Raw genomic sequence first — 72,089 nt, forward strand, 5'->3', positions numbered from 1 at the left:
ACAGCATTATTGATCGAAGAACCAGACGGTATCGATAAGGTTCACTCTTCATGGAAAAATTACACGATGCAGGGAAACTCGTTACAAAGATTATGCATGATCAGACTGAATGAAGAAATTTTTTATTGGAAGAATCGAGGGAGCTAAATTAATGGGCATAGTAGCCAACTCCACTAAAAAGCAATTATAAAACTCAATCAAGTTCAGTTTCGATATCCAGACAATCTTTGAACTGTTAATCAAACGACCGCCCTTCCGGACGAAGCAGTCATCCGATAACAGGACACGATATCAAGTATACATCAAAGTAACAGGCCAAATTAGGTTCAAATGAATGTAGACTTCGCCGCTGTTAGGTTGAAATATTTTCTTAAATAATTGGAAGCAAATTACGTGAGGTCTTTCATAAAGAAGTTAAACAGACTTTATCTGTATCAGTGAAATTGGGTTCAGTGGAGAAGACTAAGCCAAGATACTGATATATTACGTCTTTTTGCGTGAGGAGGGGAACATGCTGTGTTACGCATGCCCAGTGTGACCCGCGCCGCTGGGTTATGTGGGGGACTCGGGCGGATGTGTTGCCATACCCCCACTAAAAACCTCTCCCTCCTACTTCCACTGCTTCAAGGGCGGACAAACCCCGGTAATACCTGTCGGCATTCATCAGGGTCGTCCTTCCTTTCATGCCCCATTGTATCTTCTTCTTCGGGCAGTTGCTACTCGTGTCATACTCTTAGCTAGTTCAAATACTGGGCTGATGTAAAAAAAAAAAAACCAAACACCACACACGGAGTTCCCAAGCGGTCACCCATCTTAGTACTATCCATCCGTGCTGCCCAGCGCGTTGCTTAAAACTTTTGTGATCGGACAGGAACGAGAGTGTTTTTTTTTTTTTTTTTTTTTTTTTTTTTTTTATAACGTTTATTGTCCAAGAAGATGAGTATTACATGTGTATGTTATTCACAATAAACAATGAATTTCGGTTGTAGGGTGGATTAGGCAAAAGTACCGATACGCGTCGGTACGACGTAGCCATGGTCTAATATGTGTCGTGGGTTTTCGGTTTTTGCCACTGATAAATTGCATCCGAAAGCAAGAAGGAACTGCAAACTAAACAAAAGACGATTCCTATGAAATTACTCCCTGGTCTCAAAGCCAGATATATTGTCAATTTGCCATTTAACAATAGCTGCTATTGCTCACCAATTTTACTAATACAGTCATGATGATCCTATCTCGTTACAGCGTACATGAAATTTCAAAATGTTTCATATGACACACGTACCTAATACATACATTAAAGGTGTCTATGAACATTCAAATACTTTCACTATACACACCTGATGAAGACAAACGAGAAAAGTGTCATGAATTTGTATTGAGGGAAGTTAATGATCGTTCCTCCACCCTGATACGGACTTCCATTGCGCGAATTCTGTCGGCTGATCTTTTTAAATTTCAATCAAGATGTTCGCCGGCCGACTGTACGAGCCATTCACTCGTCACTGCCGGTGACAACATTCGTTTCTTGCGTGACGTGTTATCGATCGCGAATTTTAGGTAGTTCTTGCGCTGGAAGTCTGCGGTTAACACGTATAGTTTCTTTCGCAAGCAATTATTAAGACATTAAGCCTCGTTGCAGCATGCAAGGATGCACTTTAAGAAAATTTTCGTAAGGAACTTTATGATAATTGAAGAAATAATACGTACATATATCAGCAGTTCTAAATTTCTGATATATGAAAGACAGTGGGGTGAATAATTTGTGCGATACACTATACAAGTCATTTATGAATAAAAATTGTATTATCGAAAAATTTATTTTGAATGTTAACGTATGTGATAAGTTTAATTTTGAGCGATTATGCTAGGAGCAATGTGGTAAGGTTGAAGATTGAATGTATCGATCGTAGTAAATTGCTACCTATTGTATACATTATATTTTATACTTCTTTTTGATGGTACGTATTTATAAAAAGGCTGAACTCCTCTTAAATGGCATAAAAATGAATATAGACAGTTATTTTTATGATTTCTTTCTATTAAAATTACGCAACTGATATACGTAACGTTATGCAATATCACGTAACTGATGATAGAAATTGTTTACTTCCTTTTCACAAACCTTTGACAGTATTCCAATTTAAATATGATGTTCCATCAAAGAGAAACTACGATTTTAACGCAATTAATTAAATAATAAACCAGATGTAGATGCTTTTTTGAATAAAAATAGTATAACGATAAAAAAAAAAAGATCTTAATATATAATAATAAAATTTCTTTGAATTTTTCGAAATATTCGATAACTCATTGAAATAATACACTTGTGTAGCTTGTATGATCTCGTAAAATTTTGTGCAGCCCTAATCAATAAACATTTCGTAGGATCATTCACAGAATTGCTTTTATGAAATTGTGCTTGAATTATGCCATGTGTAAAACCGGATGTTTAATTAAATCCTAACTTCAAACAGTACGTAATTCTGGGCCGTAATTTATATGCATATATTCTGATATATTTGATGATGTATTAAGTGAAGTACCATTTTAATTTTCAATATCAAACTCATTTTTAAAATCAATTTAATTTCACGATACAAAAATTGGAATAACAAAAATTGTGTAATCACTTCGATGTATTTCAACTGAAATGCAATACTTGCCTTTCGTGTATGTATAAGATCTAATATTATCTTTTAAAAGGGTGAACAATTGTTTCCTTGAAACGTTGAGTTTAGTATTTCGTAATTTCACAAAAATTCATAATAAGACAATTATTTTTCTATCACGAAAACGCAACCAACTCTTGTTAACAGGCTAATATTTAAAAAGGTAATAAAACAATATTTGATGCAACAGAATACTCGTTGTGAGTTTATGAGATCATTCTGATCTTCTAGTATATACAAATGTCCCAAGGGTTTATTTAAATTCCGATCCGTTAAATTTGCATTGTACTATTAAGTAAAGCAAGTGGCACATTAGCGATATTTAGATAAATGATCTCGTACTTCCTGTTATTTCAGGGCTAAAAGAAATTGGCTTCCGTAATTTCATTTACAAACACGAGAGACGAAAGGAATTTGTCCCGCTGTCGGTGTATCTATGCTATTAATCACACGGTTAAATCCCCGGATTTAATCCAAATGTGCTTAAAAGTGAAACTCCTCTATTAATATCTCCGTGGAATTTTATTTTTAGCTCTTTTCTTTTGCTGTAAATCTAACGGATAAATCGATTACTTTGATCTTAAAATTCTGCGAATAAATTGTTTAAAGTCAAAATATATGGACATTACGTCCGATCAAAAATGTTATGAAAATTATAATTATGGGTTGTTCAGAAAATTTACAGCGAAAGTTAAAAAAGTAAAAAAAGAAGTTAAACGAATAATATATGCACCGATTGAGTAATATATTATAGATGACTTTTAATATTTATAATTTCATGAGTCTTCCTTGAAAAATTGTTCGCCTTTTTCGGGAATAAATAATAATTTTTATAGACTTCTAAAGTATCTCGTTTCTCACCGTCGTTTTTTGACTAAGCTTGCTACGTAAATGCTACGATAAATAATAATGAGATTATACTATATTCAACGAATGAAACAGCTAAACAGCAACGATGGACAGCTAAGAAGTAAGAATTTCTTTAACATCGTCTGTCACTAAAAGAAAGAAACCAGTTTTATTAGCGAATTTTGGATATTTCTCCTCGATTCTCTTTCGTATTCAGTTCGAAATAACATTTGTTCGAGCATTTCGTTATTTAATGGAAGTTCACAACAAAGACGCTACGATGGTTTCGAACAATACGAAATAGAATTCGAAATGTAAATGAATATATTTACGTAAGTAGATAAGCATGTAGGTGTGTGTAAGCAACTTTGTAGTATAATATATTCAAATAATGTCAAAGCTATTCTCTGTTATTTAACTATAACAAAATGAAGTATAATAGAAAGTGCAAATTGTACCTTGCAATACAGATTTTTAAAATAAAACGAAGAGCATAATTGAAGGTGATCTAATTTGTTCTATCGTACTCTCGACCTTTATTCTTACAATTTAAATTACACGATTCATTAAATCATATAACGACGTACATTTTCCTCGCTTTCTCAAACAGTTCATGTCCTTGGTATTTTACAAAGTAGCGTAAAATAGACTCTTTTTTTACCAGATAATTATGAAAATATAATACAATAACTGTTTTATTATAATTTATACAGGCATATACTTTTAAATAATAGAAATGTAATTTTTCTTAGCAACATTAGCGAATCCTTGCTATAATAACTTCAGCGTGAAGATCCGTTTGATACCTTTCATTTAACACCCTTTAATACGTTTTATTCAAATTTCATTGACTGTTCGTTAAATATACCTGTAACGACTAATGATAATACATATTATGCGAGTTAATTAATGCACGATCGCTTGTATCTCGAGTACGAAAACAATTATTCAAATGAAATGAAAACAAAAGATAAAGTATAATATAATAAATAATGCAATAACACTGTATAATGAAGACGAATAAAATCATAATTTATTGACTACAAACTTTCAATATAATCATCGTTAACATTGATACGTTTTTGACGCGTAACAAATTTTTTTTATTCCGTCAGCGGAATTCTGCTGGCCTATTTTTGATGAAAGATTTCACAGCTGTCTTCTCCCCATCGTCGGGCTTCAAATGAATACCCTTCGATATCTTATTTAACTTCAGGCAAGGAATGGAAATTCGATGAATTTTTGTACGTATAACAGACAGTTGAGATCGGGTTGTCAGTTCACATCAGATATGGTTTTTCGATCGGTTCAGAATCTTTGCCGAATTAATAATAACCGAAAATAGCTTTCGCACAGTGCCGTATCTTCTGAAAATTCAACTGTCACGCGTATGATTACTTCCTTTATTTGTTCGTTCGTTCCGATATTTGTAGTTAGGAAAAATGAATTTAAATATTATTATCGGCGTCGTAGAAAGACAATCAACAGAGGAAATTGGTTATTTCTTATCGTAAAAGATCAAATGAGTTTGTATCGAATTCTCATGTCTCAACCAAGAAGAGATGAAATAAGAGTTTTTAATTATTTCCGGATGTCAATATTTTGATAATCTGTTAAAAAGAGTGGAAAAAGATTTAACAGAAGAGAACACAACTATGAGAACAAGCATCGGTTCCGAAGAGAGATTGATGATATGTTTGAGGTAAGTAAGTTTTATTAAATTTTATACTTAGTTTTATAATTAACTATAATGGCGATGTATTGATGATTTAATCAATGCAGACTGTTATCTTTATAAGGTTTTTATTCATAAAATTCATTTGGTGGTCTGGAAGCCAACCAGCCAATTTCGACTTGTTGGCAACGTCGTTCTAATCGAATCTTCCGAACGAAATTGATTGAACATAAAATATAGTCAAAATTGAACTGACTAAACTTTACTACGTGGCGAAGTTTACTCAACTGAGCAAACTCGGTGATGCGCTTTAATTTCTAATCTCACTAGTGATTTCCATGAAAGGCTCTTACAAACAATCAAAAAACACTTCCTGCAACAAATCCACCGCTCACTCAAATCATACCTAAGCAACTTTACAGTAAAAATAAAAGATGTATATTCTGAATTAAAAAAACATCAAGGCATCAAACACATTGTTACGACCTTTCCCGGCGAGAGCCGGTCGTGGGGGAACGCGTCAGCGAGAGGGGTAACTACGATTCTACTAATCGATGCTGCGAAATGGTCGCTCCCCGTGCGGTTCCGGTAGAACCGGGGTGGCTCAATGAATGCAGCTGTGTTCTACATTCACATGCTTCTACACATATTCTACTCTCAACTGTAGAATACAGTAGCATTCATATATATATATATAACTTATAAGTATATATAAGTATATATGTATATATATAAGTGTTAATCTCATATAAATATAAATATAAATATATAAATATATATATATATATATATATATATATTTTTATATCAGATTAATACTTACAGCTTATACAGAAAGTATTGGTTTTAATCGTATCGGAAGTTACCGATAGAATGTTCGAGTGAGACCTTGTAAAATGTTACTTTTCGGAATGACAGTTCGCTTTAGACTGACTATCTTAGACCGATTCTTTGTTTTTCGGGAAGACAATACCCACCACCCTAGGATTACGACACCGCACGCGCCAATGATCACGTAGGCCGATTTCTTTATAAAAACGAACAAATCGCAATCGATCTTTCTGGAAGTCGCGGCCAAGTGGCAACCAGACGCTCGTCGATACATTGTATGTTCATTGTATACCCGCCGGGAATGTAATACAGGAGACCCCGGGCGATGGTTAAAAATATGATTCGTAATGAATTCGCGGCGCAAAAACATCCTACGTGGCGAAACGACCGTTTCTGCAGTAACCATAAATGTGGGTCGTAGAGATTATTGAAGGTGCAGACACGTGGATGCCCGCTTGGCCCGGGCGCATGGCGCGCGGCGAGGCAAAATCCCACTCGACGTTACCCCCACCACAGAAAATAAATTAAAAGTCTACAATACAATGGTAAAATCAATTTGGACGTACTGAATACCACTATGGGGGACAGCAGCAATAAGCCACATGGATAAACCAGAATTTCTACAATCCCAGATACTGAGAACAATAGTCAACGCCCCATGGTATGTCAGAAACGAGGATATACGCAGAATTAAAAATACCAACGGTGAAGGAGAACATTTTGGCAGGTATGCAGTAAAATACAAAAGACGAACGACAACACCTCGAAACCAGCGGGCTGCTGAAGCGAGCAAAATTCTCACAGAAAGAAGACTAAAAAGAACTGACCTCGCTGAAGAAATAAAATAATCAAACTCGTATTCCGCAGGAGGTAGCCACCCACATGTTATTTAGCAGTTAAATTAAGAAAATTTACCAAATGTCTAGCTCGACAAATTGTAAAATACAAATTAAATAATAAAAAGAAGAAACTAATGATTGACTTCCGACCTTAACTCGAAAAAGCTAAAACTGTTGTTCTGCTCTCACCCGAGATCACGTCAACGAAATAATACACACGATGGAAAATAAACAATACTGTACAGCCGTATTCCTGGACATAGAGAAAGCATTCGACAAAATAAACCACGAAAGCCAACTACACTCAAAGAATAATTCCTGGAACAAGTATACCAAATAATAAAATCATACATAAGCTTACAGAACCTTTACAATAGAAGTAAAGAACGCACATTCCGATGTCAGACATCAAAGCAGGGGTTCCGCAATGAAGCGTCCTAGGGATCGTACACGCTACATACATACACGGCCAACATACCAACAACTACCAATAGCAAAATATTGAGATTCGCGGACGACACAGCCGTACTAATCAGGCATATTAACCCTGTAACAGCAGCCAAATTGCTACAAAAACAGAAAATTAGATACAAGACAAACGAATTAAAGCTAACCCTAACGAACGCAATCACGTCACATTCATATCACGCTGAGAAAATAGATAACAGCTTCCCGAACGGCACGCAAATAACGCCAACAAGACAAGTCAGCATATCAAATCAATAGTAGACGAAATGCAGGCAGCAAGAAGACAAATGGGCAAATGTTAACAAGCCGAAAATCCAAATTGAGCACAGAAAACAAACTAAAAATATACAAAATAATCATAAAACCAATCTGGACAAAATCTAAACAAAATCGAAACAATTCAAGCCAAAATCCTTAGAACAATAGTAAACGCCCCGTGGTACGTTAGAAACGAGGACATACGGAAAGACCTTGGAAATACCAACGGTCAAGGAGGAGATTTCAGGTGGCAGCTGAAACGTGCAACACAACGAACATCGCAAGAAGAGTAAAAAGGAAACACCCAATAGACCTCATACAAGATATAACTTATTTATTTTTATTTTATTTTTTTATTACCAATGAGATATAACACTTTACCAAATGTCCTTCCGGACAAATTGTAAAAAGCAAAATAAACTATTAAAAAAAAAAGAAAAAAAAAGACCGTGAGGAAGACCGGGAGTGCTCGATATCACTAATTGGCTTGCTCCCCTAAAAAACGAGGATGAATCAGGAATCCCTCCTTTCTGGAACGCGAGCGAAGTGATTCGAGGAGTGGTCGAACGTGGCGGCCTCTCCGGTTACTGTGAAATGATTCCTCCGAGTCTCGATAATTGCCCCTGGTACTTGACACCAGTCGAGATCCCTTGGAATTCTTAATTTATGGCGCGAATACGTATGGCAAGAAAGAAATCGACCTTTCTATGCGTGAAGTGTCAGCTTATATAATCGCCGAGAGACTTTAACACCGGATTAAACAGCACAGCGAACAGATCGCTAACAAAATTAATTTAGTAATGCAACATGTAATTCATCTTTTAAATATTTTTTGATTACCTGTACGAAACACGTACTTGCATTAAATATTTTGTAGCTTTTACGTAAATTATTGGTTTTCTCTTATATTCATTATTGCATGATAATCCCCATAAAATTCAAAGCATTACGTATTCTATACTTGATATATTGTTAACATCAAGATCTGTATTGATTGTATGTGAAGTTTGACCTACATACCTTGATGGCTGAATATCGTGCATTCTACTTATTAAATAAATAATTATTGAAAGAGTACGTACGTACTCGTATAATCTGTACAGAATGCATCACAGCTTGTTTAAAATTATATTCTCGAATAATTAACAAAACAGTGGATGTTAATTGAAGTAAAGAAAGAAAGTACGGAAGGGATTATCTACTTTCTAGGTAAGCATAATAGATTAACAATTAACAAACAATTCAGGATGCAGGAAATCCTATTATAATAAAATACATGGCTATTCAGTGAAAACATTATAAATATTTATTATTATATGTTTAAGATGACTATTCATGCTGTATATTAATTATTTTTTAAATATACAGAGTGTCTAGAAATTTCTATCATTTGAAATAACTACCAAACGCGAGAGTAAATAACACGAAGAGGTGTTTTTTAAGCTTTTTTTTACGTGGATTATAATAAATATAAAAATTCCAGTTAAAAATTTTCACGTCGCGTTTTTTAAATGGAACACCGTATTTTTGTTCTCGTACGATGAAAGGACCGAGGACGAATTCGATGCCCTGTTTTCAAGTGGTCTTGAATTAACGCAACGTCGCAACAGAGGAAATGTCGAAACACACAAGGGCTGAGTTTTTTGTTTCTCTATTTTTTCACTTTACATCGCACGTTCGAAATTCGCATATCGGTTAAAACGCTGCAGCACTCTGTTTGAAAATGGAGAACAACCATTTGTTTCGATACACCTACGCGTGTGACACCATACGCGAAAAGCATTGTCTACGAAACAGGACCAACAGCTCTTGAAAATAGGAAGAATCGAATTACTGATACACATGCAAGTGTAGTAGAACAAATGGTTGAAAAATTTGTCCGTTTCAACGATACTTTTTCTATAGCGACGTTGCATCAATTCAAAATTATTTGTCAGTAGCGTTTTGAATTTTTCTTTTTTTTTTTTTACTCTGTTATGACATGCGAATTAAAATGTGATATCCCATCTAAAAGATGCAAAACGACCTTCGACTGGCTTTGAAAATTTTTAACTTTAACATTTTACATTTTTACACTTCTTATTACTATTTTATTTTATTTAATTTTATTTTTAATATTTTTTTTCCACTTATTACATTTCTCCGTATCATCTACCGTTTGGCAGTTATTACCAATTGCAGATATTTGTACAGACGTTACATATTTGGTGTAAACATTTGGCAATCTCTGTGTACATTTTCACATTCGTCTCGATCAATATAATCACGATAATTGCGTCTCATTGGTGTATTAATGACATTTCAGTGTTTTATATAGGATACAGAATGTATGCGAAAATGGATTGATAAATAACGCTCACGCGTCACGTAGCTCGAGGACAAAAATAGATGCAATGGTACCGGTAAACCGGGAGCTTGTAGCTTCATTCCTCCCCTATACCATACCAAAAATCAATAACTGTACATGACGCAATTACAGATACCGTTTATGGGGAAGTTGAATATTGACACGATGTCAACGAGACTCAAGCAACGTGCAATAATCGATTTAATAACGAGAAACGTTATAACCGTTATATTATAATATTATTACCGAATCGATAATGAATAGCCGAGAGCAGCAGTTCTGTATTTACGCCTTACCTTCAGCTGCCGAACATATGAATTAATGGATTCAATATAGTTTGTAATAGCAATTACCATAAAAGCTTATTCACACTATGGTGGATCATTCATTCACCGCACAAATTATTTGTTTTGCGTAGTACCGCATGACACACACATTTCATATGCGGGCGCACAGTAAAGTTAAATTATTAAATGAATTTACACAAGCCAAGTTCAATTACAATTGTATGTAACACCTTTTCCGAGGAATCAATTGCCAGTATCCTTCCTTAACAGAGTTGCCAACATGTTCAAAGCAAATTGGAAATCTCAAATTGCGCTCTGCCATGGTATTAGTTTAGAATATTGCCGTTATTATTTGAACTTAGTTAGTTAATTGGGAAGCGAGAAACTACAGGCAACTATAATCGAATTTCACTTAAGTGAATTCGTTTAATTATCGCGTTGTATTTGGCGCCCCTTTCTCAAGATCGATTGGCGAATGTTTAAGGCATCTAATACCAACGGACAGAATGTAAATTTAATTCTAACAAAAGGGGAAGAATTAAGATTTATAATTATGCTTAAACATATTATAATATAAGGCATTCAATAATATTCAAATTGCGACTTCTAAACGGATTACAGATTTTTCCTGACAAAGTTCCACCGTTCCCTCGAAAGCCCGTCATAATTCCTTCGGGAACATCTCTTAAGCGTTTCAATGAAATTGTCGAGCACAGCACTCTTCTGGTCCCCAGCAAACTCAATTTCAATAGAACTACATTTAGCATTAATTATATGCGTAAGATGGGATTTATTCAAATCATGTCGTATAATAAATATTCACAAGATATATGTATACATTAAATATATTGTAATATCTGTTTTCAGCAGTTTCGCTACTTTTATATAAAACAATATAAAAATGTAAATGTATGTAAGGTGGTTGAAACGACATAGCGAGATCATAATATCGGTCAATAACTATTTAAATATTTTTGTGCTAAATATATTATTAAAAAAAATATATATGTTTATATGTACTTGTATTAAATATTTGTAAATTCTATATACATTATTAGATTGATTGCAAACTTTACCGATGACCGTAATAGTCGTCTACGTCGGTTAAAACTAAATCATAGATATTTATGCAAATTTTTGTAAATTTCAATATTAAATTTTTGTAACTTACAGAATGGAATTTAAAAAATGTTGCATCTACTAAATATTATAAAATCTACTATGTTCTCAATGGAGTTTACAATAAAACTTTACCGTTGAACAACGATCGTCTAAATAAACATAAGTCTGGCGATGTAATTAAACCTGTGTTTTATTTTGAACTACTGATAACGATGAAACTTTTCATGTTGACGATGGTATAAAGAGATACGTGCATCCGCAAAACGAGCAAATGTAGGAAGCGAGTAAATAAATTTCAGAATTGTTAAATATGAAAATTACCGTTACACTGTGGATTTTATCCAACATCATGTATTCTGAACACGACTAAAGGATTAAAACCCCGACAGATATTTGTTTCGTCCGAAACAAATATATATATATATGTATATATATAGAGAGAGAGAGAGACAGAGTAACATAGATATGTATAGTAACATAATCTCTAAGCGACCTTCATCTCGTGAAGTTTATGCCTATCGAGATCGCAGGTTTTAGCAAACGTGGACGTTGAAACCAAAGAATATAAGGAAATATCTTCTATTGCAGTAATATCATTTATCCCTTACTTTCTCTTAGATTATCGTCTTTCACTTGCTTCGGCTAATTCATTACGAACGGTACTCGACTCGCTGACAAATTGAAAGCGATTACGTCTTCGGATCCTCTCGCGTGTCGTTTCAGATTTCAGGTTTAATTTTCCAAACTAAATTCCACTTCAGGATCTTCTTACGTTATATACATAACCCTATTTTATCATTAATTATTCGAGGCGATAGAAAGCAGAAATGTATGTAGTTGTTCGTGTGCTAAAATGGCCTTGTAAATTCTAAAAAAAAAAAAAAAGAAAAAAGCCTTGGAAAAATGAAAAAACCTTTCTCAATACTGGCCGAATTTCATGTAAAATACTTTTCACGTTGTCACAGTTGAAAGAGATATTTTAGTAGACTTACTCGGATGGATCACCTAGCAGATTACTACACACATACGTTCATCCATATACACACACACATACGCTTCTACTATCGTGAAACATATTTTGCGTTAGTTAAAAACTACGCGTAGGAGAAGAAAACATTTTTCCACACAGTTGTTTGTAATACAATTTGGACGAGATATTTTGCAACGCAATATCCTTTACATGACGCTTTGTACGAGATAGCTCGCAGAGAAATATCGCTCATGTGGCGCTTTGAACGTGATATGTATGTTACACGTTTTTCACTAGAAAGAAAGATCTCGCAAATTCGAGGAACGAATCTCGCAGAATGATTCGCAGAAAAATTAATTTGTAAAATACTGCGTATTTATGAATATAAAAGAGCATCGGTTTCCACGAACAAGTAATCCTATTCCTTTGTCGTATGAAATAATTCAAAGCACGGTATTATGCATAATGGTACGTTACAATCGTTACAAAAGTACCTCGTTTTTTCTACGTAATTCATTCTCCTCACAACGTACGCAGTATTTTGTAGGATGGCATTTCTTTATCGTAGGAGCTATTTTCTTAGGGAAACATCGAGATTTAATGCAAAAGAGGAACTTTTTCTGAGATCTTTTTGTTTTGCGATAAAAATTTTCAACTGGTGTAAAATACTTCTTTAATGATCCAGAAATAATGTCTTCTTTTATCTCGCGAAAAGTTTTTCCATCTTCGTGACAAGAGAATATTACAAGACAATTAAATATCGTTATATTAAGCAAATGTAGAAAATACTTCTCGTGCCATTTCATAAATTTACTTATGGTCAGATTCTCCCGTAAAATTTGATGGATTTCATTTGCTCCACTCATGTATGTGTTATAATCTAGAACGACATTGAGTTTCTGCCGGTATTGTCCCGTACCGTGATCGATATTAGTTGACATCACCAAGCGAGGAGAATGTACAGTAGCAAGGGTTGATACTAGCTTCTTGTCTTCCCACGCACAAAAAGCCACCGTTTCGCTATATCTGACTAGCATTTGTCCTTTTTTCAATTTTTTTATATCTCTTGCAATCGTCCCGTAACGTGGCATTTCCTTTCGTTTTAGACGTACAATACCGCAAACGTTAGTTCCATTTTTATGTAATATTTCGTACAAGGCAGGAGACGAATGGTAATTATTGAGGAACAGAGTTCTTCCTTGTTGAAGCAAATGTTTCGTTAAATGTAATACAATTGAACCGTAGGCATCAAGTGGTTTGGAATTCAAGTCACGTAGCAATTGTCCACTTCGAATTGTATACAGGGTGCGCCGTTAGAATTCGGACAGAATTCAATTTGTAGTTCCCACCATATTAGAATTCAGATGTTTGTGCTGATTGACTCTGAAGTTAGTTAAATATGTCAATAAGTCTTCTATAACCTCAAAATGACAGAACTCGTTAAGCAAAACCCGGAATACGATAGAAGAGCGGCGATTATAGAAAGTCTTCGCGCCGGGAGAACGCCGGTCGAAATTATAAAATTCTTTAGCTACCCAAGATCGACGGTATACGACATTGCTAAGAGATACGCAGCCTCAGAGTGGTTCGAGAAGGGTTCTCCTTCTCCGGCGAGAAAAGTTCAGCGTTGTCTCAAGTGAGGGCGACGTCATGCCTCCGCACTTCTTCCAAAAAGGCGAAAGAATCACAAAGGAGGTTTATTTGGAGGTCCTGAAGACAGTAATAAAGCCGTGGATGGAAATTACGGCTTCTGGAAGGCCGTATTTATTTCAACAAGATGGCGCACCTGCTCACACAAGTCATCTTGTTCAAAATTGGCTCTCTGACAATGTGGACATGTTTTGGTCGAAAGATTTCTGGCCTCCTAACAGTCCCGACCTAAACCCATTGGACTATTACGTGTGGGGCGTTATCGAGAGACAAACTAATAAATGCAGGCACCCCAACGTCAACTCCCTACGAGCTGCTATCGAGTCAGAATTCGCGACAATTAAACGCGACCAGTTGAAGTCAGCGTGCTCGCGCTTTAGAGCAAGAATAGAGCAGGTCATAGAGGCAGAGGGTGGTTACATAGAATAAAAGTTCTCAGCAAGGACCCTTTAAATGAGATATAACAACATTTTCATGTGTTTTTGTGTATTGACTTAAATAAACAACTTTCTGCACAAAACTTCTTTTGTCCGGATTCTAACGGCGCACCCTGTACATAGCCAGTTTCACATTCAGCCAAAACAAAGGTTTTTAGTCCAAAAGTTGCTCGTTTGTTAGGAATATACTGGTTATATGGCAGTCTATCTTCCCATAGCATCACGCTTTCATTAACGACGATATTTCTTTCTGGCCGATACGCGCTTTGAAAGCGTAACGGTAATCTGTCGATAACAGGTTGTACTTTGTACGTTACATCGATGTCTTTTCCATTTATTTTTCTCATTATCCTCGTCGTTAAAATTTAAGAATCGCAGGATTCGCAAGAATTTGTCTCGTGACATAACGTTTCTTATAAATTGAAAGCTGTACATGGGATCGGTATTCCAATACATAGAGATCGTAGGTAAATGGACTATACACGTGTAAATAATAATAGGGATGGCGGAATACATATCAGTAACGGTAATATTATAAGGAACCCTGGAGAAACCGTATTTCTCGAACGAAGCGAAGGAAATATCCCGCGTATTCGTTTATTAGTCAACGATATTGCGTCGACATATGTGTCTCTTTCGTGTTCCAAGCGATTAACAACATTTGAACCTGAGATATTTTGTTCAAAGCATCGCATGAATAATATACCGTGAGGTATTTCGTATAAAGCGTTATACGAAACGACATTGCGTTGTAAAATATTTCCTTCTCAAATACGAGAGGATTAAAAGGATAAACATAACAAATGGAATATTGAAACGACGAACAGAATAACAGAGACTGTTTACTTGGAGGTATAAAGTCTGATGAATTTGTTTTGTCCTTGTTTATCTTATCGATTTGAATTAAACGTAATTACCTTTACGTAATTATTATGAATACCTTGTACAGAAACCACTGTACGTTTCAAAAGTCTAAGAAATGAATTTTCGTTTGCAAATTTCACCTATAAATTAGTATACACAAGCAACTTGTACATGCAGATAGAGAAATTCCACTTATTTCCTTGCATTTTGTTTTAAGGATGAAAGGAAGAAAATGGCTGAACGTAATAATCCTTCTTTCATACCAATTTAATGTAAGAATCGTATCGTTGAATAAACACAAATACCTACAAATCGAAAAATTCTGTTTAAATGAATATGTATGTATACATGCATTTATAATCAAGTTCCATGAATTCGTATCCATGAATTGAAATTATTTTCATATATTCGAGAACAAAAGGACACGTATTTATACGTAACTATCGATACTATCGATTTATACGTAACTATATATAAGGAAAAAGTATGCTTGTTTCTTTCGTGAAATGCAGATATACACAATTACGTATAATTTCATGGTAAATAAATGTTTAAATAAATATTGCAGAGAGTAATTAGTCGATATACCAATAAGTATTTAAGTATTTATAAATATCGTGTACCAATAAGTATTTATATTTTATTTATTTCATATTTTTAATTTTCTCTTTACGTCAAAAGTTTTCTTCTCCTATCTCAATTATCCCAGAACTTTTCAGGTTTTTCGGCGAAAAACTTTATTGTATAATTTCTTGTGTCGACCAAAGAGTTACGGTCTTTATCATTAAGGGAATTTTGTAATGACCTGAATAGGGGAAAATTTGAGGGTCCAACGTCTGTTGAACACGGTGGGCGTGCTTCAACATCTTTTGTCGAGTAATCAAAGACGCGCAAAGCCACGCATTGTTCTGACGAAACTGAAACTTCTGGACGTTTTTGTTCAATTGCTGTCTCTAATTCGTCTCATTGCGAGCAATATCCTTCCGAATTTATCGTCTGGTCGTTTGTCGTCATAAACAGCGGATATATTGTTTCCTACTTGTGTAGCATTTTTGCCTTTTCGGTAAAAGAAAAGCATCAAATGCCTATAATGCACTTTGTTTCCTTCCATATTTAGATTTGAAACTAACAAAAATTAATGTATTCTAAGCAAGCCTTTTTCTAAAGATGCATCAAATATCACCTTTTACGATATGTACACAATTCATTTGTTTTCAATCATTCTGATATATTCAGACCTGTTTTAATGCCACCTACTGAACATCGGCACGAAATTTCCCAACAACCCAATGTATCACGTAATATATAATTTAAATATCTTTATAAAACAATCTCGTAACTCCTGTATATATTGCGTATGATGGAGGCAGACATAGTTTTGCTTCTTTCTCCTTTTTATAATTTATCACGTGTCTGATAAAATCTCATACGAATAGTTCATAGAAATAACTCAAATCTAATTTCTATATCACAATATCGAATCTTGATTCTGTAAGTATGATAATATAACCATAGTGTTCAAAGAATAGGAAATCAAAATATATGACTATTTCAGCTTGTTGAAACAGTTTAATAATATGTAAAAATACAATTTTATAGTTTACATGTACATCTATGTTTATATGTATGTAAGTACATATATACCATTGATCGTTTTAGATAATAAATGCTGTAAACATACTGTAAAATAAAAATAGGGATAAATAGAAGCTTTTTAAGTTTATGTAATATGTAAATAGCAAATCTGAAAGATCCTAAAAAGTGTATCAGAAAAAGTATAGAATCCAAAAATGACCAAATATTATTTCATTTTATAAGAGTTTTATTTGAAGAAGCTATTACATCTTTATATACTGTAACATTAAATTTGAATACAAGTTTATCTTAGGATAAGTTAAGTTAGTAATTTTGTTATATACGTACATAAAATAATACAAAATATATAAAACTAAATTCTATTTGTTTGTTGCTCATATTCTGGAAATATATAAGTGGAGTATAAACATATAAACATATTGTGGAGTTCTCTGATTTTAATACCACCCAATATCGATAAATGTTATATATATATATATATATATATATATATATATATATATATATATATATATATGCAGTATCGAGGGAAAACCCTAAGAAATTGAGATCTACTTGACCATGGATTGTTCACGTCTCTGAAACTTGTGCGTGCCGGGCATACCGGAGTCATGCTATAAGGGGAGGCCGTTAATTAATTGAGAAGCGAGTATTGTCAGGTTGCCAAGGAGTGTGGTCAGCGTGAAAAAGAGCGTTGGAACCGTTGTAACGAGAGTAGCGAATGACAAATGGTGACTACGTGTATATAGATTGGCCGTACATCATACTTGATTTTGTGTTGACGTGAACGATATTAAAACCTACTAGCACTATACTCTCCCCCATTACATTACACGATATACACACGTGTACACACACACACACACACACACACACACACACACACACACACACACACACACACACACACACACACACACACACACACCATATCATATCATATATCGTGTAATGTAAAACTTATATACTCCTCTCCGTACCTCTCTGTACCCCTCGGATCAATCTTTGTTTTTAAAGAGAGCTAATCATTTACTTCATACCTCTATTAAGTACACGCCCTTGCCCTGACCGTGACCGCGTCCCATTAATCTAGGGCATCCATAAATCTAGGGCACCCATAAATCTAGGGCACCCATATTCGGATTAAATCACAAATAATTATTTCTCAGCTTTATTATTTAAATACAGCTATAATAATAATAAAAAAAAAACTGGACTAAAGTATCGGGGACCTTTCCAAACATTTCAAAAGAAAAAGTCCAATGTCCTTTCATCTCCGACATATATGTATATATATATTAAAATGTCACACCTACTTTTATCATCGAGTGACATTAAAATCAGAAAATCGAGCAAAATGTCATAATCCACAATTATGCTTGTTTCATCTTTAGTTAAAAAACACAATGTATTGCGTTATCACATTCTCTGCAATTTCCGTATTATTAGCGAGAAGGGAGGTAGTATATTCAGGTAGATTACGAAAGGAACTAATATAATTGTGCTCGACAGAGATGTAACAGGTGCAACTACGCTGCGTGTTATTCATAACGAACAGTGCTTCGGCATCTCGAACATCTACACATCTTGATTTGCAAATAGCTATGCACAGTTGCAACAGATTTAATAAGGTCTCAGAACACTTAACTCGTCCTTCTACGTTTTACAACTTGCAAGATCTCTACGTTGAAAGATACATTATCAATTTGCCAATAAGTTACTTTCAAACACAAACTTATTATTTGTATATTAATTGTTGTTAATATTTTCTCTCATTATAGATATACTTATTATTTTTTTTTTTGCATCGTAATAATTATTATTACGCGTTTTCTTATTATCTGAATGATATAATTTTATTACAATTATTAAGTTGTAAATACTGAATTTATTCAAAAATAATGAAGCAAAGATAATTGTTCAGAATCAATTAAATGTATGAAGCAAATTCAATACATTGTACATTATGCATCGCAACATTTCTTTCGTTACAAAAAAAAAAGTTATTAATTCATGAATTTAATTAGTACTGATTAGTATTTTCCTTCTCAACTATAAACGAGTTATATAAGACCTATGCTTAATGAAAGGATATATCTGTTACCCACATAAACTCGTTATTCTCGATAAATTGCAGACATTCGATATTTTATTAAGTTTCCTCATCCACTAGCAGCAAATCATCAATAATGAAAGTTCGTTATTGATCCAAGAATTGATATATCATAAAGAGTATGTGCGTATAGCAGCATCGAGAAAATGTTCAAAATCGTTTCTTTTTTCTTTTTTCTTTTTTCTTCGAAAACGAAGCGTCTTCGACTTGTTTTCTCACGATTGTATGAAATAGATACAATGGCTCATAAAAGTATTTTGCAACTACTATTTTTATGATAGAAAAGCCAAAAACCAATCTGAAAATATACATAAAAGGTATTTACAAACATATATTTAATAAAGATTAGCACACAGCATTAATAGCCTCCTTGGTATGCCTAGAAAAAATCTCAAAAGTGGTTCCAGTAAATATTTAGGCTTATTTCATACATATGGAAAATGTTTGATGAAATGTTAAATGACTGTTTAAATACTTTATTGATTTCTACAAAATATCTGCATACTTGTGTTAGGTGTTTTGTAATATCTATGTATATTTTCAGATTTGCTAAAAACTTTACCAATATAGCTATGACAATCGGATTTTGTTACAATACTAATGACATTTCAAAATGTTTCTTTCAAGACATATAGTATATTCATAAAAGGTGTCTTCTGCAAGAATATGAATACCTTCATGAGCAACTGTATAAAAAGAATGCCGTTACTTGACTCCTATTTTAATCTTCTAAAAGCTTTCCTGATCTTTCGTGGATTGAGTAATCGAGTGGGACTGATCATTGGGCGGTAATTGATGGTGGCAGTATTTTGTTGTACTAGAGTAGACGCAGTATTTTGTTGTACTAGAGTAGACGCAGTATTTTGTTGTACTAGAGTAGACGCAGTATTTCGTTGTACTCGAGTAGACGCAGTATCTCGTTGTACTTGAGTAGGTGCACTAAAACAACACATGGCAACACATTTTTTTATGGAAAAAAGATCCTGCTATTAATGTGTAAAATAATTTTATATTTTGTAGATACTTAAATTCATAAACACTAAAACGGAACGATGGTCTAGTATTGGGATTAAAATTAAATCCTTCGGACTGGATTGAACCAGGTTCCTAAAAAGGAAATCATATATTAATCATAATAATGTTAATCATTTGTAAAACACAATCACTAACATAGTTGGTATCGCGAACCTCTAATATACTACAATACAATTTTGTAAATTTCTTTCTATACCGCTGTAAAAGTGCTTTCAAAAATAGGAATACGGTAACTCTTATCAGGTCATCGCATTATTCGAAATACTGTTTATCGATAAGTCATGATAGTCATATCTTATGATAGTAGCAATGGAATTTGAAAATGTTACGTATAACGTATATAATATTAGGTTGTCCGAAAAGTTTCTTTCGTTTTATAAGGAAATAATTGATGCACAACATTTTCTGTTTTATATTATTTTACTGAATTTTGAATGAAACGAAAGAAACTTTTGCGACAGCCTAATCTATTGCTAAAAGATTTTTACGAGTGTTCGGTGTGTACAGAAGAGTGTACAAAGGGTGTACAGAATACAACAGAATAAATCGATTATCGAATATGCTAGGAATTTTTTCAGTGACTTAATACTTTTAGTTTACTTACAGCTGTATGATCTCCTGGTGACGAATCAAAATTAAACGCGCATTCTAGAGGAATAGATGATGAAGTAGACAATTGTTGACTTTGGGTAACAGGTTGCGATGTAGAAAATGAACTTGTAGTTGGACATTGCGGAAATGCTGCTAGTTCCGGATTAGGTCCGTTAAATGTATAATCGGTGAAATCAATCGATATTTGAATCTGAGTCGATACAGGAGGTATCATATTCGTAGGAAAATTGAATCGATTCCCAGGCATTACAGCCGGTTCAGTAGGAATGGCGTTAAATATAAATTTTTGATGTACACGTATAAGAGGCGTTGACTCGCCGGTAGACGTTCTAACAGTACTATCACCAGATACTACTGATGTCACTGACAATGTGCCACGTACAGTTGGCATCCCGAGTGTTGTATTATATGTTGTTTCTTTTTGGTTTGTTGGTGTTGAATCGCAAGCTGCAGGTTTATTTTCTAGCACCGGAGAAGTGCAAGATTTACGTGAAATTGCGCCACCAAATTCACATTGTTTATTAGATAAACTAAAAGTAGTTGGTACCAAAATCGATGATTCGGGTGTTCCAGAATTATGCAAAGTTTGTGATGCATTAGGTACTTGGAATGCTGGACTTGATAATGTTGTTGTCGTTGTTGATTTCCAACAGAAAGGCGTAGATCTACTCTCTGCGTTATCACGCGCTGACTCTTTACTTTCTGACGTTGGAGAACCAAGAAACTGACTCGTACTTGTGTCACCAAATGAATATTGTTTTTTAGATAAATTAAAAGTAGGTGGTTTTAAAATTGATGATTTGGATGTTCCAGATTTATGCAAAGTTTGTGCTGCAGTAGGTACTTGGAATGCTGGACTTGATAATGTTGTTGTCGTTGTTGCTTTCCAACAGAAAGGCGTAGATCTACTCTCTGCGTTATCACGCGCTGACTCTTTACTTTCTGACGTTGGAGAACCAAGAAACTGACTCGTACTTGTGTCACCAAATGAATATTGTTTTTTAGATAAACTAAAAGTAACTGGTGTTAAAATTGACGATTTGGGAGCTGGAAATTCAAGGTTATTCCATTTATCGGTCCATTCTTCTTGGCATGCACGTGAAACTGGTTCAAGTGTTTGTGCAGTTTTTACGTATTTATTATTTGACAATGTTAGAGCATTAAAAGCGTTGGAAATATGTAATGTATCTACTATTGTACTAGAAGTCTTAATCGCTGGAAATTCTGGCATTGAGTCTTTCTTCAGATTCTCTGAATCTTGCTTTACATCGGCCTTTGCATCATCACCTTCAATTCTTCGAAATTTATTTCTATTTTCTGAGATCGACGAAGCTGTATTTTCAGCTGTCTTTGCTGTATTTGTATTTTTTCCTCCTTCAAACATTGTCGCATATAAAGTTACTTTTAGATATTGTAACATCAATCTCCTGTTGGCCATCTCTGTTAATATCAAATTTAACATTGGCAATATTTACAGAGATAGATTTAGTCGACGTTGTACCTGGAAATGATTAAATCTTGATAGCAATATTAGCAGTACAGTTAGCTATATTACAATGTGGACAAAAATAACAGAAATAATCGAATCAACAATTAATGCAGTGAACTGTATAGAAAATGTTTTATTATATATTTCACATATTTTTATAACGTCTTCCTTTTTTAATTGTCCTCGTAATATTATACAAATTCGGAAATTTTAAATTGTACAAAATAGTAGGTCACATTAATATTCGGACCGTCTAAACCAGAATTACTTTTTAGAAATTGGACCAGAGGACTTGAATTTCTTGGAGAAGTTAAAAGGATTAGATTACCAAATGATATGGAAGATAGACTTGGAAAGAAATTGCAATTAGTTGGGATTGCGAAGAAAACAGTAATAGTCATTTGTCATGACATTTTTATCTAAACCTGTAATGACTATTACGATCTTCTAACGATACGTTTCGTAGACTTATGTAGGTTATGTACATGCTTCAAGTTTCATCGAAATCAATTGATGCAGAAAGATGTAAGAATTGTTAGATAGATGTAGAATTGATAGATGTGGAAAACAGGTTTCGTTATTTGCAATTTTATAAATATTGCAGTTTTCGCCATTATGAATATTTAGTTTATACCAATATTGATCGACGAACATTGAGCGCACAGTAGGGGTTAATTAATCAAAATGAAACATTTCATACCACATTATTTACGACGATTAAAAGCAGTTCAGTGAGCATTTAAAGGATTAATCAATTAGAATATAACACGATTTACATATCCACATTTAACACATAGTTAGACAAGCAGAATACACAAATCTGTAGTTAACAGTTATTTTTTTTTTTTTTTTTTTTTTTTTTAAATAGTTTATTTAGCCAATATTTGATTTTTTGTACATTTTTGAGATTCACAATAAACAATGAATTGAGTATAGTGTGTTTAGGCAAAAGTACCGATACGCGTCGGTACGACGTAGCCATGGTCTAATATGTGTCGTGGATTTTCGGTTTTTGCGTTTATTTTTTTGTTTTTTTGGGTTTAAGTCGCTTGGTGCGTGATTTTTGTGTATTCTTGTGTGTGTTGTATTTTGTCCTGAAACTTGGCCGCAAAACAGGACTCCTCGGTGTATTACTTTTATGCGTTGTGGGATTTTGGGGGGGGGGATGAGAGGAAAGGGGAGGGGTAGTTAACAGTTATAAATCAATATGAATGATATATGAAATTCGAGATAAAACACAGGATAACCGAATAAGCCAACGCCCAAATCACGTTGAGTACACTCGTTCCCGTCCGAACACGAGAAACTTAAGCAACGCTGGGCACGGGTGGGGTAGTACTAAGATAGGTGACCACTAGGAGGAGGGAACTGCGTGTGGTGTTGGTTTTTTCAGAGGAGATCAGCCCAACATTGAACTGGTTGAGAAGATGAAGCGAGCAGTAATTGAACGAAGAAGGAGATATACGGAGCATGAAAAAGGACAACCCTGATGATTGCCGACGCCCCGGGTATTTTTACTGGGGTTGTCAGCCCTCAAAGCAGAGAAAGGAGGGCGGGGAAGGGTTTTTAGTGGGTATGGCAACAACATCCGCCCGAGTCCCCCACATAACCCCAGTGATGCGGGTCAATGGGTATGCGTAACAGCATTTTTTTCCCCTCCTCGCGCAAAAAAAAGAAAAAAAGGACAACCGAATAAAATAGCCAAGCATAATATGATAGTTTGATAATGGAATCTTGAAGCAGTTTCCTTCGTTCAATGTTACACTATTTTCTTTTACTATTTATGAACAAGGCAATTGTCGAAATGATTGCAAAATGTATTATAATAAAACAGATCGTATTTTTACGGATTGGCAGTTGTGACCAATTTGTAGATTTGTTTAACAATTGCAGTGACATCGTGATGAATTGTGGGGATACACTCCGGCATAATACAGGCTCAGAATCGCGTAATGATAGAAAAACTTTTCCTCCTTTTCCTTTTTTTTTTTTTTTTTTTTTTTTTACGAGTTTTTAAGATCATCATTTTCCGAAAATGGAATTCTATCGTATGTTCTTTTATATTTTCTCTAATCGTTACATTTATTTATTCTTTATAGAATAATATTAAGATTCTTTGCCTTAAAATGCCTTCGTACTTACGTAACTCATTTTGAGATAGCAGAGGCATGATCATTATGAATATGTTTTCACACACGGACAATAATTCAGTCACGTAGCAGGTGGCAGGTAGCAGGTACATAAAACATATAATTTAACAAACACGAAGATGGCACCCAGCTGGGGGCAGCCACCCACCTGCTATATTTTATTTTTATTCTTTTATTACCAATAAATAAGATATAATATTTTACCAAATGTCCTTCAGGACAAATTGTAAAAACCAAGATAAACTAAAAAAAGATAAAAAAAATAAAAAAAACGTAGCATGCAGAGCTGAATTTTATCTGTCCACTTTGAAGAATCACTACGGTTGAAACGAGGATAAAAAGTCGCATTTATGTTGTTTCATTTTAGTACACACAAATGGAAACAGCGTTTATCCGTCGCATCTGTGCGAAGTGAAATATAAATTCGCCGAAAGCGACGTTTTCCGACGAATCGTCCGCTGTATCGATCCGCAGTGAGAGAGTGTAAATTTGACTTTACTTAGAACTCGCAACTACGAAGGAACAGTAAGTAATTCCAACATAGAAATTCTCCACGAATTCCAATCTCAAACCTTAAGATCCTTAATAAATGCACCTTTGTACGTAAACCCTCCAATTAGTCAACTACTCGAGTTGTTGGAACAGATCCGCAGGCTAAAAAGACATTACATCTTATATCTAAGCACTAGATTCAAATAGAATCAAATATATTATAAATACTTCTTAATCATGTTATAGTACCACGTCAGATAAATTTATTTAAAATTCTCTAACGAGAATTGATTGTAAAATAAACGCAAATTAAAAAAAAAAAAAACATATAACTTGACCAAACTACTGACCGCGTTTGACTGACCGCGTCTATACAAAGCATCTGTCGATAACTGCTGCTTAAAACAACTGCAAAACGATTGACAAAGGAAACTAATGTATAAGCATCTTTTGTGTGCTTTATTGATACCGTTCAACGTTCAATATTTTTCATCATATAATTGCAATCCTCTAAAGTTACCTCGAGAATATCGGTATTAAATAACTATTTAATTATTTAGTTACAACTAAAAGTTCGTAACATAATTACAATGTTTCATCTACTTTGTTACAAATGCGTAGCTGATAAAGTTACCTTATTGCAATTACGACGCAATAACTGCAAAATAAAGACTGTACGTATACTTGTATTATAAAAATCGTGCAAATAGAATAACAACGGATTGGTGTCCATTTTTTTTTTTTTCTTTTTCGATTACCGATAACTGATAAATTAACGTATTACGAACGTTTTACAGATTAAAACCACTAACAAGCTTTAGGATTTTTATCTGATTTTAGTAAGCACGGTTACCTTCGAATAACAGTAATCCTGTTTTCAACTGTGCATTTTTACACCCGGATGAATATATACTGGAGCAATCGCTTGATGTAAGTTTACCGTTTGACAAGGCACATCCTTGATAAGATCCTACTTACTACCAGTATTATATTCCACTAATTATGGATTAACGAGGCAGCCATTCTACATGGCAGTATAAGCAGGAAATGTAGAGTAGGATTCGTTTATACGATACTAGGTTAAAATTGACTTGAACTTCCCTTGAAAGCTTAAAATGGAGTTAAAATCTTTGCCAAATATGTCTTGAACTTGTATGATTCTGAATTATTTATTAATTCGGTTTGGTTTCTAAAGTGGGAGTGAACGATCGATAAAAGGTTCTACATCCTGAAATAAGTCAAGAATTTATAGAATGTGTTTTCACACGGCGCTTAAGTGAATACAGGCAAAAGTGAATCAATAAGAGAAGTTATTCTGCATTTCAAACTAAATCGAAAATGTAGAATAAAATTTCATAGTACCGTTTCTGGGAAAATAAGATTTGAAAATTTATCGAGTAGACGTGCAGCAAGTCGATTCTTAATTCAACGCATTAAACTCTATTTTCTTAAAGACGAAGCTTTACATAGAAGAAACTTATTTTACATCTTTATTTTCGCAAGCATTAGCCAAATTCACATACATTAAACGAATTCGATTCTCTTGAAAAATCAGATAAATGGAAGAATGTTATTCTTTACTGCATACTTTTTACTTATTTTTGGAGATGGAATACCTCGTATTCCACATCTATCCTTCAAATTTTATTTTCCGTATAATATCTCGTATAATTTCTCGTACTAAGATGCAAGCAAGATGCTAGCAAGCCGCCCTTGAGAGAAGGTTGTTAGCGGGAAGCGTCGTTCCGAGAAAAGTAGATTTCCCGTACCTCCTCTTAGATGGATGGTAGATTTAAGGACTTATTAAAAATAAAGACTATTTGTCCGTTTGAAGGATTTTAATTAACGAAATTCTAAGAATTATAGCGGGTGTTCGGTCTAGCTGAACATGTCCCGTGGAAATGCATCGCCATCTGGTATAATTATCTTGCCCGAAGAATAGGGTCTGTGTGTGGCGAGCCTCGGGGTAGATATCCATTACAACGTTCACTGTCAAGTATCGCTACGACTATTTCTTTTTAAAGGGAGCTATACAATTATTCTGTACCTTTGTTAAGTAAAACGTTTATTCCGTGGTCGTGGCTGCATCTGACAACCAGTTATCGCCTCGAATCCAAACTCGTTATCGCAAATCTCAGACAATTATAATCCATTTAATTCACAAAGGTTTATAATAATCGGTTTAATTTATAAAGACAGTATTGGGATATTTTTCAACGAATTCCAAGGGGGGAGGCCCGGTGTCCTTTCATCTCCGACATATTTATATATATTGAGGTTTTCACGTACGAAAAGTTAAATTTATATATATATATATTCTATACAATATTCTATAGAGTAACATTAGAAAGCGTTTTGCAATAATATCTTCAATCGTAGTAGTGTACATATTCTTCCACTTAATTTCAATTTCGATTATGCTTTGTGAAAAGGCAGTAGTTCCTACGCTCGATAAGAACATAAAATTACAAATTTCACGTTTTCAACATTAACTGATAATTTAACGGGTAAAAACAATTTTAACGAGCGTTCGATCTAATCTTCAAATCACGTGTTTTTCTATAAATGCATCGAACCACTCCGATACAATGATGGAAAGATTTTACGATAAAATACAAATATACATAAATATCTTAATAATTACCGTTAATAATTACCTAAATCGTCTAACAATATAATCACGCGCTATCCATTGCAACACGAACCAAATACGCTTAACTTTCAGATTGTAGAAGTTTGATAAAACGTTTTTTCATATATATATATATATATATATATATTTCGTTGCATAATTTCGATACGAGATTAAATATTTCTTGTTTGAAGTAAAAATAGCAAATAAAAAGATTAATTACTCCAAGTAACTTTATTTGAAAATAACGCTTGAAAACGAATTATTATTGCTAGAATTGCATTTAATATCGTGCAAATATACATACAATTTCGCCATTACTAGCTTTATTACACATTCTGCAGTAGGTATTCTCAGAAGTAGGTATTTAAACTAAATACTGCGAGATAGAATGCTTGTCTTGTGAACAATTTAAGTTTCCAAGTCTGTGCAAATTATTGCGAAGCTTATAAAATGAGGTATGTGAGATATTCATAAGCTTATTCCACGGAATTTAATACAATTTAATACTGTAAATTTAATGCTTGAAAAGAGGAAGGTTTTCCTTCGAGTCGGGTTGTATACTACCGCATAAAAATTTAATCCTCCAATTACACCACATTAACGTTTAGATACATTATTTCATTATATATTTCGTCATATACTTTGCAATATATATCGCAAGATATATTTTATTCGCAACATTATTGCAATGATTTTATTCTTTATAACCAATATTGCAATATTCTATTTAGAAGTATTAGGACATTCGTGTGAAATTTGACGATTAACATGCAAAATATAAAAGTCAGAGTATCAACAGAAATCCACTTATATTTTCTCACGTGATCTGTAATTAGAGGTAACTTCAAAATCGTAATTTTATTTTTATACTTCTATGTATAATTCGTTAATTATTATAATAATCTTATAATATAGAATCACTTATTAATCAATCAATAACCGCTGTATACATATCTTGTAGTTTTATCTTTGTATCATCATTTCGTAATATGTTGGATATAATTTACGATAATGTTATTGTATCTTTATGTTAAATAATGTATTCTACTTATTAACTTGCAGTATGATATGATTATGTATTATAATTTAGTCGCTGGAACCGTGTCATTTGCTATTGCCAATAATTAAATTCTGGACGTTTGTGCATATTAAATTTACAGAAAACGTATGATATACATATATACGCATATAAAATATGCGCAGTACGTCAGCAGTACGTCAGTACATCATACAAGCTAATATGTCGAACATTATTATACATATAATATTTAACGATCAATATTTAACAGCACTTCTATAATTATTCTGATATGCGCAGTTTGCGCGATAAATTATCAGGTTTTTGCCCAAATTTGTAAATGTTAACTGATGAAGTTTATGCAGAACAAGGACGTAAAGTTGGATATTCACTATTATACGCGTATAAGATGACAGTTGGATACTGTTGAAAATATTGATGATAGAAAAAAATGTTAAGAAAATCAAAAATATTGCACGGGGAAGAAAATTTAGTGTAATTGAATTTTTTGCACGAGGGCATTTCAAGTTCGCTAAACATAATGATGAATTCAACGACTATACTCATTCAAGGTCATTCAAAATCAATCTAAGTCACAGAAAATTTGGTGGTGTTCGTGGTCGATTTTACGAAGCCCACAAGGATTCTCTGTTGCTCGGTACATATTTCCTTGTTCCTTTGATTTTGTTGGTTATGGTACACGGTCGCTATCCACGAGGTTCCGCGAAAGGAAATCTACGTGGGCCATTCGTTTACCTTCTCGGTACATTATGTCAAAAGTAAAATTTTGTAAATAAGCCCACCACCTGTAAACCCCGTCATTCACTTTATTACTGGTTCCCTTCAACGAATTACAATCAATAACAACAAGAAATTCCCGTCCATGTAGATAGTGACGAAAATGTTTAACGGCGTTTACAACTGCCAACGTCTCTAGTTCATACGAATGATACGTAGAATCCACGGGACTAGTTTTCTTACTATACTATACTATTCTATTAGCCGGTTTTTACCGTCGACCTTATTGGTCAAAATAGCCCCGTATCCACGCGATCTAACGTTAGGATGTAATTCTATCGGATAATTAATTAGGGTCGAACATCATTTACGCCAGTTCATCAGTCAGGACGGAAATTACCTTTTGGCTTATATTTTCATGTTTATCTGTCCAATTTAAGGTAAGCAACAAGATACGAGTAGACGAGGTCGCCTAAGACCTTGGGAACAGCCAAACGACGTCGTTACGTACTCGTATTGCCCGTTGGGGGTGAAAACTGCTGTACATTCTGTAGAATTAGGATGAATGGGAATTTCATGGAACCCGCTGGCCATGTTCGGGCTAATAAGAGGTAGAAGATATCGATCCGCGACATTATTTTTATTTAGTTCCCGAAAATCTACGCACAATCTGTCCGAGCCGTCCTTTTTCTTTACGAGTTTTCTTTACATAACCGTGAATTACTAGGCCTTATAATTTTTACTCTAATTAATTCGCTTATTCTATCACGCATTATTCTTCGCTCTTTCTCGCTCAATCTATAACGGCTTCTTCCTTGCGCGGCAACGTTTGGATCAATAAACCGTATTTCTAGCTGGCTCGTATTCTACACGAGAGCGTGGGAAGCCCGTAACGAATGAACTTTTGAACTTTTCGAGAACAAAGATCAAACGACTTTAACCATGATCAAGTACCTCGGTATCAACTTCGTAAACATCGATCTTCTTCTCAGCGGTTTCGTGAAAGTTCAATTTTTACGTCTTTAAAATTGAACATTATTGATTATGACATTATTTCCTATTATATCCTATTATGGAAATTGTTAATTTTAGAGTCATCATTCTTGTGGATCTGAATACATTTCTATGTGTACATTATTTTCGTTATAGTCTCCCTATTATCGTATTATAATAGACAGATCCATTGGTTATAAGTTAGACATATACGTACATTTTGCCTGTTTATTCTTTCCAATTTCAAATCTTAGTGCACAAATTGCAGATTTTTCGTATCTGTAGTCAATGATTGACCGGATTTGAAAGTAGTATATAAAAACTGACTGTTGCAGTTTTTCAGCAATGTCATATGATTCTTACAATATGACGACCAGATGCGTAAGTGGATGTGTAGAAAAAAAGATGAAAATAGTATAATAAATAGGAACAAGTTATATATAGATATATAGATAATATATACACTATATATATATTGCTCTCAACTGTTACAAAGACTTCGCGATATCAATGCTAGTAATATTTACTTATATTTTTATAATTATCGATAAATGTACTACAGAAATTGCGAACCACGCGAATAAGTGAACGCAAAAAAAAAAAAAAAGAAAAAAGAAGAAAAAAAAAGAAAAAAAGAAATTTTTTCAGGAAGTACCGAACCCTCTGATAATTCCTGTAAAATTCTACCGTAATTCAACACTCGCTTGTAAAATTCTACCGTAATTCAACCCTCACTGTGTTGCTTCCTACGCGCGAATAGAAGCTGGAGGATGCGCCAACGCGGTATGGATGACGGAAGGGGGAAGTTATCGATCGTCCGCCACAAACACGGTCGAGGAGGCACGCTTCAAAAGAAACGTCCAAGCTACTGATGTTTAGAATAGTTGCGAAAGAACGTTTATGCAATACCTTAAGGACTAGAGACGATATTCTTTCGCTTTACCGACCATAACAGAGCCGATCCTCGCTGTCGAAGATTATACATTCCGTGAATCGACGAGCTGGCCATCGTTGACGTAATTTAACACCGTATCAAAGACCTTAAAAGTATTATAGTTCCTGTCAAACGAGCATCTAGTATCGAGATAACGAACCATTATTTTCCTATAGTACGTCATCATACGCCGTTTTATAATAGGTTTGATCGCGCGATGTAACACGATTTTGGTACCGTTTATCGTCTCACATGCGAAATGAATTTTACTTTTACTATGCATGACTTTCTGTATCAAGACTCTGATGAATTTTAACCTATTAACTAGGGTCATCCTTTGATCAAAAACTTCTATAACCGATCAAAGTCAACGACAAAACCAGCACAGCATAGACGCAATAACTTATATTATATTATTATATTATAATAATATAATAATTTTTGTAACCTCTATATAGATTTTCAGACTCGTTACAAATTTGAGCAGCGTAGTCACGATATATTTGTGTTTTATTACAATATTGGCGAAACTTCAAAATGTTACGTATAGCAAATAGAATATATGTGAGTCGCAACATGTGGACCATTTTGTCGATTTACATCAACAATTCACGAATGTTACTAAAATATATAGATAAATGACAAATTAATAATCAAAGCCATATTTATTATCTTCTTATGGAATCATTAGATTTTTTAAATTACGCATAACGGTTGTTACGTCGAGTGACACCCTCATCGACCGGATCATCTACCGCGGGCAGACTGGCAACCAGATGTTCGCACATTGTCACGGCGCCCCTTCAATGTCGTGTTTCTAACCGTCGCTAGCGGTCCGCCGGCGTCGTATATCAATACAATGTATCGACGAGTGTATGGTTGCTACCTGGCCGCGAGTTCCAGAGACTTTTATCTCTTGTGACGCTCATATTAGTGTATGACTAATCGTTGAATATAGACGATATTTTAACCTATTAACACAGTGATAAATTCATTAAACCGCTCCGGTTATCCTAATCGAAACACGAGGAACCACTACTTCGCGGTGTCGATTACACGAATCGTAGCGAGAATTTACCCCTCTCGCTGACGCGTTTTCCCCGCGACCGCGTCTCTCCGCAAACGGTCGTAACAACGTTCGACGAGATAAATACGTCACATAAATACGTGATAGATACGTTTGCATATGGCCTTAAACATAAATATGCAAAACATGCATCATACAAAGAACGTGAAATAAAACAATACATTTTTATAGTCTGCTAATCATTCTAACAAACTTCTATCTTTATATATTTCATTTTATTTATTATTTATTTATTAATTTCGTTCTCCTATTTGCATTCTATAAAAAAGCACATTTGCATAAACGTCAGCAGTGTCATAACATGTACAACGTACATATCTATAAAAATGTTCTATGGTAAATGTCGGAAAACTTTCATGAGCCACTGTGTGTAAGTAGTACTTGACGTAACTGACAAGAAAAACATACATGGTGAACAAAGAAAAGAGAGAAAAAGGAAAAGAAAAGGAAAAAAAGAAAGAAAGAAAAGGAAAGAAAGAAAGAAAGAAAAGGAAAGAAAGAAAGAAAGAAAAAGAAAGAAAGAAAGAAAGAAAGAAATATTATAATGCAAACTGTAACAGCAGGTAGAACCGCAGAAAAATTCGACTCGATAACCGCAGGAATATCAATGAGCCGGTCGCATTCTTCGATTACAAATAGTTGTTATTGTGACACACGGCAAGCAGAACGTAATTTGCGTTGCTCGTTCGCGATGTGACTGTTAAAACAAACGAGTAACCGGCCCGTGGCTGTTCACTTCGAGAACATCAGAGCTCGTAATGGATGACAGCTATTAGTGTCTGGTGCACGCCCGAAAATTGCTGGCGTTAACTTTATCATCGTGGTCAGTGAAACTGTTGATTATTGTCGGTTACGGTTTAAACGGTATTGGACCATGCTGCAACAAATCATTGGAACGCATCGATTGCCCGGCTAAGCTTCACGCGATTGCTTTTTTCACGCACCGAGTGTGCCGATGGATACGATTAAAAATCAAATTTCGAATAATTTCATACTGGCCAAGGCAGATAGAAAATTGTTAACCTGTTGATAACTAGGTCATTTCTTAACCAGAAACGTCTACAATTAATGAATTAAAAATTTACAAAAAGAATCAACCTCGGTTAAATTAATTATAGTATTTGCAAATATACGTATATAAGTATTGTATACGTATGTACATATGTATGTACGTATGTACATCATTCGACAAGTAACGTCGAATTTTTAAAATGTAAAAATTTAGTTACATTCATTGACGAGTATATACCACCATTTGTTTCGTTCCTGGAACATGTTCTACCACTGAGCTAATTTTTAAATCCCTCTTTTATAAATATAAATAATGGAAAATATTCCTCTTAACTGGAAATTTTTCCGTAAATGAAACCTGTTAACGTAGCGCTTGAAAATAATAGCATTTATTCTTTTAATTACCAATTCTCGGTTTCTGCAGTTACCATTTCATTTTTATATTGAATTTCTATATTGAAAACATTGATACGTATATTAAATCCCAAATTGAAAACGATATTGATACAATATTTAGCTATTAACCGGTGTATACGGCAGTACACAATGTAGAATATACTAAATTTCATTTTTGGAAGAAATAAAAATTACTCTATAACTTTGAATAAAATTTATATTTAATGCACTAAAATATTGTTTTAAACGAAATAGTTTACTTTCGTAATTTTAAATATACACAAATTCATGTTGTTTCGTATAAAGGAAAAATCAAGCTTTGACTAACAAAACTATAATTATTTATGTTTCGGATCAGGAATCGTAAACGAGCAAGTGAGATTTTTATCGGCAAAGCAAAACTTATAATTTGATAGCAAAGGAAGACTATTTTTTAAAGCTGTATAAACCTGCAATATCCTAGTGATTCGATATATGTATCAATATCTTGAATATAAAAATTGTTTTATTTAGGTATAAGATAAAAGTTTGAATATCTAAGCTTAAATGAAGAAAAAAAAAAAAAAAGAATTTAGTATATCAACTGAGGTTTTATTCCACGTTTTCATCTAATCGGTGACTCTACTTAATGTTTTCATCGAAGGTTGGAAATTTTAACCACTGTCCGATTTTATGATAATATTTTCACCTAATATTAATATTCGGATATTAATCCATCGTAACCAAGTCGTCCATAGTTCATTTACGCGACTAAAGCGCAAATGTCGTCGCTATATTCAAAATGCCGCTGATTGGAAAATTAACGGTGTACACGGCAACCGATCAATATGCGTCCTGTACAAACCACTTTCAGATGGATGCAAACGAAATCAGAGTTAAACCTATACTGAAACGGTTCGGTGCAATCAAAACGCATAAACGCTTGTAGTTTTAGTAGCTCATCGAAGTGATATAATTTACGGGAGACGTCATTTCGACGTATTTCGAATTTCATGCGAAAAATTACACGAGCCATTTACATTTCTCTGCCATTAACTTTTATCCATTTAGCAATATAAATGTATATCGAAATTCATTTTTTGCAAAGCTTTCCAAAGTTTCCAAGCTTTCTGTGTAGTATACCTATATCTATACGCGTCTATTTGACGCATTCGAAATGTGCGTAAACCTAGTGTTAAAGTTGTTATATTTTAAAATCAAACAAACGATCATCTCCAATCAATTTCCTTAATCCAACAGTTCTCGGGGAAATAAAGAATATCTAAGTTTTTCAAGTTGGAACTAGATGAACAATCGGAGACAGATACGGCAATCCCATTTACACGTTTTGCATCGTTTTGATAAATAGTTACACGAGATATCTCCTCCACAGTGTCACCCGAGGAATATTATCTCGACCATTTATTAAATATTTCAGCCATAGAAACGAAAGAGTAGCTGCTGTAATTAAAAACTGTAACTGAAAAAGAAAATCGTACAATCTGTGTAACCTAACCCCTCCCTATCTCATAGGTACTATATCTTAAAGGAAAAGCTTCTTATCGCTAAAATTTACTCGAAGATGTAATTTAATTTAACAGGAATAAAAAAGTGAAACACAGCGCACAGATTAGTTGATGACACTTTTGTCACGACATTACGACTGTTCAAAATTCTACAGATATTATCAATATATACATAAACAAGTATACACATATACGTAAATATTTCTGTTTTTTATAAAGATAAGGCTCATAACCGCCAGAAATAAAATTTGAATCAAAAATGTTATCCAAATAACATTTTCTAAAGTAAATATCTACAACAAATATTGCAAGAATTATCCGGTTCTAAAATTGTTTGTTCGCTGATATTTCAAGTAGCGCACGCTTTAAATTCTTCCTCCATTTCAGCAGATCTCGAATTTAATTTATTACGAATACAGAGCTTTATCGAAGTGTTGCTTCCTGACCTAAATAATATAATCAACCATAAGGAAACCTTAAAGGAATTTAATAAAACAAAGTCGTAAGAAGAATTAAACAAGTTACCTATTATTGGCATATACATGATACTTGATACTTAAAACAATTAATGGTAATTATTTAGAAAGCTGCCGCCGCCTTGAATTTTTATGCTTTTTTAATATATTGTCGGGCTCATGATTCTAAACAACTTTTTCCTGCACGTATAACCGCTGCTCGGTCTTAATATCCGAGACATTTGCAAAAATCTGTCGATATTACAGTGAATTGTACCTGTTGCACGATTATGCGCCCGAGACAACGTATGCTGATTGTCGACCGCTGTGAAGTCTAATCCAATAAAATAACAGCTAACCCAAACCTAATTCTCATCTTTTGTTTATAGTTTATATGTATAGGTTAGAATTAGGTATCATTTTATCAGGCCATTTTATCACCAATGAGATATAAGACTTTACCAAATGTCCTTCAGGGCAAATTGTAAACACCAAAATAAAATAAAATAAAAAGAAAAAAAAAAAAGAAAATATCTTGAAAACTACAAGAGTCCGGCAGTAAAAAGTTGTTAAAAATGTTGATTTCTACAACATATGAAAAAATTATGGAAATCCAAAACAGCAGCGTTCTAAATAATTACACAATTTTCTATATAAATTCTACTTTTCTTAATTACATTCCCAAAAATATCAATTTGCATAAAAATCCAGAATCTAGTAATAAATAATTTCTTGCTTAAGTATTCTTGTGATCTGTACAAAATATATGTATACTTGTACTAGGTATCTTGTAATTTTTATATATTTTTTCAGATTCGCTTCAAACTTCACCAATATAAAAATAATAGTCGAATCTCATAACAGTTTTAACGGAATTTCAAAATGTTTCGTACAACACGCATAATATGTAATATCAAAAAATATGTGCATGACTGTTCAAATGTTTTCGTGCGTCTGTGCATAAATAAGCAAAAAAAGAAAAAGCGAGAGAAGGAAAACTAACAAAGATTAACTTCGCCATCTCGATCTAATCCCATAATAATGTAGGGTCGACCAATGAGAAATGGGTTTATCCTATAATCACGAAGCCGACCCATGAAATATTGAGCGATAAGATATGTTGGATAGACATCCTATGGTGAAACGTTAGTATTCCTTTCACTAGAGTGGTTCTCAAAGATTAAAAGATGATTGTAGCCAGGTCTGATAGTCGGAGAACGGTTTTTACACGGTCGAAACCCTCGTCCTCTGGTAATACACTTTTACTGTGACGCAATCCACCTGCTACGTACATTTATCGAGGGAACGCGAAATGCGAGCGACAGTATAAAGTACAAGAAGCAGACTTACCGTCCATGTGTCGATGCTTTTGTTTGAGGACGATCTTTCCCAGATAGCAGACGTTACTCCTCGCAAAAGATATACCAATTTCGTTCACAGTCCTCATGTTCGTTCGGTAAACACTGACAACAAAAAGGAAAATTTCATGTTAAATAGAAAGAATATAGTATTACGAACATTAATACGAACGTGACTTCTTCGACGCTTTTAGAATTTCGAGATCACACATCAGACTATATTGGCATTTCTATGCATTGTATGATTTTGTTGGGAAAATCAGAAACATACAACATTTTTCTGTATATTCTGTAAATCTAAGAGACTCTTTTTGTTAAAATGTTCTTCCATTGAAAAGATTTTTATTTTATAGAATTTAGAAAAGTTTATGTAATTTCAGAAAACGAATAAAAATAAGTTTACATAAATCAATAATTTGAATATTGTTTACTTCCTCTTTTTACATAGAATTAATAGTAAAACTATTGTTAATATTCTCCTGTGTGAATTTTTTTCAATTTAAATTATCCTTTAAATAGAATATTTTTTTGCATTTATGCAACAGTTAAAAAAGATTATGAACTTAAAGACACCTTGTAAAAACTTCAAATTAATTTTCAAACTAAAGGTTTAATATATCTCCATTTACGATTTGAAATTTAAGATAATACCACAACTATCTTTGTTAAAAGCACCACATGAAGCCTTTTATAGAAAGAAACTGAAACTAACAGTTCAACATAAGATCATAATTTATCAACTATTTCCTCTGATTTAATTTGCTTAATTTTCGACATTGAAATAGATGCTTTTCTTTTACTGTTATATAAGTTCTTAAAATATACAAACGAAAAGTCTTGTAAATATTTCAAAATTTCACGTAATGCAATATACTTTCATTCGAAAATTTCGTTTTCTTAACTTAGAAGTTAAAAACTGTATTTTTTGTCTTATGTCGTAGTTCTAAGTACTTAAGCTCGAGCCCTAGTTTATCGTACTTTAAAATGGCAGATCCCAAGAGCATAGCACAATGAAAAATAGTCTTAAAGTTATATGCTCCTGAGAATCATGTAATTTCAACACGTTCCTTATATTGAATAATAGCTATTAATGGTAATAACTATTGCTAATTGTAATTAGTCCGTTTGTAGCATGTAACCAATTGCATATATATGTAGAAGATGAAAGGACACCGGGCCTTCCCCTTGGAATTCTTTGGAAAATTTCCCAACACTATCTTTATAAATTAAACCGATCATCATAAATCTGTAGTCATCAGAAATCTTTATAAATTAAACTGATCTTTATAAATCTTTAGTCCTTACAAATCTTTGTGAATTAAACCGATTATAATCGTCCGAGATTTGCGATAATGAGCTTGGGCTCGAGGCGACCACTAGTCGCCGAACGTAGCCGCGGTCACGGGATGAACGTTTTACCTAACAGAGGTATAGAATTGCATAGATCTCCTTAAAAAGAAACCGTCTTTGCCCCGTGGCTCGCCACACACAGACCCAATTATTCCCGCAACATAATTGCCAGATGTCGATGCATCATTCACAGTATATGTTCAGCTAGCCTGAGGACCCGCTATAAATTTTAGGATTTAATTGACTAAGGTCCTTCAAATTGACAAACAGTCTTTATTCTAACAGTCCGGAAGATACGGCAGATCTGCTTTCCTCACGAACGACGTTTCCCGCTAGCAACTTTCTTTCAATGGCGGCTAGCATCTTTCTCTAACCACCAACATAGAAATTTCTGTTTTAATTAACAGATTATTTGCGACCAACTCTTATATAGAATTTTAAGTAAATACATAGAAATTAACCAATTAACGGCAACGTCCATTTCCCTCACTTTCTGAACGAGGGTTGTCCTCGACGAATCCGATCATCTCGTGACCTGAGACACACCCCATCATAGTTTTTCTCTGTAGCATCACTGTGATGGAGAGGAACATTCTCGTGCGATCTCATCAGCGAGTAAAACAACGTCCTTACGATCAGTGGATATTTCACGTTTTTAGCAAACAGTCCGACTTAGACTTTGGAAGAAAGTATATTCGTTATCCCGTTAACCGCGGATTCGTTATTGAACCTAAGATCATTGTTGATAGTATCTCGAATATCTAATTATCACGGCTACTTGTTAAATTCTGTGATAATCATATTTGTACTGGTAGATATCTTCTCTATTGCCTAATAACAATGTCTAGTCCAAATGAAGATTGCTTACAGGCAGCTAATCATAATGTTAACCAGACGCATATATATCTGCTTTCTAAACAAGAAAAATATATCTGTGTGAGGTACATTTATTTAGAGTATAATCATAACTCATACTATATAAATATTTAATGTATTAATGTAATGTAATGACATTACATATCCCTACAATTATTTTATTAGAAGAATAAAATTTTATTCTTCTAATAAAATGTTTTTTAGGTTTAATTATTTTTTGTTTCTTATGTTACAAATATTTCAATTTATATTTTGTAGACTTACCATCTTTTCCAGTTGGCAACCAAATTCCTTGATTTATAATGAACGATGGATTTTAAGCCTGTATTATTGCCGAGAACTAGTATTGGTTCGGGTTGACTTCCATTTGCTATGGACGACTCCATTTTTTTATAAGCAATGATTGCTACAATGTCTTGTTGAAATTCGATGTGAACGAGAAATAGTCTGTAAATGAATTTAAACACATAATTAATATATAAAATACAATTGTGCGAGGTATCATAAATTTAATTACAAAATATATAACTCCCTCACCTGTGATATGACCTAGTTGTAAGATCATTTGTAGTTAATTTTATGCAACCACCACCTCTGAAAGAGAACTCGCTGCAAAATTCGAAGCTATTTACATATAGCATTGGCATTTTATTTTCAATATTTACAACATTTTTTAATACTCGAACAACATTCTTCCTCGTTTCATAAACATAATGTATCGGTTCTTCTGAACACTCATTTCGATCGTTTTCACTTTTCGGTTCTGGAAGTTGAGGCGATGATGTAAATTTCATGTGCGGTATAGGTACTGAAATTTGTGGATTTTGCAGGGATAAATTGTAAAATGGTTTGTGTTTAAATCTTTTTCCATCCCTTTCATATAGTGCCTGCATAAACTATGTGCATCTCAGTTATAATATATTCATGTGATAAATTCATTTTTTTTTTTTTTTTTTTTTTTTTTATATATGGTTTATTTTGGTTTTTACAATTTGTCATGAAGGACATTTGGTAAAGTGTTATATCTCATTGGTAATAAAAAAAATAAAATAAAAATAAATATATCATGTGGGTGGCTACCCTCAGCAGGGTGCCAACTTCGTGTTTTCTAAGTTATATCTTTTATGATAAATTCAGTTTGTTAAAAATAATGTGTTTGTCAAAATTTGACATACCTGACCACAGCGATAATACATGCTACCACTGCCACGGCAAAATGATGTTTTGAATACTTCTTCTTCGTAGATAGATACATGAACATATAAATAAGGAAACAACTGTGCCCAAAATAGATCTTCTACTTCTTGGAATGTCTTAGATCCGAAAAATTCGTGAGTCCAACCTGGACCAAAAAGTGCAACAGAAAGTCCTTCGTGTCGTATTTTTTGTAAAGCCTGTAGATTATAATGGTTTAATGAAATATTAAACGATATTATATTATATGCTACAATAAAATAAGTAATATTGTAATTACATATGATGAATTAAATCCACCACTGCCAGGACAACCTCTACCCCAAACATCAACTCCTACATATATATCATGAATATCTCGACTGTGAGTTTTTGCTAGTGCCAAACTGTTTTTCAATTTTGATTTCGTCCAGTTATAATTCAAGTAAATGGCATCGCAGTTTAAAAAGAAATCTCTGAAACATTGTATTCAGAACATTAAATAAAATTTACAAACAGAAACAATTGTAAAAGTATAAGAGTGTAATAAGCTTACATGTTTTTACTGTTAAGCTCATTTTGCCATTTTAATTTTCCTTCATTGGTTACGCTATCGTACCATATAATTTCAGAATTTCTAATTGCTTCATGAATATTTTCTGTTAGATATTTTACAAAATAAATTAAATTATTAACTTGCTCACTTTTAATGGTATTTTCAATATTTAATAACCAGCCATCAAACTTATAAAATTTTGCAACAAGTATTAGTGCATCTGCAAGTCTTCTTACTTCTTCCTGAGATTCAAGTATAACATCCCAGATACCTTCTCTTTCCGTAATTACAGTACCAAGAACTTTTACACCATGATTATGTGCTACATTAATCCATCCAAAAGGGGGCACAGTTATGAAATGATGACTAAAATACACAAAAGTGTCAATAACACTCCAGTGATAAAATATGTAAGAATCATAAGATTCTGATCCATATATAAATCTGAAAAATCACGGGTATATTATGTATAATATATGAATTAATAAATATAGTGATTTCTATTACCTGTCTTCTAGGTAGCCACCTTTCATATCATGACAGAGCAACGTTTTCGGATGTACTTCTCTATCCAATTTTTCTAACCGCGTTCTTCCTGCGCTTATTTCTAAACCACTGTACACATAATCAGTTGAATCTCGTAGTTCTCCAATTTCTGGCCATGGTTTCAAGTTACCCACGTTATCGAATAATTCTTTTAAGTTTTTGAAAGGTTGTGACTCTGTAACTTCCGTCCTCATCTCTCTGAATTATACTGTTCCACAGATCACTTTCAAATAGTTTTTAATTCATTAACTCAAACAAAGGTTTCTCTTCTTATTTTGGTTCACCGGAAACTTGTATATACATGCGAAGCAGATAGTGTTCCCATCTAACAGAACTGGCATATCAAATTACGTCTCATGATATAATACCATTATCTACCAACTGCTAATGGGCAAAAAGATGTTCATTTCTCTATCAAACAAAGTATACAAAATAAAATTATGAATTTATAATGCTCCTACATCAATGTTTATATGATTGTTTCGACTTTGAAAGTAATATTCTTATTTACGCAAGTATATATTCTTTAATATTTTGCAAAAATTATACCGAAACAAACAATTTGGAATAAACATAACTAAGTAAATACTTTAACTTTTTTTTATATTTAATTAAATATTTTATTTGATTTGAGTAGAATTTAACACCTAACCTTTACGTTTAAAATATTACTCTTTCTCATTCTCTCTTTCAATGTTATTTCTTCTGCTTCCGTTTTATGATATTTATGACATTTCTTAGTTCAGATATAAGTAACTTTTTCGTAATTTATAAAAAATGACACTCTTTTTAATTATCCTACACTATTAATCCATTACATGTAATTTAACTTTGTAATTTAACTTTTAGCAACTTAAGATATGTGCATGTACAGAGTAATTTTCTTCCTAAGAATAATCATTTGATATTACGATAATTCCAAAAACTTAAATTAATTTGCAAATAACGTAATGCACAGCCATACACAAGCCATACAAGTTATACTTATGTCCTTTAAGTCACCAGAAATAAATTTTAAATTTTATATTATATATTAATATATATTATAGGGAGAAGCACTATACAAAATAATAATGTTAAAGGCATACATGCAATTTATTAGTATAGATACTTACTATATGCAAAGCGTTCTCTTCAAAGATAATATGTCGGCTACCAAACGGTCGACGGCAACCGAACGCATTTCTGGTACTGATAATAATAGTATAGTTACAAGACAGTTGTGTATCTATGTACAACTATAAAATTTGAAATTCGGTGCTTGGTCTCGCGGCATGTCGCATGTCTCATGAGGCATAAAATGTATCGTCTACGGTCTACTATGTGAATATATTAATAAACTTAACAAATTTGTTATTATTTTCTCTAGGTAATTTTTCTCCCTCAAGATTCCGAGGAAAGTACTGAACTGTTGACTCGTTACCAGTGTTGACAACATTTCATCATTTGTCACCTTTCCCACTTCATAGTCAGGTTTTTCAAACTAAGAGCGGTATATGGTACATTTGTATTGTACGTGCGAGAGGGAGGTAACGTATAGCACAACCACACACAAGTATGTATCCCCTTCATAGCATGTATGCGAGCGTTGTACGATGGCCTAGGACTCCGTTGAGAGAAAAGAGAGAAGCGCAGTGTGAAAATCTTATGCCCTAGATCTCTGGCGAGTATCACACGTGTAGAGCAATTACGTGAATATTAAAATAAAGTTCCTTATAATACCTCTCCAAGTCCTCTCCATATTTTAATAGCCGTAAATTGGCGCAGCAGCGCCAAAATTTGAAAGAATAAGGAAACACATATGTACGTATCTTTCTTTTGTGAGACAGAAGAGCTTTATTTTTCGGGTCTTCCAACGTTGCCGTCTGAAGCGTGCTTTCCATTTGCGACTAGCCACGCGATTATAAAATCCATTGCCGAATATTGCACAATTTTTATTCGTACTACCGCGATTAAGGATCGCGCGCGACTCTAAAATTGCGACTTACCTCGACAAGTCAGTCGCCTGCAACTACAAAGTATACGGAACATGTACGTGCTATTATATCCATCGTCAGAAGAATCGCGCGGGACCGAACGTCATTTTGCTGCTAGAAGTGTGGGCACTCCTCACTAAGGACGTCTTAATATATAACACTATTAACTTAAAGCACTATATAATATTATGTAGTTGTAAATTATAATATTATATACTATTATAGTATATACTATTATAATTTATAATACCGTCAATATAAATAATTAATATTATAGTGATAAAAAATGAGAAAAACCTAAAATTCAATTATTTTATTTATATTATTCAGCTTTTCCAAAGGTTTTTCGTTCAGTACTAATGGTTTCTCGACATAAAAGTTTACTATCCTTTTATGAGAAATGCAGATTGATTAACAGATTGATTAACGTGTTAAAAAATGGATGGTTCTATTAAAAAGAATATAGCTGATCTTTATTATAGGTGTCGCGCGTGATACTAGCCAGAAATGAAAAGAAGCTGAAAGACGTCCTTATTCCTTATCATTGTACATGCGTCGTGCAGCATCATCAAGTCGAGTTGTCGTTACACGTGCGTGTTTCCTAAGAATCAATAAGAAGAATATCGGGATCCTTATCGCGAACCGAAACTATAACATACAGCCAAATTTACACCTTTTCACTTTGGATAATCTGTAAGTAATATACGTTTTACAACGGTTTGTAATATTTCTCAATTATACAATTTGAATTGCATTTGCTCCTAAGATGCTCAGCTGGTCTCTGACTCGATACAAAACGAGAGGAACGACCCTCCTACGACTGGTATGTATTCTGATTGTATAATATAATCGAATATAATCTGATTGTATTAGAAACAAATTCCTAATAGAAACGTTTTTGTATCATATGACTCGGAACGATTCAGATTAGATCATATTACTATATAATCTGTATAATCTAATCTACAAGACAAGCAATTTTATAACTTTATAAACGTCATATCGATTAAATAAAAAAAAACGGGATTTTTTCTTACATTTCCTTTGTATCTTAAAAATTATTTATCATACGTGAAAAAGTGTCAATAGAAGATTGTTGTTAATTCGTGCATTCGCGGGGATACGTGTCTCGGTTAGGCGCGTCAACGGGAGTCGTAAATTCCCGTTAGGATATAGGAATCGACACAGCGAGCAGGGCGATCCCCTGATTTCTGTTAGGATAATAGGAGTGGTTGTGGTAAAATAACTGTCGTCTACAGTCATTTAATATAAGGAATTTATTGCCGTTTACAACACGTGGAACGTATACAGATAAGATTGGATTTCGTCGGACCTTACACTGTTTAACCCGAGAGTTGATGTTGTTAGCGCGTTGACTGTCGATACCGTGTTAGAATAGTAGACTTGACTACCCGATGAGTGTTGTAGCACTGACTTGATTCTCCGATGTGTAGAATAAACGTGATTTGACTCTACGTGGCGTCGTAGAGCAATGTTTGACCGAATGAGCGTAATGACTTGACTCTTCCGCGTTGTTGAAGAGTAGTGTACTTGACTGTCTGCGGAGTATAAGAACAGAGACTGACCCATCTCCTGCTATTTAGGAGGAAAGCTCGGTGTGGGTGTACCCTTGCTGAACTAAGGACGCGGATTCGTTGTTCACACTTTTCGGTAGAATAATGAGGGTAACGATCCGCGATGCCCATTGGTTATAGCCGAAGTTAATAAACAAATCCGCGGAGAGAGGCTCCTGCAGATATGACTCATGGGTGTCCTTGGTCTTGGGAAAAATCAGCTGTTTAGCAGGGCACACCTGCTTTCCCCGTAATTAGCAAGAGGTGAAATAAACCTAATGACTGTTCAAATGACCATCCATAAACTGAAAATATTTGTATGAATCGAAGTTAAGCTGAAAAGATTCGGTTTATGCTGGTTCCTTGGGTTTCTTGCAGGTCAGTGTAACGAGGGGTAGGCCTTGGCGGCCAGACCGAAAGGGACGTCGCACGGACCGTCTCGCGCGACGTAACAATTGTAGATAATAAAATTATCTATAAAATGAGACTCGTTACGTAACGATAAGCTCAATTTTTATGCTATACATTAGTAAATGGTGCAAAGACTTTTTTCTTAAATCGTTTATGACGTTAGTTAAAATTGTCATACAATATTGAGGTTTTATGGTATCAGTCATATCAAAATAGGATACCAAATTTCAAATCGATTCGTTTGTTAGTTTTTGTAAAATTAATTAATTAATTTACGAAACGGGAAATTTTTAATTTGTAAGAAAATTATGTGAGTTTACCTTAGTTTATGCTCCGATCTTCTACGCTATGTAGAAGACTTACTCCTCTATTACTAACATTCAACAGATATAAGTATAGTTCAGTGATTCTTTCAGTCTATTAATGAATGTAACTATAATGAATGTAATCATAACATTGCGTACAAATTTTTCTGGAAGCGGAATAAAATTAGTATTAACGTCGAATGTGTTATAAGATACTAGGAGGAATTTATACGACAAACAATTAATTTAATATATTTTTACAAATAATTAATTTATTTATATAGGTTATGTTGTTTTCAAACGTGCAACAAAAAGTGAATCAACTTCAAAACAATAGTTAAAATGTACTATATACTGAAATAAGACACATTTGTATTAACGATATGTTGATGTTACATTTGTCACATAAAAAATATATTATTTATATTTTATAAATGTTAAAAAGTTGATTAATTTGAATATATATAATTTTGAAATTAAATGGAACCGCCTTTATTACAAACCGAAATAGCTCAGTTGGGAGAGCGTTAGACTGAAGATCTAGATGTTCCCCGGTTCGACCCCGGGTTTCGGCAGTTTTCCTTTTCTTTCATCTATTTTTTTTGTAAATATTTACGTCTTATGTTCAAGTACATGCTATTCAACTAAGAGATATATTTTGTATGTCTTTGGAGGAATCATTTTCACATATTTCCGACGATTAACAAAAATTGTTAATATTATTGATAAAAATTATTTAATTTTCGGTCTGATACACGTTTGAGTATTAAAAATATCCAAAAAATTATTTTTTAAATAAAAAGTCAAGGCGACCTTGAGTTTTTAAATGGCATTTTGGACTCCACAGAGTAGCAGCTAACGTCAAGACGAATTCAACGTCCTACAATACTATGACTTTTAGATGACCTTCAGATTTACAAATCCGATTTACAAATACGATATGGAAAATTATCCCATTTCTATTAAAACATATACATATTAGATATAAGACTAATACTGTCAAATGAATAAGTTTTTAAATTTATCCAACGATTATAATAATATTGTCTTGTACTACATCATTACACGTTAGAATGAACTAATACTGTTAACTTACACTTGTTAAACTTAAATTTCTGAGTTCAAGATCATCTCAAAATGATCTCAGAATCATAATCAATCATGACGATCTCAACTTTTTATCGGAAAAAAATTTGTAATTTACAAACATGTAGTTGATCGAAAATTATCTAACTTTTGTGCAAAACATTCCTTCCAGAAATTGTAGGAAATGCCGCTCAGAAATACTTGAGTATCAGAAATATTTGAAAATTGGCGGTTAAACTTACAGGATATACCCTGTATATATTATTTGAAACATACGTTTGAGATTGAAATAATACTGCAGTAAGTAATACTAAATGAATATACATATATAAATAATAATAAAATTATTGAAAGAACTAAAAACATTTATTATATATATTTTATTATGTATTTACATATATATTAAGATCTATGTATTTTTGAATGAAATAAGTATGTATAGTAATAATTACATTAGAGATCCTGTTTACCATTTAATAAATAAGATTTCAATAACTTTCTAGCTATTTTAGGTAGTATAACAATTTTTCAGAAGATTATATGCATTCATCTATTACAGATTATCTATGCTAGCATGAACATGAAAACTTATAGCTTTTTGCAAAATATTTAATGTTTGATTACATATTTTTTTTGTTTTTTTTTTGTTTTTATGTGATTAGTTTTTTATTTTATTTTGGTTATTTTACAATTTGTCCTTGTGGACATTTGGTAAAGTGTTATATCTCGTTGGTGAAGAAAAAAAAATAAAATAAAATAAAAAATAAATATAGCATGTGGGTGGCTACCCCCAGCGGGGTGCCAGCTTCGTTTTTTCTAAGTTATATCTTTTATGTTTTGATTACATATGTAGATAAAAATATAAGCAACAATTTTTCAATAGTAACGGTAACAGGAAAAAAATGAAACTATAAACTTAGTATCGTAAAAACATCGTATCTATAATAATATTAATTAATATATATATTAATTAATATAATTAAATTAATCATTGGTAGAAATTGGTATCAACAAAAATCTATTATATTTACATTTATTGTTTCTAGCCAATATACTAACAATATAACTTTTATATAATATAACTATAATAATTTATTATAATATAACTTTTGGAATATTTGGAATTGGATTTTATTCCAGTTGTTAGTGAGTAATATCCATTTTCCATGTCGTTATTTCGTATAATGTTCTTTTTTAAGTATTTATGACAGTGAAAAGATTTTTCTATGATAGTATTTGCGTTAATACGTGATCATGTTTATGGTTGAAATAATAACGTTCTTTGAAACCGATGGGCTACATATCTGGCTAATGCGTCTGACAGCGACGAATACTCTCATGCGAGTAAACACTAAACGACCCGGTTTTCGGACGAAAAACAATACAGATTGGAATTACTTTGCGTACATAATACACGAAAAAACTGAATCATGGTTGAACGAGAATTTTCAGATAATATATTATCGTTTTCGAATCGGTAAAAAAATTGATGGAAAGCCAATTTGTCTTTTAAACTTATATCGGTATATACACTTACATATGTGGAACGCATAATAATAATATTTTTTAGTGAGTGTTACTGGTGTGCACTTTTCACTCACGAATGAATCCGGCTCGAAGGACCAAATGTTACAACCGTTCGTGGAGAGACGCCGTCGCGAGGGAAACGCGTCCGACGGGAGGCGTAAATTCTCGCTACGATTCGGTTAATCGATGCCGCGAAATAGTCGTTCCCCTTGTTTCGGTTAACATAACAGGGGTGGTTTGATGAATTTAACACTGTTAACAGGTTCAAATATCGTCTATATATAACATACTTCCCCCGTTGAAAGGTTACCGATCAAAATTCAATAGAGGTAAAAAGTTGAACTCGGTGTCATTGACGGAGTTTAACGTGTTGCTCTCTACATTATGAATTATCGTGATAGGGCATGGGACATCCTGTAACGAATTCGTATAGGTCAATGGTTGCGACGAATTGTCGCCTGGTGAGGTCTTCTCTTTCGCCCAATCCATATCATCGTGAATGATTGCCTGATTTAATGCGTTTGGTGGCGTTGAATCAGAGTGTCGCGATGCTGCAAGTATTATTATTATTATTATTATTATTATTATTATTATTATTATTATGCAATGAACTTTGCGTGTCATGCGACGGAATCGGCGCTAGATTCGATACGACTTTCTCCGTCGGCGGAGTATGAACATTGTTACTGTTATTATTGAAATCATTCTTACGTCTCTGGACACTGCTGCAAGTGTTGCTGCTGCATTCCGGTGGTTGTGGATTCGCCACTGTGTTGGAGGCATCCATTGAGGAAGAATCAATTTCGTTGTTGAATTGTATTATCAGTTGTATATAGAAATCCAGTAAGTTCTCAGGTTTCTTGTCGTCGATCTCGAGCAATTCGTCAATGACAATGTTCAATCGTTTGCAAATGTCGTCAAATAGTTTTCGATAAGATATTAAGACGGCCTTGTTGCGCTGACCGGACAGTTCGTAGCCGTCGAGTAGGTTCCATACGCTCTCGAATTCGTCGTTTAGATATTGCCACTCCTCATGTAATTCGGTGATTCTTTCTTCGTTTTCCATTGTTTGTGAAGAAAATACTTCGTTGCCGAAGGTGATGCTTATGATGTGCGATCGGTGATTCCCGATGCGGAGTTGTTTCGGCTGCAGTGGTCACTCGTCACTGTGTAGCGGAATGTCGTTGACGTACGTTTCGTGAGAAAGGTGATCCTTGCCGAGAGTGACGCGCTTTGTCGTCAGATCGAAGTTGTTGAATATCGTTATGTTGACGATTGCGGTGTTCCAGTTGCGGTGGGAGGTTGCGTGGTTGCGTTCTTCAACTATCGGGTTTTGCCTATTCAGAATTGACGGCTCTGGCGTTACCGACTTCACTCAAGTGGTAACGCTTCCGCCGTTGATTATGTTGGATTCAAGTGGCACTGTATGTTAGTGAGTGTTACTGGTGTGCACTTTTCACTCACGAATGAATCCGGCTCGAAGGACCAAATGTTACAACCGTTCGTGGAGAGACGCCGTCGCGAGGGAAACGCGTCCGACGGGAGGCGTAAATTCTCGCTACGATTCGGTTAATCGATGCCGCGAAATAGTCGTTCCCCTTGTTTCGGTTAACGTAACAGGGGTGGTTTAATGAATGAAACCTGTTAACACTGTGTTAACAGGTTGATATATCGTCTATATTCAACAATCACTTATACAATAATATAAACGTCACAAAGTATTTGGCGATACGTACAATTAATGTGTTACAGAGAAATTCTACCCGACTTTACGATGTCTCTCGATGAATTCGTTGGATTAAGCGACTTTATTCGTCAGTATGCATTAATTGTTAATTAAATTTCCGAATTGTTCACGATAGATTGAAATCTACAGATATAGGTAAATATGCTTTGCCAATATATTAAAGATCAGATAAATAACAATTCATTGCTATTCGAAATAAATACATAAGATCATTCTGTTCGAATGTAAAGTTTGTTAACAATAGATAATAACATTAAATCTCTACATTACTAAAAATGGAAATAAATTTTTATAACAGCGAACTTTGTTTTAATTTCAATACAAAATTTAATACAATTACAATGTTTTGAAATAAATTGGTATATGTATCATCCTTTTTTAACAAAACAAGGATAACGATATCGACATGTGCTGAAACAACATGTCAAAAGTTACCAGTGTCCATATAAAAGATCTAATTTTCCAACGTTAAATAGTTGTAGCGCATAGATCATGGTTTCAGTGTTAGGAACCCTTAATTAAATCCATTACGGAATACAGTTTCTGAAAAATAAATGAAATTTATGTTGCAATGTATATAACGAGGAGAGATTGGAAACCTAATCGCATTAAGCGTATACTTTGTTTAAGTATAATGAATGAAGATTGAACAATTAAACTTTATATTTAAATTTTATTTTTGATATACATATTTTTTATGAAATAAAATAAACACAAGAAAAAATAATGAAATTATGAATAATTCCATCAAGAATAATATTAATATTATTATTAACTTTTATTATTGTTAATATAATATATAATATATATAATATAAATATTATTATTAAAATTGATATTATTTTAATTTTATTTAATTAGGTAGCAATTGAATTTATTTTATAATTTTCGAAGAAAAAAGCTACATTGTTACATGTTTTTAAATTAAAAAAATTTTTGTTATGTACATTTCATAGTTACATTATTTAATATAGTTTTTCATATTACAAACCTTTTAATTTTTACTCAGTTTTTTTTTTTTTTTTATTAAATGTAAGTTTAGTCATTTACGAGTTTTTAACTTCTTCTTTAAATTAAATAATTATGGAATTAATTATTAAGTTACAATCCACTTTTATAAGAACATATTTTACCTGAAAGAAGGATCGCAATTTCAATTCATAAACTGAAAGACTGAAAAATTTCCCAAACAATTTCTCATATTCTTTCATTAGAACTTTTAATACAAAAATTCTCCAAATAATTTTAAAGCATTTAGTTGTTACTTGAATTTGATCAAAAGAGAAAGTTTCATTTCAGTCCTTTAAATTTCTTTTTTTTCAATGTTCATCTTTTCAGAAAAATATTCGTAGATGACTTCTTCCATTTCGAATTTGGGACAGATTTTGCATGCGCATTAAATGATTATAAAACCAACGATTTTTGTACAATCTATATCAATACAATCTTAATTTTGGGTCAGCTTATCAAATTATGTAAAGCATATAAAAGCCTATGGTTCACACCACTTTGTTTTTAATATACATATGTATGATTAATGCATGGAAATATGTCTTCCATTAAGTGAATTATCTTCTTGAACTGAAAAATTAAAATTTTGTATTGAAATTAAAACAAAGTTCGCTGTTATAAAAATTTATTTCCATTTTTAGTAATGTAGAGATTTAATGTTATTATCTATTGTTAACAAACTTTACATTCGAACAGAATGATCTTATGTATTTATTTCGAATAGCAATGAATTGTTATTTATCTGATCTTTAATATATTGGCAAAGCATATTTACCTATATCTGTAGATTTCAATCTATCGTGAACAATTCGAAAATTTAATTAACAATTAATTTTTTTGAAGAAAGGTCAAATTACAGTTATTCAGATTCTTCTCGCCTCTACTTTTTATTCGTGTTTAAAAAATTTCGCTTACATTGTTCTTAAGGTATATCCTTTCAAAGTCGGGTAGAATTTCTCTGTAACACATTAATTGTACGTATCGCCAAATACTTTGTGACGTTTATATTATTGTATAAGTGATTGTTGAATATAGACGATATATCAACCTGTTAACACAGTGTTAACAGGTTTCATTCATCAAATCACCCCTGTTATGTTAACCGAAACAAGGGGAACGACTATTTCGCGGCGTCGATTAACCGAATCGTAGAGAGAATTTACGTGTCCCGCCGACGCGTTTTCCTCGCGACGGTGTCTCTCCGCGAATGGTCGTAACACATATTATCATATTATTCTCGTAAGTTACTTACACAACTTATTATATACCTGTGTTTTGAGAGTTTCGTATAATAAAAACAATAAACATTTTTTGTTTCTAGAAGTTACAATGATTGTCGCATTCCTACCTTAACTTTTACTCTATTAACGAGCAATCGTCTTTCGAAACACATCGCAGCTCATAAATATGTAAATGCATAATGTCTATAATCATCATAAATGAGAAAATTACGTTTTTCTATAAATGTGTTTTTCAATCTATAAACTCAGATTTGATGTTCTCGCGTGCCTGTTGCTCTGCAGCGCATATGTATGTGCTCACTCGTTAAAGCATATATACGCACACAAGCACACCCATATGCGCGCACATACTCCCACGTTCGAAGTGGAAATCGCGTATTACACGGGGGTAGACTAGAAAAGGAAAGCCACGTCGAATGTCAGATTTGCCTGACAACAGGAGCTTGCAAAGTATGTTTCCATGGTATCCACGAAACCATGGTATCCATGGAACTCATATACGCACACAGGCAAAGGCACTTTTTAAATCTGAGAAAAAATTAGGCGAGGGTTGCGTGGGGTTAATAATGGCCATTCGCGCGATCCTGATTGGTCAATACTCGCTCGTGCGCGTTGCTGCTTTTTCGCAAACGGTGCAAGCAGGCTCCGTGCGCTGTGCTCTGTGTTCAGTCGAGTTCAGTCGTCTGCCGAAGAAGGAAGCCAGCTGGCGGAAGCTGAGGAAACGTCAAGCGACTTCTCTTCCTTCTAAGTCGTCATAATTGCCACCATTGTAAGTAATGTTTTTTGTCAGTTTGCTAATTTTTTTATTTTCAGCGGTATATATTTCAGAAATCAGTCGATACTTTTTGTGGTAAAGTGTACATAATTTTGTATTTCCTGATTGGGGGTCACTTTATATGTTTGATTTACTCATCCACAGTGAATAACGCGGTCAAATCAAAATAAGTGGAACATTTGAGACATTGAGAGAAGGTAGAAAATTGTTTGAAATTGAAATCCTCCCATTTTCTCTTCGGCATCATCGACCCGTTTCATAATATCGAAATTTACCTATCAAAAATTTATTGTTAGTAAAAAGTTTCAATGTGTGCCGTAGAAATCGGCTAAAAAGAATATTTCTGTCACTCTCGATCCTGGTGAAAATAGCTATAGAAATGTCCCAGAAGAGCCTAAGATATTTCTAATTCTTGAGAAAATTATTATTAGTTATTAGTGATAAGAAAAATTGTGTTATTACGCGACTGTAAAAACTTCCGATTTCGGAAGAATTTAACGCGATAGACGAAGAGATTAATGGAAAATTGCCTTCTTTGAAAAGTAGATTAGAAAAATATGTAGGTGATAGTTTTTTTTTTTTTTTTTTAAATAGTTTATTTAGCCAATATTTGATTTTTTGTACATTTTTGAGATTCACAATAAACAATGAATTGAGTATAGTGTGTTTAGGCAAAAGTACCGATACGCGTCGGTACGACGTAGCCATGGTCTAATATGTGTCGTGGATTTTCGGTTTTTGCGTTTATTTTTTTGTTTTTTTGGGTTTAAGTCGCATTGGTGCGTGATTTTTGTGTATTCTTGTGTGTGTTGTATTTTGTCCTGAAACTTGGCCGCAAAACAGGACTCCTCGGTGTATTACTTTTATGCGTTGTGGGATTTTGGGGGAGGGAGATGAGAGGAAAGGGGAGGGGGGTGTTAAATTATATTATTTACAATGATTACAGTATTTACATATTTACAGTACTTACATCTAGATTACACGGTGGTAGGAATGGTTTTTTGTCGAATTGGTAGTTCTCACTTATATTTTCTTATGGGTTTGGAATCCACCAATATTTTTTTGTGTTTTTTCTGTGTTTGTCTTTAGTGTCTTTTTGGGGGAGGGCCATGTTGTACCTCCACCTGGTGTCTGCAGTCAGTCCGTTTAAGTTTTCCTCGTAGAGTATTGTCTTTATCCCTATTTTTCTTTTTATGTGGAAAATTATCGGGATATTGTTTTGGTCTTGGAGGTAATTTTTTTCGTCTAGGTATAGGAACGCTTCTGGGGGGATGTAGCCTGTTGTCATTGTATTTTTGTAATATAGTACGTTTGGGTATAAGCCGCTGAAGATTAGGCTGTTTTCTTTTATTTTTGACGCTTGTGCGAAATGATTTCTTGCTAGTTTTAGTATGTGACAGTCAATGCGGTGAATGTTGGCTAGGTCGTAAATTTTTTTGTTTTTTATATATTTTTTGTATCCGCTCTGTTCGGATCTGTACGCATTTTGGCAAGCTCTAATGCATTTTCTTTCGAAAACGCGGATTCTCTCCATTAGCGATGCTGGTATGTTGTACCAGATTGGGCAACCGTATGTTATAATTGGTCTAATTAGAGCTTGGTAGCACAATGTTTTTACATTGCTCTTGAGATGTTTCGAGTAAAATAGTCTTTTTGCTCTCCAGAATGCTTTATTGGCCTTGGCGAGTTGGGTTTCTATGTGTTGTTTGTAATTTAGTTTGTCATCTATGTTTATGCCTAGGTACTTTACGCAGTTTTTGTGTGGTATGATTGACTCTTCGGATGACTTTTCTTTTAATTGGAAATTTTTGCAGTGTTTTCTTTCTGCTGGGCCGATTTCGCTGGTTTTGGGTTTGAACAGTATGCTTTCGCATTTGTTTGCGTTGATTCTTAGTTTCCATGTGTGGTAGTAATCATTGATTTTGTCGAATAGTTCTTGGAGGTCTGTGTTTATTGTTTTAGTTTTGCGGCCTGTTACGTAGATGATTAGGTCGTCTGCGAAGGCTATGGAGCGTTTGTGGGTAGATTTGTTCATGTCGAACAGGTTTAATATGTCACTGTTGTATATGTTGAAGAGTAGCGGGGAGTTTACAGTTCCTTGTTGGAGTCCGTTTTTTATGCTGAATTCTTTGTTCGATGCATGAGAACCCTCGGTCATTAGGAATGTTCTGTTTGTGATCATGTCCCATACTATTTTGATTAAGTATCTCGGGAAGTTTTTTTTTATTAATTTATAAATGAGGCCTGTGATCCAGACTGTGTCGAAGGCTTTTTCGAGATCTATTAAGCAGGCGGCTACTCGTTGTTTTGCGTTTAGTGCCCAGCAGATGTCTGACGTGAGTTTGTTTGTCGCGTGTAGTGTGGAGTGTTTGTGTCGGAAGCCAAATTGGTTTTCTGATATAATGTTTTTTTTTTGCAGAATGTAGTTAGGGGGTTGTTGATGACTACTTCAAATACTTTGCTTATGTTGGGGAGGAGACTTATTGGTCGTAGGTTTGTGAGTGATGAGCCGTCTTTATTTTTTTTTGTGATTGCTATTATTTTGGCTTTTTTCCACTTTTTCGGGAAGTATGCGTTGTTTAGCGCATTGTTGAATATTACTGTGTAGTACCATTTTATTTTGTTCGGTAGATGCTTAAGTGAGATGTTCGGGATGCCGTCGAAGCCGGAGGATTTTTTATTATTTAGCTTGGCGAAGATTTTGTTTAGTTGGTTAAAATTTGTAAAGTAATTTATTTCTGTTTCTGGTTGTTTGGGATTGTCTGAGGTGTTTTCGTTTGAGAACGTGCAGACTGTTTTGTTTAACGTTATGTCTTGTTCTATTTCGTTTTTGAGTTTGTTCGTTTCTGCGATGATGATTCTGTTTAATTCTTCTCGGCCCATGTGTTCGTTTTGGGTGTGTGTTTTGGAGAAGTGGGTGCCTATGATGTCTAGTTTTTCTGTTGTTTTAGTTATTATGAAGTTATTCTCGGTGTCTTTGCTGGTGTTGTGTATCTCTATACCTGCTTCTTGGATGAGGGGAGCTTTCTCTGGGGGCAATTTGAGCGGAGTGCTGGGGTTTTGTTCTTTCGGTCTGAAGATTTGATTTATTTGTGGGAACATGTTGGCTGAGTCGTTTTTGGAGATATTTTTTATTTTGTTTGTCCAGTAGAGGTTTATAGAGTTTGCGAATTCTTGTTTCTGTTGTAATTTTATTTTGTGTAGTAGGTATTTTAGGTATTCTAATTCCTCTCTTTTGTCGTAAGAGTAGTTGTGTTTTATATTGTTTATTTTGGAGAGTATGTAGCTTTTGTCTCGTTGTAGTTCTTTTATTTTGTTGTTGATGTATGGATCGCAAGAGTTTTTTTGTTTGAAGGTTGGGACGGATTTTTGGAGTGCGCTTTGTATGTGTTATTCGATTTCGTCTATGTATGTGTCGATTTGTCTGTTTGTTAGGTTGACGTTGTTGTAGATATTTAGGTCGCATTTCTGTTCGAGTAGTTTTTGGAATTTTTTCCAGTTTGTCTTTTTGTAGTTGTACTTGGGGGTTTCGGTTTGTGTTTCAAGTGTTAGGTAGTCGGATGTGTTTTTGTTTATCTGTAAGAGTATGGCTTTATGGTCGCTGTCATAGTCTAGGGTTTTGAGCGTGTTATTTGGTCGTAAGTTTTGGATTTTTAGTCGTGCATCTGTTAGGCATATGTCGAGGTATGAGCCTCCTTTTGGGTAGGAGGGTAGCTCGGAGCTGTAAAGGTTTGTTTTGTAGTGTATGCTTTTATTGTCTAGCCAGTTTCTGATGAAGTTTCCTCTCGTATTGTTTAGTGGGTTTTTCCAGCTTGTGTGTTTTGCGTTAAGGTCGCCGGCTATTATGTGGAAGTTTTCTTGTTTGTCGAGCTGTAAAAGTTCGAAGAGGTTATTGAATTCGTCGTTAAATTCTTTTTCGTTTCCGTAGGTTGCGTAGGCTGCAGTGATGAGTAAGTTTTCCTTTTTGTTTATTTTTATTTTTATGGTTGTCGTCTCCAGGGTTTTAAAACTTGTTATTTTGTCGTTTTGGATTTCTTTGAATTTCAGGGGGTTTTTTATGAGGATTGCCGTTCCTCCTCCTTGGATAGCGTTTGGTCTGTCGTGTCTTATTATGGAGTAGTTTTTGAAGGATACTTTGTGTCTTTTGTTCAGTTTTGTTTCTGAGATGAGTACGATGTCGGGGGTTTCTTTGTTTATTAGGGTTAGCATACTGTATCTTTTTTGGTTTGAGATTAGAGAGTTTGCATTTATTGCAATTATTTTCAGGTGTTTTAAATCTAATTTGGATGTTTTATGCTGTGTTTGTTGGTTTGGTGTGTTTTGGCTAATTGTCGACTGCGATATCTAAGGAGTTGAAGATGGTGTTGAACCTGTCTTCATGCGATGATATTGCATTTTTTAATTCGTTGAGTTGTATTTGTTGTTGATTTAGTGCTTGGATGATACTTTTTTTAAAATCTTCGAAAGCGTTTAATATTATTTGTTGAGGGATGAACTCGGTTGTAATTGGGATTTGGTTTGCCCGCGAATCTAGTTTTGGGTTTATTGTGTGTGGGGGGTTTTCGATTTCCTGCTTTGGTCTTGCTTGTTGTTTCACTGCGTCCGAGAACTTTAGTTCTGGGGTGTATTTTCGGCTTATCTGGTCTAGTCGTTTGATTTTTGTTTCTTTGTCTTTTTTAATTTTTTCTGAAAGTTTTTGGCGCAGCTCTATGATTTTGGGGCACCCTTTGTATGACGCGGGGTGTCCGTAGCTTTTGCAGTTGACGCAGAATATTTTATCCTTTGTGATTGAATCGTCTTTTTTTATTTTGCACTCGCCTGGGCCATGGGGCTCGGTGCATTTTACACAGCGGTAGATTAGGTTGCAGTTTTGTGCTGTGTGGCCTAATCGTTGGCATTTGTGGCATTGGGTAATGTCATTTTTTCTTATTTTTTCCCACGTTATTTTGTAGTAGCTTAGTCTATTTATTTTTTGTAATTTCACGACGTTGCTATTGGGGGATACCTGTACTATGTATATTGGGAGCAGTCTGTTACTTTCCCTTGACTTTCTTGTCGAGAAGCGCGATACTTTCGTAAACTGTATGTCGTCTATTTTTAATGCTTGTAAGTCTTCTAGTATTTCTGTCTCTGTGAGGTTAATGTCTAGTCCTTTTAATAGGAACGTGTGTTGTCTTTGTGCTTTTGGTGTGTATGTGTAGAACGTTGTGTTTGTTGTTATCAGTAATTCTTTTGCTTTAATGTAGTCGTTTAGATTATGTAGGTATAGAGCGTGTTTGTTCGCGTGTATTCTGTTAATGTGAAAGTTTCTGATTTTGAGAGCGTCTTGTAAGAGAGCAATGGTGTCTTTTGGGTCTTGATGCGTTATGTTGATTGGCGGGGGCCTGTTACCTTTTGTGGGTGAGGGGGCGTCCTGTTGTTCCTCTGTGGGGTGGTTGGTGGGCTGTTCCTGTTGTGCTTGTTCCATCGGTGTCTTTGTCGGTGGGGGTTGCTCTTTTGGTTTGATCAGATGAGTGTGTTGATTTTGTGGTGTCGGCGGCCTCCTAGGTGGGGCGAGGGGGCTGTTTGTTCGTGTGTCGTTTGATTTTTCTTGGGTGTGTGGTGTTCCCAATGTGGACGTAGTCCTCCTGTTTGCTTTGATTCGCATTTCATTGTTCTTCCTTCTTATGGCTTCCACGATCGCATTTTGTATTGTTGATTCTTTTGTTGACGTTGCTTGAGTGCGAATCTGTTGTTGTGGTAAGGTGGTTTCCTGTGTTTGTAACACTTCAAATCTGTTTTTTGTTGGTATCACTGGTGAGGGAGGGCTTCTTGTAGTTTTCATGGTTTTGCTTTCTTTGACGGTGGGATCTTGTGTATTGTTTTCTTCTTGGATTAGAACGAGATCTTCTTCTGTGTTTTCCGGGTTGTCTGGTAGTCTTTTGGACCTTCCCACTAGTTTTGGTTGTGGGTTGAGTTTCCGCGTTTTTTGCGCGGAAAGTCTTATGCTAATGTTGTTTTCTTTGTCCGTTTTTGGCGAGATTGCTTTTCTTTTACTCGTTTTTTTTGTTGGGATTACGGAGGGTTCCGTTTTTTTGCTTTCTGCTTCATTATCGATGTCGCCTATTTTTTTATTTATTTTGTTGTTATTTTTTTTTTCCTATTTATAGCGATGGTGTCACTAATCAATTTTCCACTTTCTGTCACTTTTTTCTTTTTTTTCACTTAGACTTTCTCTACGCGAAAGATTGTCTAGTTGGCGCGCGCACTGTTCGGGTCTGGGTCAGCTGTCCCTTTTTTTTTTTTTTAGGGCTGAGAGGTCCGTTTGGCTCGGAGGTTCGCAGTCGACTGATATGTAGGTGATAGAAATTACAGCGGATGATCATTGAAAGAAATTATAGATACACATAATATAATTATAATATAATGCACATAATCAAGAAATCAAAATGGATAAGCATTCGAGTATTTTATTTTGGATATTGTATATATGTATTTATACAGTCTACCTATGATCTTCCCTAACACGTAAATTAACAGCATTGCATGCGCTTTTATGCGGCAAACGAACCGCTTATTTCCCAGATTGGTTAACCCCGCGAAGCAAGTTATATATAAGAAATATAGCAAGTTCGCGTCTCGATTTATAAAAAGTCTATGAAATTTACTATTTCCTCATCTTTCGTTGTCTCTTGAGCGTAATCGATTCGTTTCATCTTACGGAATTGCATATATGAAAAACTTATTAGCAAGAATTTCGAGTATATTCCTTAGGAACCGGTTACAAGGAATATCTCTTCGTTATCTAGGCGAAAATGACCGCGGAAAAGTCCCAAAGGAGTCTCAGATAGGATAAAGCGTATCGCAATAGAAAGACAGAGGAATTTCTCTGTCGAGTTTGGCCTAATCGACGGGGTAAATTTTAATATTCCGAAATATATCGTCGTGCAAGCGTGAGTAACTCGTAGCTATTGCACACTGCGTCAGAAGATTCTTGCCAGCCACAAGTCTTGATTAAATTTCTTCATTATCTCGTGATTCGTCGGCTATTCGAATGGATGGCGGTTTCAAAGTCGAGCTTTCGTGGCCTTGAAAGTCTGTCCGGCAAATACATAGCTGGTTACGAACTGCAGTTTTCCTTTTTTCTTCTTTTCTTCTTCCTTCTTTTGTTGTGTTGCCTATGGTGATTGTAGCGTCTTTGACGAAGTCCAAAATGTTTAAAAGATCAGAGAAATTCTTGGTTATAAACTCCGATGAATTTACGAATGTCAGAAAACCTACAAAGATGGTCTTATCACGTTTTTGTGATCTTTATGCGAAGTAGTTGAAGTAAGCGATTCGAAGATATAAAGCCTTTTGAGAGTTGATAAATGTTTTGTGGGAAACGAATAAGATTGGTTTAGTTATCTATATTAATTTGTCTTTGTTAATATTATTAGTTTGCATATAGTTAATGTTAGTAATACTTTTTAAATGTTCAAGAAATCAATAGAAACGTGCATTTAATTCTGATATGAAATGGAAAGGTAGTTTTAATGTAAAGTCGATTGACAAATTATTATTGAATTTTGAAATTACTCTTCCATAAAAAATGTCACTTAATGTTTCAGAACTCATTTGAAACGTGGAGGTAGATATTGTTGATTTAATATTATTTTAAACAACAGATGATGGAAGCACGTAATAAAGGAAGGGTGAAAAGGTTATAATCTTACAAAATGTGATTGAAAAGTAGGAAAACACGATAAAGGAAATTTTCATAATTCTTTTAGCAAAGAGGAAAAATTCTATGAAGCGATTTTGTGTGACGGAAGAGTTGCAATGCAAAGTATAACTTTATTATTAAGTCATTTTGTATGGAAGAAAGTTTTTTCTGTTTCGAACTTTCAAAATAATACACAGTTTTATTGAATATTATGAAATGCTAGTAACGAAGAATAAACGCATATATAGTTACTTATTTTTAATTCGTATTACCATTTATCATTTTCATTTTTAAATTTATATTATTGCTTACTATCTTCATTTTGTATGAAAAAATGTTTATTTCTTTTTAAATAATTCGCAGTTTTACTAAATATTCTAAGATAACAGTTGAGAAATACAAGCGCACGGTTGCTCATTATTGTCTTTTATCTTCAGTTTTAAATTCGGATACTTATATTTCTTGTATCTTGATTAAAACGTTTACATTTGCAAGTTCGTTGATGCTTCATTTAGAAAAACGAAGGCATTTTGTGCAAACATCTGCAGCTTAGCTTCCGTTTCTTTTCCAAAGTACATATTTTACTTGAGTCGCCTCTTTGTAATTAGCAAATTAATTAACATATTAAGACTTTATTTTTTACATTCTCTATACATTTTTGTGTAAATAAAGGAAGCTGTTGATGCAATGAATTTTTGCGAAAAGTATCATAAGATGTAGTAAGAATGTTACTGAAAAATTAACTTAACTAAAGCTCATCGGATTTAACAATACGTTTATTGATCCACCTCGGTATTTTACATATTATCATTTAATTATGTATATATAATATATATATATATATATATATATATTATATAGTATATATATAGTATATATATAGTACATATATAAAATATAGTATATACATATAGTATATGTATAGTATATAGTATATATATAGTATATGTACAGTATATAGTATATTTATATATATATATAGTATATAGCATATAGTATATATATAGTATATATAGTATGTATATAGTATATATATATAGTATATAGTATATATATAGTATATATGTAGTATATACATATACAGGGTGCGCCGTTAGAATCCGGACAAAAGAAGTTTTGTGCAGAAAGTTGTTTATTTAAGTCAATACACAAAAACACATGAAAATGTTGTTATATCTCATTTAAAGGGTCCTTGCTGAGAACTTTTATTCTATGTAACCACCCTCTGCCTCTATGACCTGCTCTATTCTTGCTCTAAAGCGCGAGCACGCTGACTTCAACTGGTCGCGTTTAATTGTCGCGAATTCTGACTCGATAGCAGCTCGTAGGGAGTTGACGTTGGGGTGCCTGCATTTATTAGTTTGTCTCTCGATAACGCCCCACACGTAATAGTCCAATGGGTTTAGGTCGGGACTGTTAGGAGGCCAGAAATCTTTCGACCAAAACATGTCCACATTGTCAGAGAGCCAATTTTGAACAAGATGACTTGTGTGAGCAGGTGCGCCATCTTGTTGAAATAAATACGGCCTTCCAGAAGCCGTAATTTCCATCCACGGCTTTATTACTGTCTTCAGGACCTCCAAATAAACCTCCTTTGTGATTCTTTCGCCTTTTTGGAAGAAGTGCGGAGGCATGACGTCGCCCTCACTTGAGACAACGCTGAACTTTTCTCGCCGGAGAAGGAGAACCCTTCTCGAACCACTCTGAGGCTGCGTATCTCTTAGCAATGTCGTATACCGTCGATCTTGGGTAGCTAAAGAATTTTATAATTTCGACCGGCGTTCTCCCGGCGCGAAGACTTTCTATAATCGCCGCTCTTCTATCGTATTCCGGGTTTTGCTTAACGAGTTCTGTCATTTTGAGGTTATAGAAGACTTATTGACATATTTAACTAACTTCAGAGTCAATCAGCACAAACATCTGAATTCTAATATGGTGGGAACTACAAATTGAATTCTGTCCGAATTCTAACGGCGCACCCTGTATATATAGGATTGGTTATCGTAATTTGCCATTTATTTCAATTACTGAATTATATCTATTTAGTGTACTGTTTGTTGAAATTAAATATAAGATTCATGCAAAAATTTAATAATATACCAACAAATATGAGCAGCATAAATTTTGTCAGTATTGATTTAATCGAGCATAAAATTATTTATAATTTGTACGAAAATATTTGTTATTATACGCGTATTTGTTATTATACGCTGTCTCGTTAATTCGTCTTCTTTTAATTGTTGCAAAATTCATAAATACGATTTGTGATCAGTTTAATGCTTGGTGATCATAATAAGTTAACATAATAAATTCTTTTAACTTTTTCATATTTTGCACCGCTATTATGTATGAATACAAAATTCTAATGGATCAACTATTTCTTTCATAGTCCGAGTTATCTCGTCTTATATGTATGAAATATAACGATGTATTATACAACACCAACGTATTAAAATTTACACAAATAATTTTACGTATATATGTATTCGGACGAAAGTATCCGGACATTTGCTTCGATAAGACATATCATCACATTTAAGTAGTATACAATAACATTTAAATCGGACCTTCGGTATTTTAAAACACATAACCATAAGGAGATAAACGTTTCTAAGGACCGCGAAGTTAAACAGCTGGTAGGAATCCGTAATTTCTATTGGTTAGTAGGACTATCGATGGACTAGGAAGGGTATTAGCCGCCCTCGATGGAGAGTTGGGAGTAGGAAGCATCGTACGTGTGCAAACTTAGTGTTCACGTGTTTTCCAGATGCTAACCAGGAACCTTAGACATTTCTATCGTGAAAGTGCCTTTATTTGATATGGTACTTTCACTAGCAAGTGTCGAAGGTTTGTGGTCGGTCCACGAGTGTCTTCGGGGGAACGCAATGGAGATGTGCGGGCATCTGGCTGCCGTGCGTCCGCGATGTGAGGTCCGGCTCAGGTAGAGAGTCGGCCGACGTAACAATGAATACACGTTTTATACAGTTATTCTATATATATGTTACACACTTAGCAGCATCGAATTAACCCTTGACATCTTTAGTGAAAGATATGGTTGATATTGGTTGAAGGAGGCGGCGGAGCGCATGAGAGAAAAGGATTCTCATCCCGAAAGGGTAGGCGGACGGCGGCGGGGTGGGGAACGGGCGCACGCCACTTCCTGGCGAGCTCGAACCGCCTCGCCGTCCAGTGAGTGTCAGGCGCCGGCCAGTTCGGCACCTCGGTGCCGCCAAATCACCTGGTCGGGGAATCAGGCGGTCTTGCCGGCGGCGGTGGCCGTGCATCGCATCTTTAGTTATATTCGCATAACTCGAGGTGAACTCGGCGCGGATGGGGCTCGTGATGTAATTCTTATGAGTGGTTCTAGGGCCTCTTCCGCCATGCGCCAAGTACGGCCACCGTGGATGTTTTAGCCGGTACGAATCCGGCACTACCCGGCGCCCTCTCCCCGGAGAGCGCGGGGCGCCTATGAAGGTTTCCTCCACGAAAAAAAAAAAAAAAAAAAAAAAAAAAAAAAAAAAAAAAAAAAAAGGAATCCGTAATTCAACGTGTTTTGACATATTTTCGCTATCGATTATATTAGAGAGCGACGGCCCTCGACACCAGCGCTCGTACTTTACATAAACCCATCACTTATCCTCGTTTCTCGTATAAAATTTGCAAATTGCTGGGAAATACCGGAAGCGAAATAAGAATAGGCTGTTCAGCGGGATATTTTGCCTCGCGTAAGTGGACCGCGACCGAGCTTTCCGAAACATTGACGCTTACAAGCGTACATATAAAGTACATATAAATATAGTATCGCTCGAAAGGAACCGAGTATTTGCTTATTTTCGACAGAATATAATTTTATTACAATATCACGAATGATAATTGTGTATTAATAAATAATGACTATATTCTTTATTATTATTTGTTATTACGAGAAAAATTCATTTTAATCAGGTAGAAGATATGGAATGAGAAAATTTCATGTGTAAGTGCGAAAAAAGGTAGGGCGCAATTTTTGAACAAAATTTATAATAAATATATTTTAGCAATATTATTTACTCTTAAAGTATCTACATGTTCTCTGAAGTGTAGATCAGATAAGAAAAGTTTTCCTAAACTTATATTGTAATTAGTTCAGGCAATAATTCTTCGAAATCGGTAGAAACACCGCCGATGTATTTTTAAAGGAAATAATTTTTGCTACATTAATTTGGTTCCATAAGAAGATGACAAGTATTGTATCACTAAATACTACTAACACTATTGCTACAAATTAGCCAGTGTTCGGATACTTTTGATTGGTTGTTTAACTACAAAATTTTGGGCAATTTTCAAACTATAACATCTTTATACTTTTTAATCAGCATAACCACATATAATAATATATTATATTTCGAGTGGAGTGATTTCTGAAAATCAACATGTAATAATAAAATTGGCATTTGTAATTGCCAAAAGTACTTATAAAAGTACTTTTTTCTACTTGACAAACTCTTTATCTTCAGACCTTTCGATTGTTAAATTATAAATTAATTACATTGAGAAGGTTCTTCTAAATTGATAAAAAGGTGTTGATATAACCAATGATATTTAAATAGTAAATGTATCTATGTATAAGTACAGTAGTATATGCATAAAGTAAATGGTAAAATATATTTTTGGTGTTTTCTAATTATTTTGGTGGCTCAAAAAAGTATTTGGACATCTACCATAGAAAACATTCATGTGTATATTATGTGTGTTGTATAAAACATTTTGAAATTTGTTTCACGTAATGAGATATTATTAACGTTAATTAATGAGATATAACTATCGTGACATTATTATTGGCACGTATATAGAAGTTACTATATATGCATGTAGTACTTATGTACATAGTAGAAAAGATATCTTTATACAGATCATAGTATCACATATGTAGTAAATATCTAGTATAAATAGCCTATTTAAAAGTGGAATAAGTAAATTAACGTAAGTTATAGTTCCATTGAATATTTCGACGTATTAGTATACCAGATAGGTGTCTAAATACTTTTGTAATCTCTGCGAAATATATGTAAATGCACTAAATATCTTGTAATTCCAATATATATCTTTAGATTCGTTTCAAAATTGATCGATACAACCATGATAGCCAGCCGAGTCTCACGATAATGCGAATAAAGTTTCAAAGTGTTTTATGATATTATACGATATATTTATAAACAGTTGCTATATGTGTTCAAAGACTTTCGTGAGCATCTGTACGTAATCTGCACGAACGAATAAATACATACAACGCGCTAATATCATAGTTTCGTTGGCTTTCGACCTTTGCCGGATATTAGCACGAATTTAAATGTCCTTTCTCGCAAGCGAAGTGGAAAAATCTCTCGTTATCTTTGAAAGCCGTTTCGTCCCGTGGCAGAGCCTCGAAGCTTGCCACACACCGCGCCTCAGGGACGCGAAAACGTGCCGAGTTATAAAGTGAAATTGAAAGGAGACCCCAGGAATTTTCTCTATCTGCCTCTCTGTCTCGAATCCGGAATCGTCTTCTTCTTACCAGACGGCAAACTGCTATACGAGAACGTTTGATACGAGGTTCGTATAAAGCCTCAGGCTTTGTCGATGTTATTTAAACAGTGGTAGAGCCGTACGTACGGCCAGACGAACCACGCTTCGTTCTGCCTTATCCTTTGCCACTCTACTTCTTCGGACGTCGTGATGCGAGTCTCGCGTCGCGTGTTATCGATGCTTCAAATGCACTGTTCCTTGGTTGATCAATCGTTCTTTGATTTATTTCGTAATTGGTTAATTTTCGATGCTGAAATCGCGTTCTACTTATTCTGTTAATTTTTGTGGCCGCGCTCTTTTTATCGTATTACGGTATTCGAAGCTTAGAACGACTTTCTCACGATCTCTTTGAAACTTGGACAACGCGTTATTTAGTATATTATTTATTCACGATTGAATTTTTAGAAAGTCTAGCCTTAGGAATGGATTCATCTTCAAAGTTAAAATCTTAACGTGTAATCCCTATAGTCACAGTCGATTCGACTTCGATTCGATTCGATTTCGATTAATTACGGAAAAGCCTTTCTTACAAAGTTCTTAAGAAACTATTGTGTTGCGTAAAATGCTTTTCGAATAAAAGTAATGTGAAATATGTAACATCAGTAATTTCGGCGTCCAAAATGTTATTCGTAATACGCATTATTATGTGAAGTTCTGTTCTTCTCTGAATTATCTGTTAGTGTGCGTTTGTAAAAAGCGTAGACAACCAAGAAATTTCTTCCTAGAAATACAATTTGAGACGTGCACAGAAAATACGACTTTCGAGTCTCGGTGTGTTTTACTTTCGGGAAATATCGTCCCGCTACAAATCCCTTAAAAGTCTCTTTATGATAATCCTATATAACATGTAAATTTCATCCGCGACTTTCTATAGGGAGATACGAAAATCGCCGCCGGCTAATAATTGTTGATGTAGGAAATGTAAAGACGTGATTGATAGTTGGTAACTGAATGTTGTTGTTTTCATTTAATTTTGTAGAATTTCATAGGTTGATATAAAATGTTTTTAATTGAACAATTATGAAATACATATTTCATGTGAGAAATTTCAAACAAGAATAAAAATGTATATAAATTTCAGCGAGTTGCAGAATATCGGGGATAATTTATAATACATGAATTCAATGTTATTCGATTCTGGAAATAAATATAAAAATAGTGCAAATAATTTTTATCTAGCATCTAACACATTTTACAATGATTGGTGATTGCTTGATTTCAAGTACGTAGTACGAGTTTGAATAAGTTTCAATGTAAAATATAATACGCCTAATTAGTTTTGAAAATTGTGTTGAAAGAGACTTAATGTTGAAGCTATCAAGCTAGCAAGAAATCAAATAAACAAAGTTCTTTATGTACAAAGAGAAATAAGGAAAAAATTGATACAAACATTGAAAGTTTATTTAGAAATTGTAACAATTGGAAAAAGATAATATTTCTAAATATTCTACTTTAATCGTAAAAGGTTAACGTTAATAGCCTGCTTTCACCGATACATGTTATATCCTTCACCCTCTTCTGTATCTTTTTGTAGGTTATTAAATACTATCCGTAATCTATTTCTATCGCACGATGGTTAACCACAACAGTGTAAAATCTAATTTTCTCATGTTATTGTAATTTCCTAATAAACTGCTTGTAGACCTACAACTAAAATTTTATCTAACAGACTACAATTAAATCTAAAATTAATACAAAGTTTTGTCACGAATATAATTTCTATTTATGTGATGTATGAGTGTACCTTATAGCAAAAACGCAATCCGCGATAACGCGAAACAAGTGGTTTTGTTTAAAACGTATAAATATAGTTTTTATTACGTGGAGATAATTCGAGTCCTAAGGCGTTTAGGCTGAATTGCTGTCAAGGATTAGAGATTTATTTTTCTGCACATATTTGCGAGAAGCAATATATAATTGCTTTTTATATGACCTAACTGAAGATCTTATGCAATATACAATAATATTATCTGTAGATTGATGCACTTTAATAGATTAATACATTTTCAGTTATTTTTTATGTATAGATATACAGTGGGAAAGATCTTTATATAATTTTCTAATCTCGTTATCTGTGTTGATTATACTAATTTAATACTCCATCTAATAGATTAAACTTTGGAATGATTAAAAAGTAGTTATATACTCTTAAGGAAATATCATATCTGAAACAAGAAATAAAGCTTTCTTGTATTAAAATGTTAGTTCATATGGTAAGACGTCTGATTGACGGAGACATGATACTTAAAATAAAGTATCGCGTCCTAAACAGTAAATAAACCTTTTTTGCATTAGAAAATCAATTGGTGCGATGAAATACTTCACTGGCGAACGCTTGAGCTCACGAGTATCTAAATTAGTTTGGGATCCATATCGCTGCAATTTTTTCATCACGATATCATCACGAACCCAAGTAATACAAGAACCGATTCTCTATATATGTTATTAGTATGATTAAAATTTGATATCTTTCAAATGCAGCCATCGAGAAAATTGTTTCGAAGATTCGTTTTATTGTTCGAACGTTCATCGATGTTGGCCAAATATCAAACTTTCGACGTTTTCTGTTACTTTGGCCAGCGACATTGCAGCGCGATAAATATTTGAAGGTTCTGTTTCAATCATCGCGGAACGTGAATGGTTTCAGCAATTTACCAAGCTTGCGTGGTAACTGGGTCTAATCGTGTAAATCTGTAGCTGCGCGATATTTGTTTTTCAGTAAGTTGTGAACTTACCAGTAAGTTGTAAACTTATGAAACAAGTCTCGGGAATATCCTCTTTCAAATGTCATTCCTATGAGCATACTTTTGCCATTACCGAGTCGACTGCGAACCTCCGAGCCAAACGGACCTCTCAGCCCTAAAAAAAAAAAAAAGGGACAGCTGACCCAGACCCGAACAGTGCGCGCGCCAACTAGACAATCTTTCGCGTAGAGAAAGTCTAAGTGAAAAAAAAGAAAAAAGTGACAGAAAGTGGAAAATTGATTAGTGACACCATCGCTATAAATAGGAAAAAAAAATAACAACAAAATAAATAAAAAAATAGGCGACATCGATAATGAAGCAGAAAGCAAAAAAACGGAACCCTCCGTAATCCCAACAAAAAAAACGAGTAAAAGAAAAGCAATCTCGCCAAAAACGGACAAAGAAAACAACATTAGCATAAGACTTTCCGCGCAAAAAACGCGGAAACTCAACCCACAACCAAAACTAGTGGGAAGGTCCAAAAGACTACCAGACAACCCGGAAAACACAGAAGAAGATCTCGTTCTAATCCAAGAAGAAAACAATACACAAGATCCCACCGCCAAAGAAAGCAAAACCATGAAAACTACAAGAAGCCCTCCCTCACCAGTGATACCAACAAAAAACAGATTTGAAGTGTTACAAACACAGGAAACCACCTTACCACAACAACAGATTCGCACTCAAGCAACGTCAACAAAAGAATCAACAATACAAAATGCGATCGTGGAAGCCATAAGAAGGAAGAACAATGAAATGCGAATCAAAGCAAACAGGAGGACTACGTCCACATTGGGAACACCACACACCCAAGAAAAATCAAACGACACACGAACAAACAGCCCCCTCGCCCCACCTAGGAGGCCGCCGACACCACAAAATCAACACACTCATCTGATCAAACCAAAAGAGCAACCCCCACCGACAAAGACACCGATGGAACAAGCACAACAGGAACAGCCCACCAACCACCCCACAGAGGAACAACAGGACGCCCCCTCACCCACAAAAGGTAACAGGCCCCCGCCAATCAACATAACGCATCAAGACCCAAAAGACACCATTGCTCTCTTACAAGACGCTCTCAAAATCAGAAACTTTCACATTAACAGAATACACGCGAACAAACACGCTCTATACCTACATAATCTAAACGACTACATTAAAGCAAAAGAATTACTGATAACAACAAACACAACGTTCTACACATACACACCAAAAGCACAAAGACAACACACGTTCCTATTAAAAGGACTAGACATTAACCTCACAGAGACAGAAATACTAGAAGACTTACAAGCATTAAAAATAGACGACATACAGTTTACGAAAGTATCGCGCTTCTCGACAAGAAAGTCAAGGGAAAGTAACAGACTGCTCCCAATATACATAGTACAGGTATCCCCCAATAGCAACGTCATGAAATTACAAAAAATAAATAGACTAAGCTACTACAAAATAACGTGGGAAAAAATAAGAAAAAATGACATTACCCAATGCCACAAATGCCAACGATTAGGCCACACAACACAAAACTGCAACCTAATCTACCGCTGTGTAAAATGCACCGAGCCCCATGGCCCAGGCGAGTGCAAAATAAAAAAAGACGATTCAATCACAAAGGATAAAATATTCTGCGTCAACTGCAAAAGCTACGGACACCCCGCGTCATACAAAGGGTGCCCCAAAATCATAGAGCTGCGCCAAAAACTTTCAGAAAAAATTAAAAAAGACAAAGAAACAAAAATCAAACGACTAGACCAGATAAGCCGAAAATACACCCCAGAACTAAAGTTCTCGGACGCAGTGAAACAACAAGCAAGACCAAAGCAGGAAATCGAAAACCCCCCACACACAATAAACCCAAAACTAGATTCGCGGGCAAACCAAATCCCAATTACAACCGAGTTCATCCCTCAACAAATAATATTAAACGCTTTCGAAGATTTTAAAAAAAGTCTCATCCAAGCACTAAATCAACAACAAATACAACTCAACGAATTAAAAAATGCAATATCATCGCATGAAGACAGGTTCAACACCATCTTCAACTCCTTAGATATCGCAGTCGACAATTAGCCAAAACACACCAAACCAACAAACACAGCATAAAACATCCAAATTAGATTTAAAACACCTGAAAATAATTGCAATAAATGCAAACTCTCTAATCTCAAACCAAAAAAGATACAGTATGCTAACCCTAATAAACAAAGAAACCCCCGACATCGTACTCATCTCAGAAACAAAACTGAACAAAAGACACAAAGTATCCTTCAAAAACTACTCCATAATAAGACACGACAGACCAAACGCTATCCAAGGAGGAGGAACGGCAATCCTCATAAAAAACCCCCTGAAATTCAAAGAAATCCAAAACGACAAAATAACAAGTTTTAAAACCCTGGAGACGACAACCATAAAAATAAAAATAAACAAAAAGGAAAACTTACTCATCACTGCAGCCTACGCAACCTACGGAAACGAAAAAGAATTTAACGACGAATTCAATAACCTCTTCGAACTTTTACAGCTCGACAAACAAGAAAACTTCCACATAATAGCCGGCGACCTTAACGCAAAACACACAAGCTGGAAAAACCCACTAAACAATACGAAAGGAAACTTCATCAGAAACTGGCTAGACAATAAAAGCATACACTACAAAACAAACCTTTACAGCTCCGAGCTACCCTCCTACCCAAAAGGAGGCTCATACCTCGACATATGCCTAACAGATGCACGACTAAAAATCCAAAACTTACGACCAAATAACACGCTCAAAACCCTAGACTACGACAGCGACCATAAAGCCATACTCTTACAGATAAACAAAAACACATCCGACTACCTAACACTTGAAACACAAACCGAAACCCCCAAGTACAACTACAAAAAGACAAACTGGAAAAAATTCCAAAAACTACTCGAACAGAAATGCGACCTAAATATCTACAACAACGTCAACCTAACAAACAGACAAATCGACACATACATAGACGAAATCGAAAAACACATACAAAGCGCACTCCAAAAATCCGTCCCAACCTTCAAACAAAAAAACTCTTGCGATCCAT

The 72,089-nt window shown here is 34.2% G+C and overlaps 2 protein-coding genes across 2 annotated transcripts; both read right to left on the reverse strand.

Annotated features, from left to right (window-relative positions):
* Positions 1 to 19,005: 19,005 nt before the first annotated feature.
* On the reverse strand, positions 19,006 to 22,118 carry LOC132915879 (serine-rich adhesin for platelets-like). The gene is made up of 3 exons (XM_060975645.1): positions 20,618 to 22,118; positions 19,861 to 20,085; positions 19,006 to 19,719 (listed from the first exon to the last, which is right to left on the reverse strand). The coding sequence occupies exons 1-2, from the start codon at positions 22,085 to 22,087 to the stop codon at positions 19,918 to 19,920; spliced, it is 1,638 nt and encodes a 545-aa protein (XP_060831628.1). The 5' UTR covers positions 22,088 to 22,118; the 3' UTR covers positions 19,006 to 19,719; positions 19,861 to 19,917.
* A 14,523-nt stretch (positions 22,119 to 36,641) lies between these two features.
* Positions 36,642 to 42,230, reverse strand: LOC132915892 (cytosolic endo-beta-N-acetylglucosaminidase-like). The gene is made up of 7 exons (XM_060975659.1): positions 41,349 to 42,230; positions 40,842 to 41,285; positions 40,587 to 40,761; positions 40,288 to 40,506; positions 39,650 to 40,008; positions 39,377 to 39,559; positions 36,642 to 36,991 (listed from the first exon to the last, which is right to left on the reverse strand). Exons 1-7 carry the CDS (start codon positions 41,579 to 41,581, stop codon positions 36,823 to 36,825), a joined length of 1,782 nt encoding a protein of 593 aa, XP_060831642.1. The 5' UTR covers positions 41,582 to 42,230; the 3' UTR covers positions 36,642 to 36,822.
* Positions 42,231 to 72,089: the final 29,859 nt, after the last annotated feature.

Source organism: Bombus pascuorum, unplaced genomic scaffold (assembly GCF_905332965.1).
Source record: "Bombus pascuorum unplaced genomic scaffold, iyBomPasc1.1, whole genome shotgun sequence".
NCBI classification, from domain to species: Eukaryota; Metazoa; Arthropoda; class Insecta; order Hymenoptera; family Apidae; genus Bombus; species Bombus pascuorum.

Bases quoted from the DNA above. Each gene is read 5' to 3' on its own strand.
- LOC132915879 (XM_060975645.1), bottom strand. From the start codon at position 22,087: ATGTTAAATTTGATATTAACAGAGATGGCCAACAGGAGATTGATGTTA. The intron at 20,086-20,617 runs GTAAGTAAACTA...TTTCCTTTTTAG, and splicing joins CACCAGGAGATCATACAGCT to GAACCTGGTTCAATCCAGTC.
- LOC132915892 (XM_060975659.1), bottom strand. From the start codon at position 41,581: ATGAGGACGGAAGTTACAGAGTCACAACCTTTCAAAAACTTAAAAGAA. The intron at 40,507-40,586 runs GTAATTACAATA...TATAATCTACAG, and splicing joins GTGGATTTAATTCATCATAT to GCTTTACAAAAAATACGACA. The intron at 36,992-39,376 runs GTAAGTCTACAA...TTTTGTTGTCAG, and splicing joins GTTGCCAACTGGAAAAGATG to TGTTTACCGAACGAACATGA.